General features: G+C 37.9%; 2 pseudogenes; both read left to right on the plus strand.

The window, feature by feature from the left end:
* Positions 1-3,256: 3,256 nt before the first annotated feature.
* LOC147911665 (cullin-4B-like) lies at positions 3,257-16,067 on the plus strand (annotated as a pseudogene).
* Positions 16,068-16,595: 528 nt separating this feature from the next.
* LOC147911666 (cullin-4B-like) lies at positions 16,596-31,120 on the plus strand (annotated as a pseudogene).
* The last annotated feature ends 40,969 nt before the right edge of the window (positions 31,121-72,089 follow it).

Below are 72,089 nucleotides of genomic sequence, written 5' to 3' on the forward strand. Positions count from 1 at the left end.
AGGGGTTGAAGAACAAAAAGATCATGGGAGAGAACATTGTGGTAATTTTCATGAGAGATGGAGCCCTAGCCTTAGGGGGAAGAGGTGTGGGTGTCATCACTAGTTAAGGTAATTTTATTGTTGGGGCAGGACATTTTCATTTCTTAATCCAAAATCTTCTTATAATTGTAAGTTTTTTTCCTATCGATAATTTTGTTAGTATCTTTCCTGCCTTATGTATCCCTTCAAGTGACTTGTAATCTAAACACATAGACTAAGGTATAACTACTTTTGTGACAAGAAAAATATACAACAGAGTAAGGAGAACGCAAATACTGAGTTTTTTCTGTGTTAGGTGGATATTCATTGCTATCTATCATGTAGAAGAGATTTCAGATCTTTGAAACTAAAATGAAACGGAGCCAGAAGAAAGCACTGATTTTCAGATTTTCTATCACATTTACTAATTTTTTTCTGGCACGTGATTGCAGTTTGGGAGATTCCCAAGATCACTCTCAGGTTCAGTGATTTCCTAAAAGGACTCAGAGAATTCAGAAAAGTTGTTATCTGAGGCTTGTGACTTATTACAATGAAAATGTAGACTAAAATCAGCAAAGGGAAGGGGACCAGGGGACAGAGTCCAGGAGAAGGAGGCATGAGCTTCCAGTTGTCTTCTCCCAGTAGAGTTGTGTGGACAGAGCTTAACTTTCCCAGCAATAATGAAGGACAACACACTCATACTATACTGCCATCAGGGAAGCTCACCCAAGTCTTCAGGTCCAGGGCTCTGGTCCGGGGTGGGCTGCGTACACATGGATGACGACCATGTGATGGATCTTAGTGTCCAGACCCTCCAGAGGTCAAGCTGCCATTTCCTGGCTCAAACCCCCCGCCATAAATCACACTGTTGGCATAAAATATCTGGCATGGCCCATGGCGCCCAAGTATGCAAAATCTTACCCTGCTTGATGTTCTGAAAGCTTGCAGGTTACCTCCTAGGAGCTGTGCAAGGGCCAAACTTTCTTTAGGAAGATTAATCCTTTAGTGTACAATAACAGAATAATATGAGATAAATTTAAAATAATTGTGTTTGTATTCTCATCTAAGAATAGATTAATGTACTGTTAGCCCCATGTTTGGTTTATGGACATTTTCACTGTTAATGGAACCATCTGAGAGATGGTGTCTGCAGGTGTAAGATGCACTTGTCTTTGAAAACCGGCTGTCTGACTTGAGCTTGTTTTGTTAGACTATGGAAACAAATGTTAGACTGTTGTTTCTGTTGGAACAGAACCAATTAAAATGTGCTCGTCAACTAAAGGCTTCCACCTACAGTTGTGAGACAACTGGAAAATGTTTTAATACCCTAATCGTGGCAGCCCTTGGAGCCTGAATTAAGGAGAAGTTTCTCCATTAGTGAGAATCAGGAAATGTTTTAGTGTGTGTTTTCGTGAGAGCCTAGGCAGATAAACATACATGAATTACATTTGTGAGCTCTTGTTTATTTGTGGGAAGAAGAATTCTTGTTTAATAGGATCCCAGATGGCAAGTCAAGTCAGTGGATCCCTCTGTCTGGATTAACCAACTTCTAGATTGTCTGCATCCTTTAGTATCTGCATCTCTTCTGGGCTCACTCTCCTTGAAGTCCGTTAGCTGGTGGTCAGAATGAAGACTGATCTTAATATTTATCCCAGGCAAACATTCCAGAAGACAGATCTCTCATTGAAATATTAGGTATCCTTAAACCAATTATAAAATGTAAATGATTTCTGGATCATCTCAATCCAAAACCTCCTTACAAATCTTATTATAGGATTTCCTTATCTAGAGTTAGATTTCTGAAGAGAAATGTATTTACTTTTTACAGTTTTATAGGATCCTTGTATCTTGGAGATTCAGTTAATGCATTTGTAATTAGAACATGTGCAATCTTATCTAGATCCTCCCATTGATATTCAATAAATACATTCTTGCTGATTTTTCCTAGCTGTAATGAAGTTCCGTTTATTTTCTTTGAGTATGTGTGCACTAAGACACATTGGACTCAACGGAAGATTATAAGGTGCCATTTGCTACAAACTGAAGTTTCAGAGAAGTGTTTGGATCTAGAAAAAAAATCCCGTTATCTACACAGAGAGCATAATAATGGCAAAAACAAAAAGGTAAAAGTCTTTTAATATTCCAGAGAAAATTGTTTTGCAAAGGAGAAGTCTGTAAGATCCAGCCCAGTTTTTGAACTGAAAATTATCTTTAAGACTTATAGGAACTATCTGGTATTATATTTTTATTTTATGAACCCAAAGTGAAGTATTGTTATTTCAGATTACCTGAAATTTTCTTGTTGTGGTAAATATACATACTTTAAAATTTACCATTTTCACTATTTTTAACTGTATATTTCAGTGGCATGAATTACATTTACAGTGTTATGCAGCCATCATCACCATCCATCTCCAGAACCTTGTAACCCTCCGAAGTAGGAATTCTCTACCCCCTAAACAATACACCGTAAATATTTTGATAAATGTTTCCATTGTAGGTTGTAGAATACTTTCAACATAAATAGCGTTTCAGTGCAGAAATGTAGAACAAACTGCTCTGACAATGCCTTATTGAGTTATTTGGCATTTGCAAATGACCTAATGTTCTTCTTTCTTTAGATGTAAATATTCATTTTTTGTTCAAATTATAGTTTTCATTTTAACACTCGTTGAGGGCCGTGAGATTTGCCCACCAAAAAGAGAAAATTTAAAAGACAGTTTAGTTATTCACCTTACCCAATTACGGTTTAGTTTTTGGGACAAATTGCTCATATACCATATTTCCTTCATAAAAAGAATGAATGCTAACAATCTTCATGATTGAAATTGAAAGAAGAGATTTGTGAAAGCAAATCGAGGCATCAAATCTAGAACCCTTAAATTGTTTTTCCACTCGAGAACCTGTTTCTAAATTCAGAAAATCGGGGCTGACCCCGTGGCTTAGCAGTTAAGTGCTTGCGCTCCGCTACTGGCGGCCTGGGTTTGGATCCCAGGCGCGCACTGACGCACCGCTTGTCTGGCTATGCTGAGGCTGCGTCCCACATACAGCAACTAAGAAAGATGTGCAGCTGTGACATACAACTATCTACTGGGGCTTTGGGGAGAAAAAGGGAACAAAAAAAGATAAATTCAAACAATATTGTGGTGCCAAGTTGGGTCTTGCTTACTTTTTAAAAAAAAGTTGAAGTACAAGTAGAAACTGCATTTTCTTGGATTTTGTAGGACTTAATGTGAAAATGGCTGAAGAAGACTCATCATCTTCTCCATCTGCTGCTGCCTCTCGGGAGCAACAACAGTTCAAAAGAGGAATGTTGATAATGTGCTCTGTGCTTGCAGACCACCATGCAGATGACTTGACTAATGTGTCCCCCTGCCACATGATTCTGTCCAGCTTTGCTAGTATCTGGCCTGGCCCTCGCTGTGTCTAGAAGTTGACCATCAAAAGCTTTAAAGGTAATATAATGACCAGTTCTTAAGATATCAGTTTTGGCTTGTCATACCCTATTGCTGCTTGTTACTTTTAAATTCAGAGAGACAGTTAATAGTTTTTGAGGCCCTGTTAATTTTTAGAGGTTTTAGGCTCATCATTGATTTTGGAGCCTCTAGACTTGGGTCCTAACCATGAGATAACCACAGAGCAAGCTGTCTGACTTTTTGAAAATTACTTCGTGCTCCAGATTGTTGTTTCCCTCTGAGAAGTAGTGAGCTCCCTTGCATTTTGAAACACCATTCTAGATTGGCATGCCTTTCACCTTACATTCTGTCTTTCATCTTCTTAGAGAATGGATCTGTAATGTTACTGAGAAGTGTTCTTCCACTTGTGGTCAAAAGGCAACAATTTAAATTTTTGATAATGTGTAGATCATATAGTGAAAATTCATGCAGCTGGAGGAACACAGTGAATCGAGATAAAACATTCATTGCTAAGAATACATGCATTTCAAAAATTTCCAATGAATTATAATATCATTGAAGAAAGAACTCAACAGAACTATTGATTAGATTTTTTCATATAACATTTGTAAAAGGAAAAGAAACAAAAAATCTCTTTATATGGGTATTTTGGCATTTTTAAAAACGAATGTCCCCTCTATGGTGTCAGGATTTTTCTTAGTTGACAGAGTTTATAGGGCATGTCCCAACCTTGATTTCTGTGTTTAATTCTCAAGAGACAAGAGGAAATTTAACTTTTCCCATTGTAATTATTAACAGTCATTTTAAAACTTCTGCATTCAGTTCTTTTCTTCTTTTATAATACACTTCTTCATGTAAGTAAAATATCAGGTGTTACCAAAATATCTGAATAACACCATCCAGTACTTCCTAAAACGTTCCAGAAACAAATGTCCTTAACATTTGTCCATTGCTCTTTTGTTTTCTTTCTTTTTTCTTTATCCAGAACCTAGTGCGTGCTTAATTTATTGTGCAGAAGCTTGACTTTAGATTGTCGGTATGTGAAAAAGCAATCTTACTTTAGGAGCCAAGTGGTGTTGCAAATAACATGAATTTGTAGAATTCATGTAATAATCCTGCATTGTTAGATATAGTGCAGCTGAGTTTTCCAATATTGGTTTTTTCGTAAATTTCAATATTTATAAGATCAATTTCAGGAGATAGAATGCCTTGGTCTGTGTTTATTTTTGTATTGTTTTGGTCAATGGTTGTATTTCTTTTGATCTATATGTTCATACTTAAGCCTTAAATATATCAAATATTTCTTAAAATTATTTAAATAAGTTTGGCTAATTTCACATTCCCATATGAATGATATAAATGAACTTTTGCTTTCTGTTTCAGATATTAGAAACAGTGTAAAAAGTAATTCAGAAAATATTCAGTTGCAGTGGGAAAGGAGCATTGACATACTATTCCTGACCATAGTAATCAAATATCTGACTTTTCGTCTTTTTTGCTGACTTTTTTAAATACCAACTCATAGCTATTTAAAGAACATGTCACATGCCTGTTTTCATGACATAATTAACTAATAACGTTTTTCTGTCTTTTAAAATAACTCATTCTTTCAGCGTAAATTTGTATTATTAGATAAGTTCTACATAGAAGGAGAAATGTTTGCCACCTCGGGTAATACGGAGTTTCTAGATGGTGACTACAATGTGAAGAAAAAAAATGAAATCCAATTTTCAACTTGTTATTCTTGGCCTAACAAATTTCTCTACTGAGGAATTTCAAAATGAAAATACCAACTTTTCATTTTGAAGAAGAAGAATATTTCTGATTTGAAGTTTTGCTTCTAGAGTGGCTTATTTTATATAAATACACATGTGATACATAAAGTATTATGTGCATTATACGTTATAATTATTTACATAATTTATAAGAATATAGTATAATTATATTTGTTTTTAGTTGTTATATTTAAAAGTTTAATATTTAATTTATAATAATATATTTAAAATTTAATTTTTATTAATATATTTAAATATTTCATGTTTTTATATTTGTAGTGTATATTTGTATATTTAATTTACAATTCTAGAATTATAGAATTCAATTTATAATGATAGTATAATTTTAATTTATAATTATAATCATTATAATTTTAATAATATTAATATAATTAATGATTATAATGTATTATGTACGTATGTACATTATGATTATATTATATATATACACACACATTAATATAACATACATTTATGTGTGTATATAGTTTCACTCTCCCAAACAGAGCAAATCTTGGATTTTGGTTGTTTTCTGAGTCCTTTAATTTGTGCTTACATTTGTATTATTCTTTTTTGTCCTTATTGTAGATTGACTTTTGATGCTCTGCCAGCTCCCTAAGTATAAAGTTATCATCTAATATAATTAGAAGATTATTTTTCTTTAGTAGTTTACATGTGAAGTCTCATGATTTTTATTGACTGTTTTTTTTCGTTTTATTTTGAGGAAGATTCGCCCTGTGCTAACATCTTCCTCTTTTTTCTCTCCAAAGCTCCAGTACATAGTTGTGCATCACAGTTGTAGAGTTGTAGCTCTTCTGTGTGTGAAACTGCCTCAGCATGACTTGATGAAGGGTGAGTAGGTCTGTGCCCAGGATCCGACCCAGCGAACCCCGGGCCACCGAAGCAGAACATGCAAACCTAATTGCTACACATCCAGGCTGGGTCTGAGACTGTCTTTTAATAGTATTGTGCTTCTATTTTTTCTGTGGTTAAATTCACACAGCATAACAGTAGACAGTAACAGTTGTACACTATTGTAAAGTGTACACTGGTACACTTAGTACGTGACAGTGTTGTGCAACCACCAGCTCAGTCTAGTTCCAAGACATTTTAATCACCTCCAAATGAAACCCCATACTCACGAGCAATCCCCATTTCTCTACCTACTCCCTTTTCCCTCCCCTCCCCACCCGGCCCCCACCAGGCAATCAGCAGTCTGATTTTGTCTCTATGGATTTGCCTGTTCTGGATGTTTCATATAAATGAAATCTTTCCATATGTGACATTTTGTGTCTGGCTTCTTTCACTTATCATACTGATTTTGAAGCTCACCTGTGTTGTAGCGTGTGTGAGTGCTTCATTAATTTCTGAGGCTTCAATAAAATTCCATTGTTTGGACATACATGCTGCTATGACCATTTTTTTATTTTTGAGGAAGATCAGCCCTGAGCTAACATCTGATGCCAGTCCTCCTTTTTTGCTGAGGAAGATTGGCCCTTGGCAGACATCTGTGCCCATCTTCCTCTACTTTATATGGGACGCCGCCACAGCATGGCTTGACAAGTGGTGCATTGGTGTGCGCCTGGGGGCGAACTTGCAAACCCAGACTGCCGAAGCAGAGTGCGTGCACTTCTCTGCTGCGCCACCAGGCCGGCCCCTGCTATGACCATTTATGGCCAAGAATTTTTCTGAATACGTGTTTTTAACACTTTGGGGGATATACCGAGAAGGGAATTGTGGGGTCATATGGTAGTTGTGTGTTTGATTAGGGGAAGAACCACCAAAATTTTCCACAGTGGCCACACCATTTTACATTCCCACCAGCACTGTACAAGGGCTCCAGGCTCCATGTTCTCAAAAAACCTTGTTATATCCTTCCTGATAGATGTGAAGTCATATGTCATGGTTTTGAGTTGTTTTTTCTTATTGACTTATGTTGAGCAACTTTGCATGAGTTGGTTGGCCATTTGTATATCTTCTTGGAAGAAAGTGTCTCTTGCGATCCTTTTGGCCTGATTCTTAATTGGGATTATCTTTTTGTCGTTGAGTTGTAGGAGTTCTTTATCCTAGATACTAGATTCTTCTCACTTAGGTAATTAGCAAATATTTTCTCCTATGCTGAGGGTTGTCGTTTTGCTTTCTTGATTATGTGCTTTGATGCAGAGAACGTTTTTTTTTTTCCCCAGGGAAACTCACCCTAAGCCAATATCTGCCAATCTTGCTCCTTTTTTCTTCCTCACCCCGCCCCATATTCCCAGTACATAGTTGTGTATAGTCGTAAGTTCTTCTGTTCTTCTTTGTGAGCTTTCTCCATGGTGTGCCTACTGACAGATGAGTGGTGTAGTTCTGTGCCTGGGAACTGAACCCGGGCCACCAAAGTGGAAGGCGCTGAACTTGAACTGCTAGCCCATCAGGGCTGGCTCGTGCACAGAAGTTTTTAATTTTAGATTAATGAGGCCCACTGAGTTGCTCTTTTGTTGCTTGTGCTTTGGTGTCATACATATGAATCTGTTGCCAGATCCAAGGCCGTGAAGGTTTACTGTATGTTTTATTCTAAGAGTTTTATAAATTTTGCTCTTACATTTAGGTCTTTGATCCACTTTGAATTATTTTTTGTGTATGACACAAGGTCGTGGTTCATCCTCGTTGTTCTGTATGTCGATGTGTAGTTGTCCTATCACTGTCTGTTGAAGATATATTCTTTCCCCACTGAATGGTCTTGATATTTTGTTTATAATCAGTTCATCACAGATGTGTGGGGTGATGTGTAGTCTTTTGACATTGTCTCCCAAAACATTTGGTCCATAAGGTTTTGTTTATTTGTTAGTTAAACCCCTGATGCTGGAAAACTACAATGCAGAAAAGTGGCAAAAATTAGAAGAAGCTACGCAAGCTATCCAGAACAATCTCTCTATTAAATACAGCTTGGAAGAACTCTGTCAGGTGTGTGTTATTTTGAATAGAAATATTCATTAATCATAATGGAGTCTGGATTTATATAATTAATTGTAGTCTACTTGTGTTGGGTCTCTCAAATATGTGTTATAATCATGCGTTGTAATCATGGAATCCATCATGGATTACAATCATGCAATCCTTTAAACATTTTTTTCTCTGAATTTATATTTGATGATTTATTTAGCAGCACTTATGCTTTGTAGACCATATAGTTTTATGTATTTTTTTCATTGTTCAGGTTATTTTTACTCAATTTAGCAGGGTCTGGGTATCTTATTTATTATTCTGGCAAGAATCTAGAATGGCTATTTGTTAAAATTGGAGAGAAATATGTTGCATCATAAATGGGTTTCATAGCTATTCAGGACCTTATAATTAATTTCATAAGTATATATGTAGAAGAGAATTAAATTCTTGAAAATCCCAATGATCTTTAATTTTGTTTTTTGTAATCTCTGTGTAACATGTTTGTCTTTTTCCCCTATCTGATTATGTCATGACATCAAGCAAATATGTCTCAAGTCAATCCAGTGAAATCTAAGATATTATTCAGGACTTGTGTTATTAATCTGATTTATTCTTTCATAATAATGCAATTAGTATTGCATTGACTTCTCCTTGTCATTATCCTGTATTCATTTTTTGTATTATACAGACTCTAGGAATCATAAGCCATTAGCGTTGCTTTATGGTTAGATTTCTGTTCTTCATTTTCTTTTCTTTTCCACATGGAATATTTGCACACACTTGCCACTTTGACCACGTCTTCTTTGTTCTCCTTAATATACAGTTTGAAGTGCTGACCCTCAGTTCTTTTGGGTGAATGCTCTCATTCCACTCTACATTTCTTGAAGTCACTGCTGATATATTGACATATATTGCTCTTGGAGCCTGCCATTTGTCAACTGTCTGAGGAAATCACTTGGCAGGCCTGGTGGAAGCATTTGGAAGTGATTTCATCTTTCTGATCCTCAGTTTCCTCATCTCTAAAATGCTCATGAAGGTAGGATAGTACCGTGCCACGGTGTAATTTGGTAAGGGTAGAGGATGTCTGGTTAATGTAAATTGTTTGGAACAGTCTCTGAGCAGTAGTAAGCGCTTACCAAGTTAGAGTTACCATTCGTCTCTCTCCTCGTCTTCTAGCTCCTCCTTCTAATTGTAATGCATCATGTTCATAGATGCAGTCAGAAAATTATTCTCTTAGAAATATGTATATATTCCATTCTAAATAGAAGTTTGCCATTTTTAGTTTGTTGTGTGTATATGCATTTTTACAACTCCCTCGAATGTAAAGTCTGTAAAGCACATACTTTGTCTGGTCTCTGTTATTTTTAGTGTAGTGAAATAGACATAACATGAAATACTACCATTTCAGTGACATCGTGTATATTCATGATATTGTGCAACCACTACCACTGTGTAGTTCAAGGACTTTATTCATTACCCCAAGAGGAAACCCCATACCCATTAAGGAGTCAATATTCATTCCCCTTCGACCCCTGCCACTGACTATTACTAGTCTGCTGCTTTCTGTCTCTACGGATTTGCCTAATCTGGATATTTCATATAAATGGAATCATACAATACATGACCTTGTTATGTCTGCCTTTTTTCACTTTCTATAACATATTTGGGATTCGTTTATGATATAGCATGCTTCAGTACCTCATTCCGTTTTATGGATAAATAATATTTCATTGTGTGATATACCACATTTTATTAACACATTCATCAGCTCCTGGAAATTTGGGCTTGTTGGCTATTGTGAATAAATGCTGCTATGAACATTGTGTATAAGTTTCTTTTTGAACGCCTGCTTTTAGTATTTGGGTTTTATACCAAGGGATCGAAGTGCTGAGTTATGTGGTAATTCCATGTTTAACTTTTGGAAGACCTGCCTAATTGTTTTGCACAGTGGCTGTACCGTATTACTTTCTCCTGTGTTCTGTACTAGGCAGTATAGGAGTATCCAGTTTCTCCACATCCTCACCAACAATTGGTATTTTCCGTTTTCTGGAATCCAGACATCCTGGTGGATATGAGCTGGTTCTCAGTGTGACTGTGACTTGCATTTCCTGAAGGACTAATGACATGAAGCATCTTTTCATGAACTTGTTGCCCTTTCGTATATCTCCTTTGAAAATGTTTATTCAAATTCTTTGCCATTATTTTGTTTTTTTGTGAGGAATATCAGCCCTGAGCTGACATCCATGCCAATCATCGTCTCTTTTGCTGAGGAAGACTGGCCCTGAGCTAACATCCATGCCAGTCTTCCCCCACTTTATGTGGGATGCTGCCACAGCATTGCCTGACAAGCCGTGCGTCGGTGCGTGCTTGGGATCCTGAGACCCGAACCCCTGGCCGCAAGCAGTGGAGCGTGCGCACTTAACGGCTACACCATGGGGCCAGCCCCACATTGCCCATTTTTAATTAGGTTGTTTGTCTTCTTGTTAAATTTTATGTCTTCTTTGTATATTGTGGACACTAAACATTTAACATATAGGATTTGCAACTATTTTCTGCCATTCTCTGTGTGGTCTTTTCACGTTTTATAAAAATGGTTTTTCTGTCTTTTTTTTTTAATTTTTTGTTTATTGCAGTTACATTGGTTTATAACATTGTATAAATTTCAGGTGTACATCATTATACTTCTGTTTCTGCATAGATTACATCATGTTCACCACCCAAATACTAATTACAACCCATCACCACACACATGTGCTGAATTGTCACTTTTGCCCTCCTCCCTCCCCCCTTCCCCTCTGGTAACCACCAATCCAATCTCTGTCTCTGTGTGTTTGTTTGTTGTTGTTATTATCTACTACTTAATGAAGGAAATCATACAGTATTTGACCTTCTCCCTCTGCCTTATTTCACTTTGCATAATACCTTCAGTGTCCATCCATGTTGTCACAAATGGCTGGATTTCATCGTTTCTTATAGTTGAGTAGTATTCCATTGTGCGTACATACCGCATCTTTCAAAAAATCAAGGATAGAACTACCATATGATCCAGCTATTCCACTGCTGGGTATTTATCCAAAGAACTTTAAAATACCAATGCGTAAAGATACATGCACCCCTGTGTTCATTGCAGCATTATTCACAATAGCCAAGACTTGGAAGCAACCTAAGTGCCCATCAAGGGACGAATGGATAAAATGGTTTTTGAAGTGAACTTTATGTGACATAAAATTAGCTATTTTAAAGTGAGCAGTTTAGAACATTTACAATTTTGTGCAGCCGCTGACTCTATCAAGTTCCATTTGTATCACTGTAATGGAAGGGTTTTACCCATGAAACTGTTACTTCCCATTACTGCTCCACGAGCCCCTGGGCAACACCGACTTGCTTTTCATCTTTAAGGATTTGGTTGTCCTGGGTATTTCATAGTAAATGGAATTATAAAATATGTTCCCTCTCGTGGCAGTTTTCTCTCAGTTAGCGTAATGTTTTTTAAGATTTGTCTGTGGCATAGCCTATATCTGTACCACGTGCTTTTTTATGGCTGATTCGTATTGCATTATTTGGATGTACACAATTTCTTTGTCCCTTTGTCCCTTGATGGACATAAGGTTGTGTCCACCGTTTGATTATTGTGAATAGTGGTGCTGTGAACATGAGTGAACATGTACTTGTCTGTGTCCCTGTTTTCAAGTCTTTGAGTATATCCCTTAGAGGGGAACTGAGGGACCTTGTGTTAATTCCATGTTTAACTTCTTGAGGAACTGCCACATTTTCCTCAGTGGCTGCACCGTTTGGCAGTGCCATAGTCAATGTATGAGGATTCCGGTTTCTCCACACACTTGCCAACACTTGTTACTTTTTGTGTTTTGATTGTAGTCATTGTGGTGGTTTGAAGGGGTACCTCGCTGAGTTTTTGATTTGCATTTCCAAAATGACTGATGATGTTGAGTATGTTTACATGTGCTAGTTGGGATATTCATATATTCTTTTTGAGAAATGTTTAAGTTCTTTCTCCATTTAATTTTTATTAAGGTGATGTTATTAATGTAACATAAAACTGGCCATTTAAAGATGTACAATTCATTATGTTGTGCAATCACTGTCTCTATCACCCAGATTGAAACCCTGTACCTGTGTAGCATCCACTCCCTGTTCTGCCCTCCCCCAGCCCTTGGCCAACATTCATCTTCCTACTGTCTTTATGGGTGTACCAGTTCTGAATATTTCATAGAAGCACAGTCATGCAGTATGTTGCCTCTCGTGTCAGTTGTCTTTCATTTAGCATAATGTTCTCAAGATTCATCCACGCTGTGGCATGCATTAACACTTTGTTCCTTTTAATGACTGAGTGATATTGCACTCTATTATATAGCACGTTGTGTTTGTCCATTCATCTGATAATGGATTGTTGTTTTTTTCTGCCTATTTTGTGAATAATACTGCTGTGAACATGGTTGTAGAAGAATCTGATTACTCTGCTTTCAGTTATTTTGGGATTAACCTAGGAGTGTAGTTGTGGGTTGTGTGTGATCTGTGTTTACCTTTTTGAGGAACCCCTACACCATGTTCCACAGAGGCTGTTTTGTAATCCCCTGGGTATTGTGTGAGGGTTCCAGTTTTGCCTCCTTCTTGCCACCACTTGTGATGATCCATTTAAAGAAATTAAATCCACTCTAGTTGGTGTGAAGTGGTATCCCACTGATGTTTAGATTTGCATTTCCCTGGTGGCTAATTTCTCTCACGTTGAACAGTTTTCCGGTGCATGTGGGTCATTTGTGTGTATTATTGGAAAATGTCTGTTTAAATCTTTTGTTCCTGTTTAAAGCTGGTTGTCTGTCTTTTTGTTGTTGAAACATAGAAATGCCTTTGGTGTGCTAGTTGTTAAAATCTCATCAAATATGTGATTTGCACATATTTTCTCTGACTCTCTGGGCTATCTTTTCACTCTCTTGGTAGTGTTAGTTGACACACACAAATTTTTAGTTTTGCTGTAATCCGGTTTACCTATTTTCCTTTTGTTGCTTCTGCTTTTGGTGTCCTGTTTAACAAAGAATTGCCAAAGCCAAGGTCATGCATATTTTGCATCATGCTTTCTCCCAAGAGTTTAGTAATTTTAGCTCTTACAATTCGCTGTTTTGAGTTAATTTTTGTAAATGATATAAGGAAAGGGTCAGCTTTGTTTGTATGGGGATGTTCATTTGTTTAAGAGATTCTTCTCTCCCCACTGAATGGTCTTGATAACCGTGTCAAGTATCAGTGGAACGGATATGCAAGTTTGTGTTTCTGGGCTCTCAATTTTAATCTGTTGGTTTAAATGTGTGTCCTTATTCCAAAACCATACGGTTTTGATTGCTGTAGCCTGGGATTTATTCTTTTTCCTACATTCTTTTCCCTGTCTGCTCCTCAGACTGAATAATCTCAGTTGACCTATCTTCATGTTCACTGATTCTGTCTCCGCCAGCTCACGTCTCCTGTGGAACCTGTCTGGTGAATTTTTGTTTTAGTCATTATATTTTTCAGCTTTAGAATGTTGTTCCTTTTAGTGGGTTACATTTCTTTATTGAAGTTGTCCATTTGTCAAGACAGCATCCACCTGGGTTCTTTCGGGTTTTTTGTCAAAGCTTCTTTTAGCCGTTTGAGAATAATTTCAGCAGTCGATTTAATTTATTGTGATAAGTCTCATATCTTTGCTTCCTCATGGACAGATCTTATTTTTTTCTTTATTCTTGAAAGGCCATATTTTCTTGTTCCTTTGCATGCCTCATAATTTTTTGTTGAAAACTGGAAGTTGTGAGTATTGTAATGTGGCTACTTTGGAGACAATTTCTTGCCTTTCCCCAGTGTTTATTGCTACTGCTTCTTGTGTGTGATTGGTGTTTGTTTTCTTAGTCCTTTTTCTACACTGTTTTGTAAAAACTGTATTTCTTTATCGTGTGTGGTCATGGGACATCCCTGTTCCATTAGCTTAGTGGTCAGCTGGTTATTTTTCTGAGATTTGCTTAAGCACTGCAGCCGAACCAAACCAAACCCTTTCCTTTCTTGTGAAGGTTAGATTTGTGTTGAGGCATTCATTCCTGGTTAGCCATGCTGATGACAGCTCCATCTTAGCCTTCTCTCACTCTGCGTGGGCGTAGCCTGAAAGTAAGAGCGAGCTGAAGTTAGGGTCTCCTCAGGTCTTTTCTGAGAATGTGTTGAGCCCTGGGCATGTGTGTGGCTTCTTGATTTCCTGGTATACACAGGAGCGTTTCAAAGCACTTACTTCTCCCTGTATATCTTTCCCAACTTCTGATCCTTTCCAGGATTTTTGGTCTGTGTGCTGCTTGTCCTTCTCTCTTGCCCCAGGTGGCCAAGTCTAGTCTGTTTGTCTTTAAGTTTTTTGGTGTAGTCCCCCAAGCAGCATGTTAGGGAGCTGCTTGGGGAAATTCCAAGGCAAGAGGCACGAAGACAAGCCCCAGAATTGGAACACACGTCTACAGTCTTTGACAACAAGGTCAGTATTTCCCCCAGTGTTACTCGCAAGCTGCACCAGCAGCACGTTCTCTGCCATCGTAGCAGGTGGGGGAGTTAACAGCACAAAGCTGTGTTACTGAAATGTAACAGCCTCTTTCTTCATTAAATGTTCCTTTGATTTTAAGCTTTTGGCTGGATTCCAGGGCCCTGAAGAAGTTGATTCTGACAGTTCTTGCCAGCCTAATTGTTCATTTAGTGGGTGGATAGAGTTTTGAAGTTCCCCACTTCACCATTTTTGGTGACATCACACCAGTGGTCAGCAGGGCATGGTTTAATGTAAACAGAATGGTTTGGTCTATTGTTCATTAGAAGTGTATTAAACTTCATTTTTAAATAAAATTGTATGTAGTTGTAATTGTTGTATACGTTATCTTTAACTCTTTTTTTGTTTTTAAAATTTTAAAGTAACATTACAAACTCTGAAACATTTTGAAAGGCAGGACATGAGTTTAACTATGCATAATTTCAGAGAATTTATTTTTTGATAAAATATTTTTATTACAGCAATGTCTTTGCGTACTTAGAATAACTTCTTAAGGATCGGTTAGTATAGATTGCTTCCAAGGGACAAATTTTAGGTACATTTTTCTAGGCTTTCAAATATTGAAAATTTTGAAACAGGTTTTTTCCATTTAACTGTCATTTATAATGTATTGACACATATCGATTCGTTGATTTGTATGAATACGTTCATTATCATTATTATTAATAAATACAGAATAATAACTTAAACCATACTTTATTTTTACAGCCTTGTTTTGAGTATGCACACATGTTTCTAATTTTGCAGAGCTTCGAGAATCTTTGCTGTTATGATTTATCTGCAACCTCATATAAACAGTTGAAGCAGCTTTGTGAAGACCACATCAAAGCACAAATTCATCAGTTCAGAGATTATCCTTTTTTGGAAACCAGAGGCTTTAAATTCTTTTCCTTTCCTTTAGTCCATTTTTAACAATGTATATTTTCTGTTTTCCACGTATGGCAGACAGAAGAGGAGAAAGTTTTCTTAATTTAAGTTTTGGATACTTAAAGGTGCTCTGTGGGATTCATGTAAAATAACATACCTTTTTTCCTTTAAGTTGGTTTTCATTTGTTTGTCAGATTTCTCCGGTGAGATTCTGTTGAGTGGAATAATTCATTTGAAATGTGCAGTGAAGTTTATTTTTGACACCTTTATGTTCTGTTTAAGACCTAGAGATGCTTGGACTTCTGGTTATCATTAGGCAGTTTTGCTAAACATTGTCTTATAGAAGTCGTATCTTCCATTTGCAGAATGTGTGTTACTTTCAGAACATAAACTTTTTCTTAACGTTACCTCATGGATTCTCTGGAAAGTGACCCTTTTCTAAAGAAAATGGATAAATGCTGGCAAGACCATGGCAGACAAATGGTAGAGTGTAAAAATTGTATTTTTAGTTGAAAGTATTATTATGGAATGTGCTAAGTGGTTCTATATAAAGTAAAATCCAAAATGCAGTTAACACATACTTTATGTTAAAACATGTTTAGAAGTGCTTTTATGGTAGAAATTTATTCTCAGTTCTTGAAAATTCATGTTTCAGTATTTTGGTCCCCTTAAAATTTGGAAAGCTTTTTTTCTTTTTTTTTTAAGAACATTATATTTTAGAATAATGGTGTTTCAGGGCCGGCCCTGTGGCTTAGCAGTTAAGTGCGCGGACTCTGCTGCTGGCGGCCCGGGTTTGGATCTGGGGCACGCACCGATGCACCGCTTCTCTGGCCATGCTGAGGCCGCGTCCCACATACAGCAACTAGAAGGATATGCATCTATGACATACAACTATCTACTGGGGCTTTGGGGAGAAAAAAGGAGGAGGATTGGCAATAGATGTTAGCTCAGAGCTGGTCTTCCTCAGCAAAAAGAGGAGGATTAGCATGGATGTTAGCTCAGGGCTGATCTTCCTCACAAAAAACAAACAAAATAAGAATAATGGTGTTTCACATTAATTTGAGCTTAACAAGAAGGTATCAACTATACATCAGGTTTCTTTATAATTTCAAACTATTTGCAATTTTAAAACTTACTCTTATTAAATAGTTTCTGACATTAGTAATTTACCCTCTGAGATATGAATATAAAAGGAAATGTACTGAAAAGGAATTGGAGCTGTAACAAAGGAAATTATACTAAATTAGGTAAGTATGGAGCTGTAACAAAGGAAATTATACTAAATTAGGTAAGTATGGAGCTGTAACAAAGGAAATTATACTAAATTAGGTAAGTAAGGTGTGTTAAATATTTCAACACAAGGTATTTCTGAATATTGAATATGACAATATGATGAAAACTTTGCATGCTTTTGAATTTTGGTGCATTACTGCATAAAATAATGATGCATTAATACTATTAATATAATTTTTTATAATTTTTAAAACTTTATTTAATGTGTAAACCCCAAAATGCTCTCAGTTCACAGCTTCAGCCTCAATGGAAAGCATTTTTCTCAGTTTCTTATTTAAAGACCAAAGCTAGAATAGAGACTAAACTATTCATCTTCTTTGAAAAAGTGAAACATCACTTATAATATGAAAGTGTTTACCTGATTATTTGTTTTAATGAACTTTTCTTCATCTTTGGTTGACTTCTTTCTTTCTTTTTGGAGTTCTTAAGTCCCATGCTCACCCATTTCCCATTAGATGTTTACTCTCTGGTAATAGATGGCTACCACATCACAGCTTTCTAATTTTCAGACTTATTTAAAAAAGTGAGAGTGAGTCTTGGCTCAGAATCGAGGCTGTTAACCCTGCAACCATCATATCTCCTTTAACCTCCCACAGCTCTGTCTCCTGACAGAGTTCCCCAGACAGCACAATAACCCCTTCCCATAATGCTTCCAGATGTTCTGTGCAGAGTTCCCAGGAGCAAGGGCACAGAGGTACTTAAGTGTTTTAAGATAGAAGCCAAAAAAGTACACACTTTCTAAAACCAGAATACTAATGAATACAGTGATTGCCAGTGGTAAGACTGCACAAAGACATCTTAAACCTTTACCAATTTAGTTATATCATTTAGAGTGACGTTGAACTCGCCAAAAAATTAAAAGTCTATGAGACCATATTTAGGTTATTTTCTTTGTGGCTGTTTTCGTCCAGTCTACAGGATGGTGTGTCAAGGGAAAACAAGTGTGCCTCATATGGTCATTCCTCCATGCAATATTTAGCCAGCAAGGCTGGAAAACATAGCCTGGAAAAATCTTACTCGTGCCTTAAGGTGCAGCTCACAGGTTATCACTTCTCTCTGGCTTTCTAGGCTCTTACCATCTCCTCATTCCGCTCTCCTTTTCTCTTATCTTTTGGCTTCCTCCAGCTGTTTAGGTGTGTTTCTATTATAGCACATAGGTGCATTTAAGTTACGATTTCTCTCTTTCCTTTGTTAGAGTATGAATTCCTTAAAACATGTTTTGAGATACACTTGAGACCTAACATTATGTAAGTTTAAGATGGACAGTGTGATAATTTGATACCTTGGTATATTGCAGAAGAATTACCACAGTAGCATTAGCTAACACCTTCATCACATCACGTAATTATCATTTCTTTTTTGTGGTGAGAACATTGAGGTATCCACTCCCTTAGCAACTTTCAGGTATATAATCCAGTATTGTCAACTGCCATCACCGTGCTGTACACTAGTTCTCCAGAACTTATTCGTCTTCCAACTGAAAGTTTGTATCCTTTGACCGTTCCTGTTTATTTTAAAATTTGTTATTAAAAGGTATTTTATTCATAAATTAATTTTTTGTTAATAAATTAATATAACGTGAAAAGTACTTAAAGTTTTCTCAGTTTAATTTTCTAATAGTGAAGATCTGTAGATATAACCCACAGTAACAGAAATACTTTGATTTCATCAATAATTTTTAAAAGTATAAAGGAGACTTGAGACAAGATTGTTTGAGAACTGCTATTCTCGTATATGCTCAAATTATAATTAATTTATACATAACCAGTATATTCATAGTAAAGAATTACCTCTTGTCACTCTGTTGTGTCTTCAAATAAAGGCCATGGGATCTTGGATTTTTACGTAGTCTTGGCAATAGCAGTGTTTCTGTTAATTCTTCTTCATGTTTCTTCTTCCTTTACCATCTATGACCCTAGCTCTCTTACGTTTTCAATACTCTAATCTTGTACTCATAGTTTTTTCTAAAGTTCATTTGTTAGGCAAACTATATTTAGCACTGATGTTGATATATCAGCAGTTTTTATTTTTAAAATAATCTTTGTGTTTATTAATTTCTTCATATATCTCTGCTAATCTTTATTATTTAAGGAGGAATTCAGAACTAACAGTGTAGAAATGAATGAAAAAATCGTAGGGTTAACGCTCCAAGGCAAATAAATGTGTTACTGTCCATGTTTGATTTAGCAGACTGAAAGGAATATTTATAACTGCCAAAAATAATGTGCTTTACTTAAGAATAGGATTTCATTATAAAGTGGATAATAATTTAAACAAAAATTCTTTTATACATAATGTTTCATTTCTGACATCATAATTAGGAACATTTTTCTGTGGCTAGAGAGAAATTTTCCAAATTCGATGTTGTCTTCCATTTGGTAAGGATGCCAGTAATCACTTTAAAAGAATTGTTAAATGCAATTTTGTGTGTGTGGGTGTGTGTGTGTGTGGTGAGGGAGATAGGCCCTGAGCTAACATCCATTGCTAATCTTCCTCTTTTTGCTTGAGGAAGATTGGCCCTGAGCTAACACATGGCCAGTCTTCCTCTATTTTGTATGTGGGACACCGCCACATCATGGCTTGACGAGCAGTGTGTAGGTACACATATGGGATCCGAACCTGCAGACCCTGGGCCGCCAAAGCAAAGCATGCAGATTTAACCACTGTGCCACTGGGCCAGCCCCTGTTACATGCAAATTTTAATTTCTTCCTTGTCTGTCCTAAATGGAAGAAGAAATAGTAAGAGAAAAAAAATTTTCAAAATCTGTATTTCTCTATATCTATCATAAAATTTAAAAATATATTTTAAAATTATGTTTGAGCACATGGTCGCTCTAAATGTTAATACATACTTTCACCTCAGCGTGAATAAACTCTCTAATTTAGGAAACATACCAGTTCTAGGATACATTCTAGGATAATGAATCACATTACACATGCTTCATTATAGAGAAGCCAGAAAGTCACTAAGTTGATATTAAATTGTGCTTATTAGGCTAAAAAAATCTCAGGAAGCTAAAATCAGGCAAATTTAGAAGTTTTAAAGTAATTCTAAATGTTGCTTTATTTTTAAAAATTACTGAACTATGTATGTCATACAGTGTACTTTATTTACTCCAAAGTTTTATTTGTTTAGATCCATTTCAGATTATCAAAAAATGAATTAGAAAAATTTAGCCAACTGTGGGTAGAATGAGTTGAACATCAAATTGTATTTTGTTTATTTATTTTTATTTATTTATTAATTTTTTGTTTATTGCAGTAACACTGGTTTAGAACATTGTAAAAATTTCAGGTGTACATCATTGTACTTCTATTTCTGCATAGATTACATCATGTTCACCATAAAAATACTAATTACAACACATCACCACACACATGTACCAAATTATCCCTTTCACCCTCCTCCCTCCCCCCTTCCCCTCTGGTAACCACCAATCCAATCTTTGTCCCTATGTGTTTGTTTATTGTTGTTATTATCTACTACTTAATGAAGGAAATCATACGGTACTTGACTTTCTCCCTCTGACTTATTTCACTTTGCGTTATACCCTCAATGTCCATCCATGTTGTCACAAATGGCTGGATTTCATCGTTTCTCATGGCTGAGCAGTATTCCATTGTGTATACATACCACATCTTCTTTATCCATTCGTCCCTTGATGGGCACTTAGGTTGCTTCCAAGTCTTGGCTATTGTGAATAATGCTGCAATGAACACAGGGGTGCATGTACCTTTACAAATTGGTGTTTTTAAGTTCTTTGGATAAATACCCAACAGTGGAATAGCTGGATCCTATGGTAGTTCTATCCTTGATTTTTTGAGGAATCTCCATACTGTTTTCCATAGTGGCTGCACCAGTTTGCACTCCCACCAGCAGTGTATGAGAGTTCCCTTCTCTCCACATCCTCTCCAACACATGTGGTTTGCTGTCTTGTTAATTATAGCCATTGTGACAGGCGTGAGGTGATATCTCATTGTAGTTTTGATTTGCATTTCCCTGATAGTGATTTTGAACATCTTTTCATGTGTCTGTTGGCCATCTGTATATCTTCTTTGGAGAAATGTGTGTTCAGATCTTTTGCCCATTTTTTAATTGGGTTGGTAGTTTTTTTGTTGGTGAGATGGATGAGTTCTTTATATATTTTGGAGATTAAGCCCTTATCAGAAGTATGGTTTGCAGATATCTTCTCCCAATTGTTAGGTTGTCTTTTCATTTTGTTGGTGGTTTCCTTTGCTGTGCAGAAGATTTTTAGTTTGATGTAGTCCCATTTGTTTATTTTTTCTGTTGTGTCTCTTGCCCGGTCAGACGTGGTGTTTGAAAAGATGTTGCTAAGACCGATGTCGAAGAGCATACTGCCTATGTTTTCTTCTAGAAGTTTCACAGTTTCAGATCTTACATTCAAGTCTTTAATCCATTTGGAGTTAAGTTTTGTGTATGGTGTAAGGTAAGGGTCTACTTTGATTTTTTTGCATATGGCTATCCAGTTTTCCCAACACCATTTGTTGAAGAGACTTTCTTTTCTCCATTGTATGTTCTTGGCTCCTTTATCAAAGATTAGCTGTCCATAGATGTGTGGGTTTATTTCTGGGCTTTTGATTCTATTCCATTGATCTGTGTGTCTGTTTTTGTGCCAGTACCATGCTGTTTTGGTTATTATAGCTTTGTAGTATATTTTGAAATCAGGGAGTGTGATACCTCCAGCTTTGTTCTTTTTTCTCAGGATTCCTTTAGATATTTGGCGTCTTTTGTTGTTCCATATAAATTTTAGGATTCTTTGTTCCATTTCTGTGAAAAATGTTGTTGCAACTTTGATAGGGATTGCATTGATCTATAGATGGCTTTAGGAAGTATGGACATCTTAACTATGTTAATTCTTCCAATCCAAGAGCACGGAATATCTTTCCATTTCTTTGTGTCTTCTTCAATTTCTTTCAGAAATGTTTTATAGTTTTCTGTGTACAGATCTTTCACCTCTTTGGTTAAGTTTATTCCTAGGTATTTTATTCTTTTTGTTGCAATTGTACATGGGATGGTATTCTTAATTTCTCTTTCTGCTACTTCGTTGTTAGTGTACAGAAATGCAACTGATTTTTGTATGTTGATTTTGTATCCTGCAACTTTACCATGTTCGTTTATTACTTCTAAAAGTTTTCTGGTGGATTCTTTACGGTTTTCTATATATAAAATCATGTCATCTGCAAATAGTGACAGTTTCACTTCTTCCTTTCCAATATGGATCCCTTTTATTTCTTTCTCTTGCCTGATTGCTTTGGCTAGGACTTCCAGTACTATGTTAAATAGGAGTGGTGACAGTGGGCATCCTTGTCTGGTTCCTGTTCTTAGAGAGAGAGCTTTCAGTTTTTCACTATTGAGGATGATATTAGCTGTGGGTTTCTCATATATGGTCTTTATTATGTTGAGGTACTTTCCTTCTATCCCCATTTTATTCAGAGTTTTTATCATAAATGGATGCTGTATCTTGTCAAATGCTTTCTCTGCATCTATTGAGATCATCATGTGATTTTTATTCTTCATTTTATTAATGTGGTGTATTACGTTGATTGATTTGCAAATGTTAAACCATCCCTGCATCCCTGGAATAAATCCCACTTGATCATGGTGTATAATCTTTTTAATGTATTGTTGTATGCGATTTGCTAGTATTTTGTTGAGGATTTTTGCATCGATGTTCATCAGTGATATTGGCCTGTAATTTTCTTTTTTTGTGTTGTCCTTGTCTAGTTTTGGTATCAGCATAATGTCTGCTTCGTAGAATGAGTTAGGGAGCTTCCCCCTCTTCCTCAATTTTTTGGAAGAGTTTGAGAAGGATAGGTATTAAGTCTTCTTTGAATGTTTGGTAGAATTCACCAGGAAAGCCGTCTGGTCCTGGACTTTTATTTTTGGGGAGGTTTGTGATTACTGTTTCGATCTCCTTACTGGTGATTGGTCTATTCAAATTCTCTACTTCTTCTTGATCCAGTTTTGGAAGGTTGTATGATTCTAAGAATTTATCCATTTCTTCCAGATTGTCAAATTGCTTGGAATATAGCTTTTCATAGTATTCTCATATATTCTTTTGTATTTCTGAGGTGTCTGTTGTAATTTCTCCTCTTTCCTTTCCAATTTTACTTATTTGAGCCTTCTCTCTTTTTTTCTTGGTGAGTCTAGCTAAAGGTTTGTCAATTTTGTTGATATTTTCAAAGAACCAGCTCTTGTTTATATTAATTTTTTCTATTGTTTTTTTGGTGTCTATTTCATTTATTTCTGCTCTGATTTTTATTATTTCCCTTCTTCTACTGATTTTGGGCTTTGTTTGTTCTTCTTTTTCCAGTTCCTTTAGGTGCATTGTTAGATTGTTTATTTGAGATTTTTCTTGTTTGTTAAGATAGGCCAGTATTGCTATAAACTTCCCTCTTAGAACGGCTTTTGCTGTATCCCATAAGTTCTGGCATGTCGTATTTTCATTTTCATTTGTCTCCAGGTATTTTTTGATTTCTTCTTTGATTTCTTCGTTAACCCAGTCGAGGTTCAGTAGCATTTTGTTTAATCTCCATGTATTTGTGGCTTTTCTGATTTTCTTCCTATAGTTGATTTCTAGTTTCATACCGTTGTGGTCAGAAAAGATGCTAGGTATTATTTCAATCTTCTTAAATTTATGGAGACTTGTTTTGTGGCCTAATATGTGATCAATCCTGGAGAATGTTCCATGTGCATTTGAAAAGAACGTGTATTCTTCGGTTTTTGGATGGAATGCTCTGTATATATCTACTAGGTCCAGCTGTTCTAGTGTGTCGTTTAAGGCCAACGTTTCCTTATTGATACTTCTGTTTGGATGATCTATCCGTTGGTGTAAGTGGAATGTTAAAGTCCCCTCCTATTATTGTGTTACTGTCTATTTCTGTTTTTAGGTCTGTTAATAACTGCTTCATAGATTTAGATGCACCTACATTGGGTGCATAGATATTTACAAGTGTTACATCCTCTTCTTGGATTGTTGCCTTGATCATTATGTAATGACCTTCTTTGTCTCTTCTTACAGTTTTTGTTTTAAAGTCTATTTTGTCTGATATGAGTACTGCTACCCCAGCTTTCTTTTCATTCCCATTTGCATGGAGTATCTTTTTCCATCCCTTCACTTTCAGTTTGTGAGTGTCTTTAGGTCTGAAGTGTGTCTCTTGTATGCAGCATGTATATGGGTCTTGTTTTTTTAATCCAGTCAGCCACCCTATGCCTTTTAATTGGAGCATTAGTCCGGTGACGTTTAAAGTAGCTATTGATAAGTATGTACTTACTGCCATTTTTTAACTTTTTTTTCTCAGTGTTTTAGTAGTGCTTCTCTGTTCCTTTCTTCTTCTATACAGAATTGATGGTCAGTTTAGTTTGACGTCTGTCTGAAAGCTGTACTCTTTAACTCCCCTCCTCCCTTCTTTTATGTTTTTGATATCATATCTAACCTCTTTTTTGTGCATTTGTATCCATTACATTCTAATCATGGAAATAGATAATTTTTCCTATTTGTGGCCTTCTCTTTTCCTCTTAAATCAGTCCCTTTATCATTTCTTGTAGCATTGGTTTCTTGGTGACAAACTCCTTTAATTTTTGCTTATCTGGGAAAATTTTGATCTCTCCTTCCATTTTGAATGATAACCTTGCTGGGTAGAGTATTCTTGGCTGTAAGTTTTTTCCTTTTAGCACTTTAAATATATCATGCCATTCTCTTCTAGCCTGTAAGGTTTCTGCTGAGAAATCAGCTGTTAGCCTTATGGGGTTTCCTTTGTATGTAACTTGACATTCTCTTGCGGCTTTTAGGATTCTCTATCTTTAATTCTGGACATTTTGATTATGATGTGTCTTGGTGTGGGCCTCTTTGGGTTTATCTTGTTTGGGGCTCTCTGTGCTTCCTGTACCGGGATGTCTGTTTCCTTCCTTAGGTTAGGGGAGTTTTCATCTGTTATTTCTTGAAATAGATTCTCTGCCCCCTTGTCTCGCTCTTCTCCTTCCGGGACACCTATAACACGGATATTAGTGCTTGATGTTGTCCCAGAGGTCCCTTAGACTGTCCTCAGTCTTTTTAATTCTTTTCTCATTTACCTGTTCACCTTGGGTAATTTCTTCTAGTCTTTCGTCCAGCTCACAGATCCGTTCTTCTGTATCCTCTACTCTGCTTTTGAGTCCCTCTAATGAATTTTTCATTTCCAGTATTGTATTCTTCATTTCTGATTGGTTCTTTTTTATATCTTCCATTTCTTTGTTGACATTCTCACTGAGTTCATCTGCTTTTCTCCCCAGATCAGTGAGCATCCTTAACACTCTTAGTTTGAACTCTCTGTCGGGTAGGTTGCTCATTTCTGTTTCACTTAGTTCCTTTTCTGGGGTTTTGTCCTGTTCCCTTACTTGGAATGTATTCCTTTGCCTCCTCATTTTGCCTCTTTCCCTGTGCTTGTGACTATGTATTAGGTAGATCAGCTACGTCTCCTGCTCTTGGATAGGTGACCTTATGTAAGTGATGCCTTAGGAGGCCTCCAGTGTGCTTCCCTCTGTTCACAGTGTTCCAGGGGTGACCCCTATGTGGGCTACATGTGTCCTTCTGTTGTGGCCTGTTTGCTCTCTCTGTAGGCACCCAGGGAGCCTGAGTTTTGCTCTTGGACAGCTGTTGTAATGCTCAGCTGCTTGTAGTTGTTGTGGGCCCTTCAATCTCTTTATCAGGTGTGGGGAGCCCCAGCACAGTTGGCTGCAATTTCTAATACCACATTTGTGTTGCAGTATTTCTTTTAAGTGAGTAGGCCCCCAGCGTGGCAGGATGTTAGGCTCAGGGCCTTACAATTGCTGTAAGCCTCTAGCCTATTAGATCTCTTGTCAGCTCTCTGAGGATTGCAGCTGGGTGGGGCTGGCCTCAGGCACAGGAGCACCCAGTTGTTTCAGGCTTTGGAAGGTGGGGCAAACCTCCTATGTGGGTCTTTGAGAAGCACAAGTCTTCTGCAGCTGACAAGCCCTGCTGCCCACAGGTCCACACACACAGTCAACACAGTCCTGTGCCGTGTGAGTGCCCCGACCTCCCCAGGCGGACCCAGTCTCTCCATGGCTGGAGCCTCACACGCTCTACCACTGCCCCACACTCTCCACCCGCTCCTTGTGCACACCCTGCCCCGCTCAAGTCGGCTCAGTTGCCAGGCTGCAGAGAATCCAGTCACCAATCTATGCAGGCCCACAAGTTGCCTGAGGGCTTGTTGTTGGGTGGGGCCAGTCTCTAGGGTGGGCTGCCTGCCCTGGCTGAGCTGAATTAAATCGGTGCTCTAGTGGGTGGGGCAGACCCTGGGCTAGCAGGCCTCTCTGTGTCAGCATGCCCACACCAAGCCACAACAATGGCCGCCGCCTATGTCCCAGTCCCTGGAGAGGTCTCACCCCTCACCGAGATGCACTCAGGGCCTATTAGGTGAGTCTCTTGTCACCAAAGCACTGTGCACCTTTCTTTCTGGTGATTTTAGGATGCTTTCTGAAACAGGTGAGTTTGTGCGTGGGCCCTTTAATAGCCAGTTTTAGTTTCTTTGTGAACCGGGTTTTCTGGGGGTACTCTCTAATGCTTTAGTAGCAGGCAAAGTCGGATATTATGCCACTGGTCTCGATTGTGCTGGGTCCACAAAATGCCCACAGCGGGGGCGCTCTGCGGCTCAGGGCCCCACGCCTCCAGGGAGGGCTGTGTATCTGTGAGCTGCTCCCGGCGGCCATGAAGCTGGCGGCTTGTGAAGGTGGCATTCTTCCTCTCCAGAAGGGAGTCTCTGCCTCTTCCACCTCAGTTAGGATTGTCCGTTGTTGCAGGAGTTCCTTTTATCCAGTTTTCAGTTCTGTCTCGGGGTAATTTTTCCATGAGTAGTTGTAAATTGGCTGTGTCCACAGCAGGAGGTGAGTTCTGAGTCTGCTTATGCCGCCATCTTGACTCCGCCCCCTGAACATCAAATTGTATTTTGTTTTGACTGTAGGTTATACATTATACACATAAAAGTATAACTGATGGGGAAAAAAAGTAGAAGTTGCAAGATTTTTTTTTTTTTTGGTGAAGAAGATTAGACCTGAGCTAACATCTGTTGCCAACCTTCCTCTTGTTTTGCTGAGGAAGATTGGCCCTGGGCTAACATCCGTGCCCATCTTCCTCTGCTTTATATGGACACCACCACAGCGTGGCTTGATGATGGGTGTGTAGATCCACGCCCAGGCTGCCGAAGCAGAAGTTAGCTGCTAGGCCAGTGGGCTGGCCCCTACAGGATTTTTAAAATATTTACTTAGACAGTTTTTTTGTTTTAGGAACATGGGGCTTGAATTATTTAAATCATACATAATTTGTGATCAGAAGGTTCAGAGCAGGACTACAGATGGAATTCTTCTATTGTTGAAAAAGAAAGAAATGGTGAAATGGTTGATCAGTGTTTGATTCAAAGAATTTTAACTATGCTTTCTGATTGCAGGTGAGTAATTTAATTTATATTAAATTGAAACTAATTTGTCATCCGATATTTGAAAGGTAGGTTTTAACTGATTCTCTTTTATCTATTCCATCTTAGATTTACTGATAATCTTTTGTGAATAGATTCTTAGAAGAAACAAGCAGGTTCTATGCAGCAGAAGGTAGGAAGCTGCTGCAAAAAAGAGAGATATGTGAAATCAAGTTGACAATTATAAATCTTTTCATGATGCACAGAGTAGATCCTTAAATATCCAGTGGAGAACCATGTTTGTTTATATTTCCTGTGTAGATTTTGACATAGTTTACATGCTGCTACTTACACTAAATTTCTTTTCTGTTTTTTTCTTGGTCAGTTTTGTTAAAGGTTTGTCAGTTTTGTTGATATTTTCAAAGAATCAACTTTTGTGTTAATTTTTCCCTGTTATTTTTTTCATTTCTGTGTCATTAAATTCCATGCTAAACTTTACTTCCTTTAGTTGCATTAGGTTTAGCTTTCCCTTTTTCCACTGTCTTCAGGTGGAAAGTTAGATTATTGTTTTGAGATCTTTCTTTTTTTTTTCTTTTTAAGTATATTTATTAATTTTTTTATCACGGTAACATTGGTGTATAACAATGTATAAATTTCAGGTGTACATCTTTATACTTCCATTTCTGCATAGCTTACATCATATTCACCACCCAAAGACTAATTACAGTCCATCACCACACACATGTGCCTAATCGTCCCTTTCAACTTCCTCCTGCCCCTCCTTCCCCTGTGGTAAACACCAGTCTAATCTGTCTCCATGTGTTTGTTGTTTTTATCTTCTACTTATGGTTGAGATCATACAGTATACAAACGCCTCCCTCTGGCTTATTTCACTTAGCATAATACCCTCAGTGTCCATCCTTGTTGTCACAAATGGCTGGATTTCATCATTTCTTATCGCCGAATAGTATTCCATTATGTGTACATACCACACCTTCTTCATCCGTTCATCCCTTCCTGGGCCCTTAGGTTGCTTCCAAGTCTTGGCTATTGTGAATAATGCTGCAGTGAACACAGGGGTGCGTGTATCTTTACGCGTTGGTGTTTTTATGTTCTTTGGATAAATACGCAGCAGTGGAATAGCTGGATCACATGGTAGTTCTATTCTTAATTTTTTGAAGAATCTCCATACTGTTTTCCATAGTGGCTGCACCAGTTGGCACTCCCACTGGCAGTGTATGAGAGTTCCCTTCTCTCCACATCCTCTCCAACACTTGTTGTTTCCTGTCTTGTTAATTACAGCCATTCACATGGGTGTGAGGTGATATCTCATTGTAGTTTTGATTTGCGTTTCCCTGGTTGTTAATGATGTTGAACATCTTTTCATGTGCCTGTTGGCCATCTGTATCTCTTCTTTGGAGAAATGTCTGTTCATGTCTTTTTTAATTGGATTGTTAGTTTTTTTGTTGTTGAGCTCTATGAGTTCTTTAAGTATTTTGGAGATTAACGTCTTATAAGATATATGGTTTGCAGATGTCTTCTCTCAATTATTAGGTTGTCTTTTTGTTTCGTTGATGGTTTCCTTTCCTTCACAGAAGGTTTTCAGTTTGATGTAATCCCATTTGTTTATTTTTTCTATTGTTTCTCTTGCCCAGTTAGATATGGTGCTTGAAAATATGTTGGTAAGACCAATGTCAAAGAGTGTACTTTCTGTGTTTTCTTATAAATATTTCATGTCTGAGATCTTTCTGTTTTTGTTGTGTATGTGTGAGGAGATCAGCCCTGTGCAGACATCTGCCAATATTCCTCTTTTTTTTTTTTTTGCTGAGGAAGACTGGCCCTGGGCTAACATCTGTGTCTATCTTCCTCCACTTTATATGGGATGCCGACACAGCATGGCTTGCCAAGCAGTGCGTCGGCACGTGCCGGGAATCAGAACCGGTGAACCCCGGGCCGCCGCAGCGGAGCGTGCACCCCTAACCTTAACTGCTTGTGTTACCGGGCCAGCCTCAAGATCTTTCTGCTTTTAATGTAGGTATTTACAACTGTAAATTTCTCTCTGTGTACAGTGTTAGGTGCATTCCTTAAATTGTGGTATATTGTGTCTTCGTTTTCCTTCATATTAAAGTATTTTCTGGTTTGCCTTGTGATTTCTTCTTTAGTTGTTTAGAACTGTGTTGTTTAATTTTCACATATTTGTGAACTTACCAAATATCTCATTCTTTTCCATTTTCACTCCATTGTGATCAGAGAACACAGTGTTTATGATTTTGGTCCTTTAAAATGTATTGACTTGTTTTGTGGCCTGATGCGGTCTATCCTGCAGAATGCTCTGTGTGCCCATGAGAAGAATGTGTATTCTGTTGTTGTTGGGTGGGGCGTTCTGTAATGTCTGTTAGCTCTGGTTAATTTTAGTGTTGCTCAAGTCTTCGTTTCTTTGCTGCTTTTATGCACTGGGTATTCTATCCATTATATATCATACATATATATCTCTCTCGCTCATAAATATCTACATATGTCGTATGCATATATTCGAAGAGTATTGACATCACCAGCTATTATTGTTGAATTATCAGTTTGTCTCTTCATTTCTGTTGGGCTTTTCTTTTTTTTTTTTATAATTTTATTTATTTATTTTTCCCCCAAAGCCCCAGTAGATAGTTGTATGTCATAGCTGCACATCCTTCTAGTTGCTGTATGTGGGACGCGGCCTCAGCATGGCCAGAGAAGTGGTGCGTCAGCGCAGGCCCGGGATCTGAACCCAGGCCGCCAGCAGCGGAGCATGCGCACTTAACCGCTAAGCCACGGGGCTGGCCCTCTTGGGCTTTTCTTAATTTTTTTTCAGTTTTATTGTGGTTATATTAAAATGTCCAACCACAGAATCTTCCATTACAATTTTACTCAGTTTAGTAATTCTTGGCACTCTGACTAAACAGAAGTGAACTGACCATATAGGTGTGTCTTTCAAGACTATGAAACTAAACCAATTTAAGAGAGGAATGGGTTTCTTTTGCATACTTGTTTTGTTTATAATTTTTACACTTGAAGTCCTCTGATTCTTAGAAAATAGGAATGTTAAAAATTTCTTTTTAGATTCCTGGATGTCTCTACCACATCAAGAAGCTCCAAGAAGAAGAAGTAGACAGAGTTAGAAGCTACCTGTGCCTGAACACACAAGAAGAATTATATATTTATTTACATTTTGACTTCTCTGTTATTTAAGTAGGTCAATACCTGTTCATAGGGTAGGATGAAAATGTAAATTTGTTCCCCTCTTTTTCTTTTTACTTTCCTCTCTCCTTCTTCACTTCCATCAAAGAAATGCCTGGTAAATAGAGGTTTCTTCCTAAGTTTATTTTTCAGTTTTTTTGATGAGCCAAAGTAGTAAATTGAGTTTAGAAAACCAGTTGTTGATCTATGCTGAATTAAAGATGAAAGGATATTTTTATGAAGCAGATGTGTATTATAATAAATGTGTATTATAATAAATACCAAATTTCCTCCAGTTAAGCAATGATCATTATAACCCATGAATGAAATCAGGAGAAGTTTGTGCAATAAAATTTGAAAATCCTGGAGACCGAAATAGCCATTTTGTGGTACTGATACATGAGTAACAGTGCAAAACAAGGAGGCAGGCTTGATGACCATAATGTATGCAGTAATTACTGGTATTTTCGACAGCAGTTTTAACTGTCTACTATGACGAGTTTTTAGTAATTTAAACCATTTTTTTAAACACGAACCTGCTCATTACTATTATAGAAAAGCAGATTCTAGGTGAACATTTATCAGCAGTTATTCAGGAAGGTAGACAAAAACAGACGTGTTTAACAAAATAGTATTATCAGGGAAAATTAATGCTAAAATTCTGTATTCTGTGTGATAGGCCTTCCTTTAAAGGGTAACATAAAATGGCCTGTAATTTTTTTTTCTTATTTGCAAACTCAGTTTGTGTCATGTAAGAATATTGATCATTCAGGGTTTCTCAAAGTTAAGAATACCAAAGGAGGGTTGTGCACAGACCTCAAAATAACAATGTGGAGAAGGTGTTTTTTCCTTTGGCTGGATGTTGGCAGTGTTATTCCGTTTTTCTGGTGTCTTAAAATTTAAGATTGTATAGCTCAGGGCTCTTGAGCACACATGTTGCTTTTCGTCCTGGTATCTTCCATTTTCTTCTTATAAGGTCAACATTTGTTCAACAAATATGTATTGAGCTTTTTCATCCTCGTGGCAAACAGCAAGTGGGTTTGGTACAGGGTGAGGACTTACTTAGAAAACCTTGTTAAGGGAGTGGAATGTAAACAAAACCGAAAGTTGAAGAGAGGCACATCATTGAAAGAAGGGAGTCTGGGCCTGGTAACCTCCTACCAACAGAAATTTTTAGGCACAATTAGAGAAAAAAGGAAGGGCTGGTGTTGCTGAAATGTACTGAAAAGGTTTTGGAGAATGACGAATGTTTGTTTTAAACTGGGGAGGGTAGATGAGTCGTTCATGTTGACCTTTAGAACAGTTGGGTTGTATTTTAGCTGTGATTGAAATATTTTTGAGGAAAAGGGGTTGAAGAACAAAAAAATCATGTGGGAGAACTTTGTGGTAATTTTTGTGAGAGACGGGGCCCTAGCCTTAGGGGAAGAGGTGTGGGTGTCATCACTGGTTAAGGTAATTTTATTGTTGGGGCAGGATTTCATTTCTTAATCCAAAATGTTCTTATAATTGTAAGTTTTTCTCCTATCAATAATGATTTTATTATCTTTCCTGCCTTATGTATCACTTCAAGTGACTTGTAATCTAAACACATAGACTAAGGTATAACTACTTTTGTGACAAAAGAAATACACAACAGAGGAAGGAGAACGCAAATACTGAGCTTTTCCTGTGTTAGCAGGATATTTGTTGGTATCTATCATGTAAAAGAGATTTCAGATCTTTGAAACTAAAATGAAACGAAGCCAGAAGAAAGCATTGATTTCCAGATTTTCTATCACATTTTCTGATATTTTTCTGGCACATGATTGCAGTTTTGGAGATTCCCAAGATCTCCCTCGGTTCAGTGATTTCCTAGAAGGACTCAAAAAATCCAGAAAAGTTGTTATCTGAGGGTTTTGACTTATTAGAATGAAAATGTAGACTAAAATCAGCAAAGGCAAGGGGACCAGGGAACTGAGTCCAGGAGAAGGAGGCATGAGCTTCCAGTTGTCTTCTCCCAGTAGAGTTGTATGGACAGAGCTTAACTTTCCCAGTGATGATGAAGGACAACACACTCCTACTATACTGCCATCAGGGAAGCTCACCCAAGTCTTCATGCCCAAGGCTCTTGTTCGGGGTGGGCTGCGTACACATGGACGACCACCCATGTGATGGATCTTAGTGTCCGGGCCCTCCAGAGGTCAAGCTGCCACATATTTCCTGGCCCAAAGCTCCTGCCATAAATCACACTGTTGACATAAACTGTCTGGCATGACCCATGGCATTCAGGTGTGCAAAATCTTACTTTGCTTGATGTTCTGAAAGCTTGCAGGTTACCTCCCAGGAGCTGTGCAAGGGCCAAACTTTCTTTAGCAAGATTAATCCTTTAGTGCACAATAACAGAATACTGTGAGATAAATTTAAAATAATTGTGTTTGTATTCTCAGCTAAGAATAGATTAATGTACTGTTAGCCCCGTGTTGGGTTTATGGACATTTTCACTGTTAATGGAACCATCTTAGAGATGGTGTCTGCAGGTGTAAGATGCACTTGTCTTTGAAAACCAGCTGTCTGACTTGATCTTTTCTTGTTAGACTATGGAAACAAACGTTAGACTGTTGTTTCTGTTGGAACAGAAACAATTAAAATGTGCTCGTCAACTAAATTCTGCCTACAGTTTGTAAGACAACTGGAAAATTTTTTAATACCCTAATCGTGGCAGCCCTTGGAGCCTGAATTAAGGAGAAGTTTCTCCATTAGTGAGAATCAGGAAATGTTTTAGTGTGTGTTTTCGTGAGAGCCTAGGCAGATAAACATACATGAATTACATTTGTGAGCTCTTGTTTATTTGTGGGAAGAAGAATTCTTGTTTAATAGGATCCCAGAGAGCAGGTCAACTCAGTGGATCCCTCTGTCTGGATTAACCAACTTCTAGATTGTCTGCATCCTTTAGTATCTGCATCTCTTCTGGGCTCACTCTCCTTGCAGTCCGTTAGCTGGTGGTCAGAGTGAAGACTTATTTTAATATTTATCTCAGGCAAACATTCCAGAAGACAGACCTCTCATTGAAATATTAGGTGTCCTGAAACCAATTATAAAATGTAAATGATTTCTGGATCATCTCAATCCTAAACCTTCTTACAAATCTTATTACGGATTTCCTTATGTAGAGTTAGATTTCTGAAGAGAAATGTATTTGCTTTTTAAAGTTTTATAGGATCCTTGTATCTTGGAGATTCACTTGACACATTTGTAATTGGAATGTGTGTAATCTTATCTAGATCTTCCCATTGGTATTCAGTAAATACATTCTTGCAGCTTTTTCCTAACTGAAATGAAGTACCATTAATTTTCCTTGAGTGTATGTGTGCTAAGACAGATTGGACTCACCAAAAATTTATAAGATGCTGTTTGCTACAAACTGAGGTTTCAGAGAAGTGTTTGGATCCACAAGAAAAATCCTATTGGTTTATATACACAGAGATCATAATAATGGCAAAAATCAACAGATAAAAGTCCTTCAATACTCAAAAGAAAATTTTTTTCCAAACCAAAAGTCTGTAATATCCAGCCCAGTTTTTGAACTTAAATGTATCTTGAAGACGTGTAGGAACTGTTGTTATATTTTTCTCTTATGAACCCAAAGTGTGATATTATTTCAGATTACCCCAAATTTTCTTATTTTAGTAAATATACATAACTTAAAATTTACCATTTTGACTGTTGTTAACTGTACACTTCAGTGGCATGAATTACATTTACAGTATTACACAGCCATCATCACCATCCATCTCCAGACCCTTCTCATCCTCCTAGTTAGGAATTCTGTACCCACTAAAAAATACACTCTAAATATTTTGATAATTGTTTCCAAAGTAAGTTGTAGAATACTTTAAATGTAAATAGCATTTCAGTGCCGAAATGTAGAGCAAATGGTTCTGACAATGCCTTATTGAGTTATTTGGCATTTGCAAATAAGCAACCTAATGTTCTTCTTTCTTCAGATGTAAATATTTTTTGTCAAATTATAGTTTCATTTTAAGATTCGTTCAGGGCCATGTTATTTTGCCCCCAAAAAGAGAAAATTTAAAAGACAATTTAATTATTAACTTTACCAGACTGCTGTTTAGTACATGGGACAGATTGCTCATACACGATATTTCCTTTGTAAAAAGAATGAATGCTGGGGCCGGCGCCATGGCTTAGTGGTTAAGTGTGCGCCCTCCGCTGCTGGCGTCCTGGGTTCGGATCCTGGGCGCGCACCGAGGCACCGCCTAAGCCGCGTCCCACATACAGCAACTAGAAGGATGTGCAGCTATGACGTACAACTATCTACTGAGGCTTTGGGGGAAAACATACAAAAACAAATTTAAAAAAAAGAATGAATGCTAACATTCTTGATGTAAACTGAAGAAACAGATTTATAAAAGCAAAGTGAGCTTTCAAATATAGAACCCTTCGATTTTTTTTTCCACTCAGGAACCTATTTCTAAAGTCAAAAAATATTTTGTTGCCAAGCTGGGTCCTGCTTAATTTCTTTTAAATATTGAGGTGCAATTCACATACCATAAAATTCATCATTTTAACATGTAGAATTGATTGGCTTTTTGTATATTCACAAGGTTGTGCAGTCACCACCACTGTGCAGTTTAGAACAACAAATTATTTTGTAATGATTGACAGTTTTCAAGTGACCATTGTGCTGATTTTGATGTTTAGAAAAAACGGTAGAAATCCACTTTCAAATATGTTACTTATGTTTTTTCATCTTCTATTTTTGTAATAAATTTAAAGTTAAAACACAAAAACTTTTCTCTTTAACACAAACCATATTAAAATGCCAACCTGATACTGTGGATTGATTAAAAAGGTATGACTTTTGGGGGGCTGGCCTGGTGGTGCACTGGTTAAGGTAGTGTGCTTTGCTTCAGTGGCCCGGGGTTCGCTGGTTCCGATACTGGGCACAGACCTACACACCACTTATCAAGCCATGCTGTGGCAGCATCCCACATACAAAGTAGAGGAAGATGGGCACAACTGTTAGCTCAGGGCTAATCTCCCTCAGCAAAAAGAGGAAGATTGGCAATGGATGTTAGCTCAGGGGCCAATCTTCCTCACCAAAATAAAAATAAATAAATAAATAAAGTATGACTTTATCAATGGTACAGTTAATGGAAGGTGAGAGGTGAACTAAAATAGATTTTTAGATCTTCTGAGTGAAGAGTGCTGATAACATTCTAAAGTCTTGTATTATTCTTCGTAGTTTCGTGGTTTTATATGTTCAGTGTGGTTCATATAGTTCCAGGAAATAGCCTTGGCAGTTCTTTTGGGAAGATAACTTGTATTCTAGTTTCACAGGGCCACAGATACAGAAGAATTTTGCCCATGATGGGTCATAGTTTCACTAAATCATAGGTGATTTGATAATGAGATTTGGAACTTCTGAGATGAGATTTTAGATTTGGAGTTGACAGCTGTAATGGATTGAGCCTTTTGGGGAAGTTGGGATGGGATGAATGATTTTGCATGTGGGATCATGTGAATGCCTGGGGGCCATCAGATGTACTGTAGTAGACAGAATAATGGCCCCCAGTGATGAGCAAACCCTAATCTGTGAAACCCTTGCATAGGTTTTCTTTTATGGCAAAAGGGATTTTGCAGATGTGATTAAGTGACGGCTGAGACAATTATTCTGAGTTGGGCTCAGGGTAATCACCAGGGTTCTTATAATAATAGGGAGAAAGTGAGGTCAGAGTCAGACAGACATTGAGATTTGAAGAGGCCAGCCTGCTGGTCTTAAGTTTAGAGGAGGTACCACGTGAATGCATAGAACACAGAGGGCATCTGGAAGCTGGAAGAGCCAAGGAAACGGATTATTTCCTAGAGCCTCCAGAGGAATGCAGCTCTACTGACACCTTGAGTTTAGGACTTCTGATCCCCAGAACCACACAATAATAAATTTGGGTAATTTCAAGGCATTAGATTGGTGGTGATCTGTTACAACAGCAGCAGAAAATGCATACAGACGGCTTGATCAAAATTGAATCAAGACGTGGAAGCAACCTAAGTGCCCATCAAGGGAAGAATGGATAAAGAAGATGTGATATTTCTACACAATGTAATACTACTCAGCCACAAGAAACAATGAAATCCAGCCATTTGTGACAATGTGGATGGACATTGAGGGTATTACGCAAAGTGAAATAAGTCAGAGGGAGAAGATCAAATACTGTATGATCTCACTCATTAAGTAGTAGATAATAATGATAAACAAACACACAGAGACAGAGAGTGGATTGGTGGTTACCAGAGGGGAAAGGGAGAGGGAGGAGGGTGAAAGGGATAATAGGGCACCTGTGTGTGGTGATGGATTGTAATTCATATTTAGGTGGTGAACATGAGAACATAATGTAATCCATGAAGAAATAGAAGTATAATGATGTACACCTGAATTTTATACAAGGTGATAAACCAATGTTACCACAATAAACAAACAAAAAAGAAAAATTGAATTGGCTAAGAAAATGGTATGAGGCTGGAAATTATATGCAGCTCATGTTTGCATATACTGTATATACCCAAATGATGTATTATAAAGACTACTTTTTCCCCTGCATTTGTTTTTATATTGTTGCCTTTTCTGTTTATAGGAACTATTCATAAGGTTTAAATATTTTCAGAGAGTATGGATTATTAATTTCTATAACATTGTTACTTAAAAGTAGAAGAATTACTTGGATTGAAAATTCTGTTTTCAACATAATTATCTATATAACAGGAATAACTGTGCAGTAACATTGGAGTGCAGATATCTCTTCAAGATTCTGTTTTTATTCCCTTTGGATATACACCCAGAAGTGGGATTGCTGGTCTTATAGTAGTTCTCTTTTTAAATCTTTGAGGAGCCTCCATACTGTTTTCTATAGTAGCTACCAATTTACATTCCCGCCACCAGTGAACAAGGGTTCCCTTTTCTCCCCACAGCCTCACCCACTTGTTATCTGTTGTCTTTTTGGTGGTAGCTATTCTAACAGGTGCCGAACAGGTGATATCTTACTGTGGCTTTGGTTTGCAGTTCGCTGATGATTAGTGATGTTGAGCATCTTTTTATGTACTTGGCCATTTGGATGTTTTCTTTTGGAAAAGGCCTGTTTAGTTCCTCAGCTCCTTTTTTAATTGAATTGTGTGTTATTTTCCTGTTAAGTTGTATGAGGTCATTTATGTATCTTGGATATTAACCCTTTATTAGATGTAGGATTTTCAAATATTTTACCCATTTCATAGGTTGCTCTTCATTTTGTTGATTTTCATTGTTGTTGTGTAGAAGCTTTTTAATTTGATGTAGTGCCACCTGTTCTTTTTTTACTTAGTTTCCTGTGCTTTTGATGTTATATTAAAAACGTTGTTGCCAAGACCAATGCAAGGAGTGTTTTCTGTATATTTTCATCTAGGAATTTTACAGTTTCAGGTCTTACATTTAAGTCTTGAATCCACTTTGAGCTCCTTTTTGTGAGTGGTGTTACAAAGTGGTCCAATCTCATTCTTCTTATGTGGTTATCTTATTTTCTCAAGAACATTTATGAGACTGTTCTTTGCCCTTGAGTATTCTCAGCTCCCTTGTCAAATACTGATTGACCATACAATCAATGAAGTGAGGGCTTATTTCTGGGTTCTCAATTCTGCTCGTTTGTCTATGTGTCTATTTTTATGCCAGTACGACAGTGTTTGTATTGCTATAGCTTTGTAGTATACTTTGAAATCAGGATGTGTGATGCCTGTTGCCTTATTTTTTCTCCGAATTGCTTTGGTTTTATGGGTTCTTTATTGGCTTCATACAATTTTGGGGATTATTTTTTCTGTTTCGCTGAAATTTGCCACTGGAATCATAATACAGCTTGCATTGACTGTGTAGATGGCTTGGGTATTATGGACATTTGAATAATATAATTCTTCCAGTCCATGAACACATGGTATCTTTCCATTTCTGTCTTTTTCAATTTATTTCATAAAAGTCTTGTAGTTTTCAGCATACACAGGTTTCCCTTACTTCATTAATTTTTTTATTATATTTTTATTGCCTTTGATGCTAATTGTGAATGGGAATGTTTCATCTACTCCTTTTTTAAGTATTTCATTTTTAGCTTATAGTAACACAACTCTTTTCTGTAATTGATTTTGTATTCTTCAATTTTACTTAATTTATTGATCAGTTCTAACAATTTTTGGTTGAGCTAGGTAGGATTTTCTGTATATTAGACCCTATCACCTGAAAATAAAAACTATTTTAATTCTTTCCTTAATTTGTATGCCCTTGTACTTATTTTACTTGTCTGATTGCTCTTGCTAGGAATTTCAGTCCTGTATTGACCAACATGGTGAGAATTGACACCCTTGTCTTTTCCTTATCTTGGTGGGAAATCTTTCAAACTTTTGCCATGGAGTAATGTTTGCTGTGAGCTTGCAAAATATAGCCTTTTTCTGTTGAGGTATGTACCTTATGTACCTAATTTGTTGAGATTTTTTTATCATGAACTGATGCTGAATTTTGTCAAATACATTTTCTGCATTTATTGAGATGATCGTATAATTTTTTTCTTTCTTCCTTTTAATGTAATATATTACATTAATTGTATGTAATGTACATACAATGTATGTGTGTAATACAATACACACATACCTTGTATGTATGTCAAACCATCCTTGATCCCAGGGATGAATCTAACTTGATCATGTTGAATGACCCTTTTAATGTGGTGCTGAATTCAATTTGCTAGGATTTTGCTAAGAATTTTTGAATGTATCTTCCTCAAGGATATTGCCTTCCATTTTCTTTTCTTGTAATGTCCTTATCTGGCTTTGGTATCAGGTTAATGCAAACTCTAAAAATGAGTTTGAGTATTTTCTTCAAAGTTTTGAAAGAGTTTTACAAGGATGGGTGTTAAATCTTCTTTAAATGTTTGTTAGAATTTACCAGCAAAATCATCTGATCCTGTGTTTTATTTTGTTTGAGAATTTTGAGTAGTGATTCAGTCTCCTTACCTATTGTTCTATTGACATGTTCTATTTGTCATGATTCAGTTTGTAGGTTTTATATTTCTAGAAAGTGGTCTGTTTATTCTAAGTTAGCCAATGTGTTGGTGTGTAATTGTTCATAGTAGTCCTATATATGACTTTGATATTATTATAATGTATTATCTTTTATTTATTATTTTATTTGGGTGTTCTTTTTTTTGTAGTTAGGCAAATGTTTGTCAATTTCCTTATATTTACAAAAAACATTTTTAGTTTTATTGATGTTTCTGTTTTTGGAGTCTCTATTTTATTTATTTCCACTCTGATATTTGCTATTTCTTTCTTCTTCTATCTTTGGTGTAAATTTGTTATTTTTGTATAGTTCCTGAACTGTAAATTTAGTTAGCATTGAGGAACTTTTTTCCTTGATGTATGCATTCATCACTATACACATGACTCAAAAAAATACTTTTGCAGCATTCCATAAGTTTTAGTATGTTGTGTATCTACGTTTCAGGTGTTTTGAGATGTTTTTAGATTTCCTCTTTGATTTCCTCTTTGAGCCATTGGTTTTTTTAAGAGTGTGTAGTCAGTTTACACATATTTGTAAGTTTTCAAGCTTTCCTCTTGTTATTGTTATTTTGTTTCATACCATTGAGTTTAGAAATGTACTTGGTATTTCTATCTTGTTCATTTTACTAAGATTTGTTTTGTGGCCTGTCATATCATCCTGGAGAATATTTCTTGTGTTTTTGAAAGGAATGTGTAACACGCAGCCACGGATGGAATATATAAATATCTATAAAATATACAATACATATTTTATGACGTATATGTTATGTGTATTTCATAGAATATAATACAGGAAATGTCTATGTTTCATACCCTATTATGTATATATATAAAACATAGCTCTCTATTATGTCTGTTAGGTCTGAGTAGAGTTCATGTCCAACATTTCCTTCTGAATTTTGTTCCCACATGATTTATCCGTTGCTAGAAGTGGGTATTGAAGTCCCTACTATTAGTCAGTTGTTGTCTATGGCTTCCTTCAGATCTGTTAATATTTACATAATATATTTAGGTGATCCAATCTGATCTTGGGTGTGTATATATTTACCATTGTTGTATCTTCTTGATGAGTTGACTCCTTTATTATCATATGAAGGTGAGTTTTGTTTCTTCTTCCCATCTTTGGCTTAGTCTGTATTGTCTGATGTAAATACAGCTATCTCCATTTTCTTTTAGTTTCTACTCCATGGAATCTCTCTTCTTCCCCTCACTTTGCATTCTGTCCTTAAAGTGAATTACATCTCTTGTAGGCAGTATATAGTTGGGTCTTGTTTTTTAACTCCATTCTGCCATTGTGATTTTTCACTGAGGAATTCAATCCATCTGCATAGAGTAATATTGATATGTAGTAACTTACTAATGTCATCCTAGTAATTCCTTCTGGTTATTTTCTAGTTTTACTCTTCTCATTTTTCTCTGTTACTGCCTGCCTTTGTGGATTGGTGATTTTCCAGGGTGATATGCTTTGAGTCTCTTCTTTTTTTCTTTTGTGAACCTAGTATTTTTGTTTTGTGGTCACCATGAGGCTCACATAAAACATCTCATAGATATAACAGTACGTTTTACATTGATATCAACTTAAATTTGTTCACACATGAAAACTCTAACCTTTTACTCCTTCCCCCACTTATGGTTTCTTTAGTTGCAAATGGCCTACATATTGTGTATTCATTGCCAAATATAGTAGCTATAGTTATTTTTATTATTCCTTGCTGTTAATCATCATATTATAGTTAAGAGTTTAACACAGCATCATATTACAAAATCAGAGCTTTCTCAATCTGACTATAGATTTACATTTAACAGTGCGTAGTATATTTTCATATGTTTTCATGATACTAGATAGCATTTGAATTCAGCTTAAAGAACTTCTTTTAGCAATTTTTGTAAGAGAAGTCTAATGGTGATGAAATCCCCAGCATTTCTTTGTTTGGGAAAGTATTTCTTCATCCTTATTTTCTGAAGGACAACTTTGCGAGAAGGCTGTTTGGGCTACCAGTGTATTTTTCTCAGGAATTTTTCAATATATCATTCGATCCTTCAAGGTTTCTCCTGAATAATCTGCTGAAGCCTAATGGAGTTCCCTGGTAAGTTTCCATTTTTTTTTCTCTTGGTGGTTTTGGGATTCTCTCTTCCTCTTAGATTTTTGACAGTGTCATTATAATATGTCTTGTAGAGGATCGTTTTTGAATGAAATGATTAGATGATCTTTTAGCTTAATCACTTTGGATGCCCAGGTTTCTACCTAGTTTAGGGAATTTTGGAGAATGGAAGATAGTTTCCATTATTTTTTAAATACTCTTTCTGCCCTCTTCTCCTCTTGACTCCCATGATTCTGGGATTGCTTCTTTTGATGGCATGCCAAAGATCACATAGGCTCTCTTCACTCTTTTTTATTTTGTTTTTGTTTTTGTATTTGTTGTCCTCTGACTGGCTTATTTCAAAGTGTTTGTCCTATGACTCACTGATGCTTTCTTCTGTCTGCTCTGTTCTGCTGTTGATACTCTCTATTGCATGCTTCATTGCTTTCATTGAACTTTTGAGTTCCTGTATTTTGTTGGTTCTTTTTATTTATTTCTGTCTCTGTTAGAATTCTCAATTTGTTCATATTTTGTTGAATTGCCTTTCTAGTTTACTCATAGGTCATTGAGTTTCTTCAGATCAGTGGTTTTGAATCTTTATTGGGTAAATCACAGAATTCCATGTGTTTGTGTTGTTACTGATGGATTTTTGTTATCTTTTGTGATGTCCTGTTTCCTTGATTCCTCATGGTCCTTGGAGTTTTGTGTTGCTATTCTCACATTTGAAGTAGCAGTCACCCCCTCAACTCTTTGCTAGATGCCTTCAGGTGCTAGATGCATTTTCTGTGGTCCTTCTATATATACTGATGCTTTCTCCAGCCTTGTTAAATATGCCTTCTCGTGTTTCTTGCTCCCTCTCGTGGAAAGATTCTTAAGGCGGCATGTCTTCTCGCCATATAGTGCAACAGGCCTGCCACCTGAAACTTGACTTTGTTTCCTCAAAAGTGTCACTGACTGCTCAAGATTGTGCATTCTCCCTTGGACACAGACCTGGCTTGTTTTCTCTGTGTGCTCCCTCTGTACTTGAGTTTCCTTGCTGCTGTCCTCTGGAGTATGCACAAGGATCTTTTCCTCAGAGTATGTGGAGGTGTGAATTTGGCACTTGGAGCATTGGGGGCGCCTCTGGGGCAGTTGCGGGGATCTGTGTGTGAGGTTTTCCCAGTGCCTGGTGGACGGCGTCCAGCTGGAGCCTAGAATGCCATCAGCAGTTGACAAGCTTCCTTTAATGCCCCTGATATTCTTTTCTGCCTCTCTTCTGATCTTCTTCTTCCTCCCCTAGTGGAGGTCCTGCCTTACTACTCTGGCTGCTGTGGGAGAGAAATGGATTTCTTTAGCAGAGTCCTGCACAGCTTGCACTCACCCACCAGTCTCCCTTTCCCCCATGGTAGAGATCGTTGGCTTCCTCCATCTCCCAGCTGTGGTCTCTGTGTACGGCAGAGGGGTGATGCTCAAAAATTCCTTTTACCAGTTCATTTCTTCATTGCATCCAAACTCATGTTTTTCTTTTTTCTGCCCCATTGGGGTGGTGGAGCTTCTCCTTAGGAAGCCTGGAATTCTACAAAGGCTTTCTCATTCCTGAGTAAATGCCAATGTCACTATTCCCCAGTTGCTCCCAGATGGTGGAGAGCGGCTGAAGCTGGTTCACAGGCTCCTGCTGGTTCCCCTGCTCTTCCTGATGTCTGTCAGTTACTCGGTGTGTGTGGGGGTAAGACTTCTTATAGTTTTACTGGCATGTGGTGCTGGATCCCACACATCCTGCAGAGGTACTTTTGTTTGTGGACGGGTGCTGACATTTAGTTGTTAAAGAGGTGAAAAGGAGGGATGTCATATGCCTCCATGGTCTTCTTGCAACTCCTCAACCAGGATCTCTGTTTGCGTCTTTTTTTGTGGTTTGTATGTTTTCATCACACTTCTCATTTTGCTCATGCACTGTTTTCTTGATTTAATTTTGTTGTCTGTGTTCTTCTGCATCTTGTTGAGCTTCTTGGACTATTTTAAATTGTCAGTGAATTCAAAGATCTTCATTGTTCTGGGGTTACTTACTAGAGCTTTGTTAATTTTCTTTGATAGTGTCGTGTTTGCCTGATTGTTCATGATCCATGTAGCCTTGTGTTGGCTTTTGTGCATTTGAAGGAGCTATCACCTCTTCCAGTCTTCGCAGACTGGTTTTGGCAGTAATGGGCTCCTGTGGGTCCCTGGGCTGATGGAATTGCCTTTGCAGTTGCAGTCTATCAGGGTTGTATCCAGTCACTTGGCTGCTGCTGGGCCTGCAGTATGATTTGCGATTGGCAGGCCTATTGCCAGGGTCTTTGGCAGGTGTGGACCGTGAGAAGTCCAGGACCTTCCTTAATAGCCTGGCTGTGGGACCAGGCTCTGCTTCAGGAGGTATAGATGGTAGTTCTGTTGGCAGGTATGTTGATGGGTATGGCTCTGTCTCAGTCCCCGGATAGTTCACTGGGTGGATCTGTTGGCAGGCATGTTCGGTTTGGTTGATGGCTGAGAGTGGCCAGAACCGAGGCACTGGGCTGCTTCAGGGTCTACAGGTGAGTCTGAGGCTGCAGGCTTTCCTTTGGGTGCACCGATGGGCTTGTCTCCTCCTGGGGTTTTTGGCAGGCAGGACTCCTCTGGCATACAACTGAGTCAGGCTGAAGCTTGGGTCACAGGGTTGCTTCAGGATCTCAAGTTGAACTGGTGTTGGCAGGCTCACCTACCATTTGTACATATGGGTGTGTCTCTCTCCAGGTTCTAGCATAGGCGGGCCTGCTTCTGGACCATAGCTGTAAAGTGCTGTAGCTAGGTTACAGCCACTTCAACACATGTAGACAGACCGAGGTTGGTGGGTTTGCCTCTGGAGCATAGACACTGTGTCTCCCACGTGATTCCTGGATGGACTGGACTTGCAGCTAACAGGGTTGGAGCTGAGTCCTGGGCCACTTGAGGATCAACAGCTGGGTCTGAAGTCTGTGATCCTGTATCCGAGGCCTGGGCAGGAATGGCTTCTGCCAGGTCCCTTGCCAGATGATGCTGATGGCAGGTCTAAGGCCAAACAAGTCTACAGGGTTATGGGGCTGATTCTGGGTCTATAGCCAGGATCTCGGTTGGTGATTCTGTCACCTGAGCATGGCTATGTCTTCCCAAATAGGCTCTCTTCAGTCTTGGGCTCCACTTGGTGTTTCCTTATCTCCTACCAGTATCTCAAACCTCCCACAAAGGCACTTTTACCCGTCAATGGCTGTCAGATTATTCTTGCTGAGGGGAGATACATGGGAATCCTCCTGTTCCACCATATCGCTGATGTCACTTCCTCCAACTTCTTTTTGAACCTATCTATGACTTTACATTGAAAGTGATTTTTTCAACTGACAATCCGGTTGGATCTTCATTTTTTATCTTTTCTTGACAACGTCTGTCTTTTAATTTATGCAATTACTGTTATGATTAGAGTAAATCTACCCTTTTGATAATTGTTTTGTAATTGTTATATGTGGGGCATGTTCTCCTCTGCCTGCTTTTTGATTGAGTATTTTTATGATTCTGGTTTATATCTACGCCTGGCTTCTTATTTGTTCCTCCTTTCAACATTGTTTTACTGGTTGCCCTCAGTTTTACATTGTACGTATTTAATTCATTGTGCTGTGTTAACTAATCTTCATGCAGTATTGACACGTTCTTATAATAATATCCAATCAGTTTCTCTCTCACATACATAACAGGCACATATACTCTTGGCCTCAGTATATTGCAACTCATTGTTTCAGGTAGTCAATTATCATTTAGAGTGAAGAAAACTGATTTACATTTTAAATAATTTGCAACATCTTTGTCTTTTGTAGATCCAAGTTTTATTTGTATGTCATATTCTTTTGGTCGGAGACACTTCCTTTTACATTTCTACTAAATAGATCTACTGATGGTGAATTCCTAACATTTATTTTGAAGTTCTTTTTTTTTAATTTCTCCTTTATTTTTGAGAGATGTATAGTGGATGTAGAATTTTGTCTTAACATTATTTTTCTTTCAGTGCTTCAAAAATGCAATTCTATTTTCTTCTGCAGTGCATTGGTTTTTATTAGATGCTAGCTGTGACTCTTTATGTCTTCTCAGGTAATGTTTTTCCTTCTGGCCACTTTCAAGGTGTTATTTTTCATATTTTCAGCATTATAAATGATGTAGAAGTTTGTTTAGGTTTAATTTTTGTGGAGGTGGGTTGTTCCTTCTGTTCAGAATTCTCTGAGTGACTGGGATCTGTATTTTGTCTGTCTTAATACTCGGCTATTATTTCGTCAAATATTTGTTCTCCTTTTTCCTTTCTTCTTCTTGGATTTCAGTTATGTGTGTTTTGTACTAGTTGATATTGTATCACGAGTCTTTGAAGGTTTGTGTTTCCTTCCTATTTTTCATGTTTGTCTTTAGTTATGATTTGTGTGCTGAAGCATCTTCATTTACTCTTTCTGTGGTTGTATTGAGCCTGTTGATGAGCATAATGAAGACAGGTTTTGTGTCTGTTACCTTTTGAAAATATAGTGCTTCTGTGAATTCTTTCTCATAGTTCTCACCTCTCTGATGGAATTCTGCATGTTAAATGTTGCCCCCTTTCCACTAGTTTTTTAGATTTACTACTCATTTTAAAATTGTAATTCCAGCACTGGGACCTTCTCTGTCCTGATTTTGTTAACTGCTTTGTCTTTTCATAGTGGGATATTTTTCTCTTGCTTTTTTGTTTGTCAAATATTTTTGATTGATTGATAAGAAAACCTCCTACGTAGAACAGGAGAGACTAGGTTAAACAATATTTATGCCTGGAAATGTAAGTGCCTTCTCTTCTGCCAGGTCTTTAATATGTGTAGTTGTGCCAGTCGTGTCAGGAGGTAAACTGAGTTTATGATTTGTTGTTGCTGTGATCATCTTTAGAGCACTGCTGGCTTCAGCTCTTTTGGGTGGTTACCTTGGGTGTAAAGTTGGGATTAGTGTGTTATGGAGACTCATTTTCAATACTCCTGCTCCACTCTGCATTAGCTGTGTTACTTAAGTAGGTCTCTCTCAATTCTTTTGGTCTTCCACCAGCAGTGATAGCTGCGTTTTTTGTTACTCTCTACTTGCTGGAGTAGTGGTGGAGATTGTGGGAAGTGTTCTCTGTTTTTTCTGACTCCTCCTCAATTTTAGGTAGGCTCTGTGTGGCTGTGTCTTGTAGGTGGCACTTTATTGAAATCGTGTTCCTCCCACAGTGGTAAACATCTTCAGTGGTCTAAGTGCAGGCTGGTCTCCCACCTCTCCTTCAAGGTTAGAGAGTCTGTTTTTATGTTTTCCCTTCTACAGTGGTATTTCACTTAAGTCAAGGGTTTAGAGTTTTCGTTGTTTCTCTCTCAGTATTATTAGGCTTTTGTTTCTAAAGAAGACGTGTCCAGGCCTTTCTTGTGGTGAGCTTTGTGTGACTCTTCCAGACTGTACCACAGAGAGGGGCTCTCTCTGGCCTCCCACTGTCTTTCATCTGAGTGCCTACTTAGTGAGGTCGTTGGGGAAAAACCATCAAGTGAATTTGAACTCCCTTTATGTTGTTAGCTCTCATGCGTTCTATACTATCATGTAGTATCATCCACCCTGCAGCATTTGTTAAAATGTTTAAGTTAACTCTTCTTACTCACATGTATAGATGTTACTTCCTTTTTCAGGCTAACACAACTGAGCCAGTACTTGTGTCTTGTCTCTGCTTAGATTTAGGTTGCCCTGGAACCTCACTCTCTGCTTGGTACAGTAAAAGCTATGGTTAAAAACTACCTGCTTGTTTCTTGATGTTAAAGTGAGAGGGAATTTTCCCAGCTTTTTATATCATAGCTCACAACTAGATGTATGGATTAGATTTTGAATCACATCACTGACCCCACTTTTAGAAAACCGGTTAGGGTCTACAGACCTTACAAATATAACATGAGATTTTGCTTAAGGCTTTGGATGTTTCTTAGACTTTGAATAATATGGAAGTTCAAAAATAGCAAGTCTGCACTTTCATTTCTTCTTTTAGTGACTTTTGTCATCTCTCTTTTTTCCTTAGTCAATGTGAATGTTTGCCTATTTTATGTTTTCAAAGAAGGGACTTTTTGATTTGCTGTTTGTCTCTCTTTTTTTAATTCTCCATTTGGTTTGCCTCTGCACTTATCTGTATTATTTTGTTCCTTCACGTGGCTTTGAGTTTAGTTTTCTCTTCTATTTCTAGTTCCTCAAGTTATTGATTTGAGCTCTCTCTCTTTTTGTTAATGTGTGCATATTTACAGCTTTAAATTTCCCTCAGAGCACTGCTGTACAGCATCCCAAAAATTTTATTTTTGGTTGTCTGTTCTTTCTCATTCATCTCTAAGTATTTGCTGCATTCCCCAGTGTTTTCTCCACTAATCTTTTCGTTATTTAAGAGTATGTTGTTTATGTCTATGTATTTGTGAATTTTCCAAGTTTCTCTTTTTTTTTACTGATTTCTAGCTTGATTCTGTTGTGGCTGGAGAATATTTTTTGTATGATTTTAATGTTTTAAAATTTGCTGAGACTTGTTTTATAGCATAACGTATGGTATATCCTTGAAAATATTTCACATGACTTCAGAAAACTATTTATGTTATTCTTCATGGCTGGAGTGTTTTATTAAGTTTAGTTCGCTTATAGAACTGTTGAAATCCTCAATATCCATGTTATTCCTCTGTCTAGATATTCTGTGTATTGTTGAAAGTGTGGTATTAAAGTCTCCAATAATTGTTTTAAAACTGTTTCTTGCTCAAGTTCTGTCAATATTGGCTTCACACACTTTGTGGCATTTTTTTCTTGGTGCAAACATTTTGAGAATTGCTGTATTTCCTTGACGTATTGACCATTTTTTTTTAAAGATTTTATTTATTTTTTCCCCCCAAAGCCCCAGTAGATAGTTGTGTGTCATAGCTGCACATCCTTCTAGTTGCTGTATGTGGGACGCGGCCTCAGCATGGCCAGAGAAGCAGCGCGTCGGTGTGAGCCCGGGATCCGAACCCGGGTCGCCAGCAGTGGAGCACGCTCACTTAACCACTAAGCCACGGGGCCGGCCCTTGACCATTTTATCAGCAATATTCTTCTTGTCTCTTGTAGTAATTTTGACTTAAAATTTTATATATGTATATATGTTCATATACACACAATCTGTGTATTAAATTCAAGAACCCTTACAATTCAAAAATTAAATGTAAGCTACTTAAAAGATGGTCAAAGCACTCGAATAGATGGTTCTTCAGAGAAGGTATTCAAATGGCAAATGAGCACATGAAAAATATTCAACATCATTGGCCATCAAAGAAATTCAAATCGAAATTATAATGAGGGGCTGGCCCCGTGGTGAAGTGGTTAGGTTTGGTGTGCTCCGCTTCAGTGGCCAGGTTTTGCCGGTTCAGTGGTGCACAGACCTAGACCACTTGTCAGTCATGCTGTGGCAGTCACCCATACACATGATGGAGGAAGATTGTCTAATCTTCCTCAAGCGAGAAAAACAAGAGAAATATTGGCAACAGCTGTTAGCTCAGGGCAAATCTTCCTCAGAAAAAAACATTACAATGGTTACGACTTCACATTCTCTTGGATGGCTTAAAATAGCAAATCAGATATTAAACATTTCATGAGGATGTGAAGAAATCTTGGTACATTGCTGGTGTGAATATATACTGGTGCATCCTCTGTGTAAAACAGTTTGAGTTTCCTCAGAGAGTTAAACACAGAGTGATCATATGACTCTGCAATTATCACTATATATGAAAGAGGAAAAGAAAGCGTATGTCACGTTGAAGCATCACACAAATGCTTTTCACAACATTATTAGTACTAGACAAAATGGAAATAAACAAGATGCCATCAGTAGATAAATGGATAAATAAATTGTAGCATATACATACAATGGTATATCATTCATCTATAAAAGGAAACAAAGTACTAATATATCCTTCTGTGTGAATGAACCTTGAAAATATTATGAGTATGAAAGCAATATGCTAGGTGAAAGCAGCCAGATGTAAAGGTCATATTTTATATTATTTCTTTCTTATGATATGTGAGGAGTAGGCAAATCTCTAGATAAAGAAAGCAGAGTAGTGGTGAGCAAGTCTTGGGAAATGCAGAATGAGAAGTGATTACTTAATGTGTGCAGGGGTTTTCTGGAGTGGTGACGAGGTATTGAAACTAGAGATAGATGGTGGTTGCCCAACCTGGGAGTACACTAAATGCCACCAACCTGTACATTTTAAAATGGATAATTGTATGTTTTGTCAATTTCACCTCAGTAATATGTATGTATATATCTGAATGGTAGACGATGAATATATTTTTGAGTAGAGATAGGGATATATTTAAAACTTTATGGGGAAAGTTGGAGTTAAAATGTTCTAATAAAGTGAGGTGGAGTGAGCATTGAAGGAAAAATACTACTGATGAAAGCACACACAGACTGTGAAGTGGTAAAACAAAGTTAGGTAATACTGAGAAGTTAAAACTAAGCCACTCTTGCTTCGAGACTATTTGGAGCTTTATTTGGAATCTGGAACCCTGAGGCAATGAAGAAGATATTGTAGATTCCTAACTGGAAACTCAGATGATTTGGAAGATTCCTCTCGAAGGTTTAGGATAGAAGACAGGATGAAAAATGTTTGAAGTTAGAAGTTAGAATGATGTTTAGAATGTAGACATGCACTTTTAGACTAGTTCATCAGACATATTCCCTTACAATTGCCAGAGGTTAAAATGAGAAGAGTCTCTGAAAATAAATGACTGCATGTGAAGTAGAGTAGAAAAGTAAAGCTTTAGCTTGAATAAATGGAAAAAGGAGTAATGGAGTCATTTAAATATGCACAAGATAAATTTTACTTTGTACATTTGACATCACATTTAATAATGGTAACTTGAAAGCTATAATCATACAGGATCATGAGAGTATGCAGGGCCAAAGAGACATATAATTAGTCGTAAGGAACTTGAAATCTCAAATCATGGCTATGGACTTTCCTTTTCCTTCCTCTGGTTAAAAGGAGACTGACTGAAAATCGAAGATGACTTAATGCAAACTTTTAATTCTGAAAGTCATAATATAGAAAAGATTTTGATATAAAGTAGTAGTGGATTATATATTTATATATATTTAAGTTTTTGGTACTTTGTTGTTACAAGTTTGATCCCTTAGAACATTCCATTTGCATAACAGTTTATATACTATTGAAATGTCATGTGTTCACATTTTATCTTTTGTTTTCATTAGACAGAGGAACATACCATCACCACAGAGAGAGTTTTTCCAGTCCGACAGTATCAGATTGATGTGGCCATTGTTTGAATTATGAAGATAAGGAAAACACTTAACCACAGTGTACTTCTCTCAAAATTGTGTAACCAGCTAAAATTTACACTAATGGTAATCTACCCATATCCGATGGCATCGAGTACTTTTTTAAATTAAAGGGTAAATTTAGAAATTAATTTTCAGTAAATCATGTATTTCTATGGAGGAAAACAATTGTACAGCAGTGTGGTTCTCATACAGGACTTCTGTCCCTTTTGGTGTTATACTTTACTGTATTTAAATTATTAAATTGTATCAATTTTATAAGCAGAAACATTGTTACCTTTCCAAAGGTAACAGGAAAAGAAATTAGCCTCATGATCCAGTTGTAAATATTTCGATGGACCTCCACGATTTAGATGTCCCTCCTGATGTACCTACTTGGTAGATTTCAGTTAAAGCGGTCTTTATGTGTACTGCTTGTCATTGAGTACTCCACAATTACCAGCAAAAGGGGACTTTGGTCTCATTAGGATAGTCCTTTTTCAGTCTATTCTTGTCTCTTGAGATGGAACTTCATGATACTATCTTAAACATTATAAACTAACAGTTTATATAACATAATTTTTTGGCAAATTATTTCTTAATTAAAATTAAAAAAATAAGAGATCATTTAAAAAGTTACTACAGTGTTGTTTGATTCCTGTAGTTTAGGCTTTTGAGTAAATTTTGTTTTGTAATAAATATTAGCAATTTCAAGCTGACTTGTCAGTACTTTGTCTTTAAAATAAGGTAACAAATGGTGTGTAGTTTCACATATCCTAAATAATTAAAATACAATTGCTACAGAAGACATAGATTTCTAGACGGAAGATTCTGGTGTGCCTCATAGAGTCTGGAGCCCGTCAGCTAGATTTTAGTCCTACGTCATCTCGTCTCTTACTCTTTTTGAGACTCTTGCCAAGTTTACCTAACTTGTCTTACGTCAGTTTCCTCATGAGAAATGGTGATTTTAAATAAATAATATTTTACCCTAACGATGTTAAGACGAAAGTGTTGCCTAAAGTAGAGTAAGTGCTGTGTAAATCCCAGCTGTCACTAGTCTCATTATCAGTGTTGTATTTTTTATTTTTTTCCACTTTAAAAGCTGTTGTGCTTCTTGGAGGTAAACACATTTATTCTTTACCCCTTTCCCAGTTGTCTACCCATGGCTTGCCTGATGCCTCCTTGTGTTTTAGTAAATCATGCATTAATTTTCCCTAACTTGCCTGCCAAGTGAGGTCAGTCTGTACCTCCTAACTAAACAGATGCCTAGTAGAAACATCAGTGCCTAAGGCATTAACTGTCTTCTGCTTTAGAGCCTTTGTTATATGGCGACTTGGTTAACGACTAAGTTTATTTTCCTCTGCAAAGTTACTAAAGCAGTTGAAATATGACTTTCCCTAAAGTGCAGCCCAGATGTATTTTTACACTCTTCATTATGTGTTAAGTATGTTTTATTCCTGTTTACTAACAGATAGTAATCTATTTTAGTTAAGAAAATTATTTTGCGTGAAGCATATCTAGGTAAGCCGTGATCATGAATTTTGTCTATTTTAGGGGAGAATGGTAAGTCAATATTGTGATTTCCTTTCTATTGACCCTAATAATTTACTTTATTTTATAGGCTAGTGATCTGACAAAGAGCATAGAATTCTTAATTGGCAGAGACTACATGGAAAGAGATAGAGAAAATCCAAACCTCTATAAGTATATTGCATAAAGCTCTTGCCTCAATTTGAATACTTGATAATATTACCAGTTTTAGTGGGTGCCCCATGGTCCTGTTAATTGATGAATATATTCTGCTGATTCTTGACTAAAACAGTGTATTAAAAATAGAAATGCAGAATTAAAATTCCTATCAACATTCTTGCTTGAGGCGTACAGTTTTCTGAGTGAAAAATTTTTGGATGTCACTTATTACACTGTAATCATCTAAAATTGCCTGAAATATTTCATACTCTTTGCTCTCTGTCCTTCATTCCAATATAGTTTACATTGGTTACATGTTGTAAACATTAGTTTCATAAAAGGCAATTTTATAAAGAGCAAGAAAATATCCAAACATATTTAAAGGTAAAATGATATTTCAGACATCTTGAAGACACCGTAGTTTAGCAATATATATGTTTTTATGGTGGTAAAATATAACATGAGGGGCCGGCCCGGTGGCACAAGCGGTTAAGTGAGCATGCTGCGCTGCGGCAGCCTGGGGTTCACAGGCCTGGATCCCGGGCGTGCACCGACACAGCTTGTCAAACCATGCTGTGGCGCCATCCCATAGGAAGTGGAGGAAGATGGGCATGGATGTTATCCCAGTTCCAGTCTTCCTCAGCAAAAAAAGAGGAGGATGGGCAGATGTTAGCTCAGGGCCGATCTGCCTCACAAAGAAAAAAGTATATATATAGTATGAAATTTATCATTAAACCATTTCTGTCTCATTACAGTTTTTGGTGTATCTTCTATTTCGTCTGACACAGATATGCCTACCCCTTCATCTTCAGGTTCCCCTTTGCATGGATACCTTTTTCTGCCCTTTCATTCTTAGCCTTGGTGTGTCGTTAGGTCAAAAATGAGCCCCTTGCAGAGAGGATATAGTTGGAAAGTTTGAAACTCTGTTCAGCCAACCAGTATCTTTTAATTATGGCATTTAATTTAGTAACATTTAAAGTAATTACAGACAAGGAAGAATTGCAATTGCTGTTTTCTTAATTGCTTTTGTCTTGTAGCTTCTTGTCCCGCCGTTCCTCCCTCTCTGCCTCTTTGTGCTGCATTGATTTTGTTTTTTTGTTTGTTTGTTTGTTTGTTTTTTGGTGGGTGAGGAAGATCAGCCCTGAGCTAACATCCATGCTAATCCTCCTCTAACGATGACCAGCTGTGAGCTAACATCTATTGCCAATCCTCCTCCTTTCCCCCCTGCAAAGCCCCAGTAGATAGTTGTCTGTCATAGTTGCACATCCTTCTAGTTGCTGTACGTGGGATGCGGCCTCAACATGGCCGGAGAAGCGGTGCGTCGGTGCGCGCCCGGAATCTGAACCCGGGCTGCCTGTAGCCAAGCGCGCGCACTTAACTGCTAAGCCACGGGGCTGGCCCCATCATTGACTTTGTTTTTATAGTGATGTGTGTGATTCCTTCGCATTACCTTTACAGTATATCCTTTAGCTCTTGCCTTTGTGGTTACCACTGCAATTAAATACAACGTCTGAAAATTATAACAATCTATTTTAACTGATAACCACTAACTTCAAACTCATGTCAGAATACTAATATGTCACATCTCTGATCTCCACACTTTATATTATTGATGACACAAATTATTTCTTGTTATGTTGTGGATCTATTGATCTCAATTTGCAATGACTTTATGCGTTTCTTTTTTAAATTCTCTAAAGTGATTTACACTTACATTACAATATTACAGGGTTCCATAGGTGTCTATATGTTTACCAAAGATTTCTATGTTTAAATGGTTTTGTTTGGTGTTTATCATAACTTCTCTTCAACTTGAAGGACTCTCTTCAGCATTTGGAGTTCATATCAGGTGGAGGTGAATTCTCTCAGCCCTTGTTTATCTGGGAAGGTCTTAACTTCTCCTTTAGTGTGAAGACCAGTTTTGTTGGATATACTGATGTTGGTTGCCAATATTTTTCTTTCAGCACTTTGAATATATTGTCTCGCTCCTCTAGACTGCAAGGTTTCTCTTGAGAAGTCCGCTGATAATCTTTGATGCTTCACATTCCCTCATTCTGCTTTTGCCTGTCTCCCTCATTAGTTTGGAAAGTTCTTACTTTGAGTTTGCAATTTTTTTCAAATGTGCTTTTTAATTTTATTTTTCAAATATATTTATGTATTTAGAAATTATCACCATAATAAGTGAGCATCCACCACCACATTTAGTGCAATTTTTTTGTGATGAGAACGTTTAAGATTTACTCTTAGCAACTTTCAAATATGCAATATAGTATTATTAATGTAGTCAACATACTGTACATCATAGCCACAGGACTTATAGTGGAAGCTTGTACCTTTTGATCTCCTCCACCCATTTCACCTCACCCCACCCCACTACAACCATTGCAGTTGGCAACCACCAATCTGTTCTCTGTGAATGAGGTCAGGGTTTTGGGATTTTTTTTAATAGATTCCAAATACAATGGAAATCATACAGTATTTGTCTTTCTCTGTCTGACTTATTTCACTTAGCATAATGCCCTAATGGTCCCTCTTGTTGTTGCAAAGTGCAGGATTTCCTTTTTTAAATGGCCGACTAATACACCATTGCATATATACACACATTTTCTCTATCTGTTCATCCGTTGATGGACAGCAGGTTGTTTTCATGTCTTGACTATTGAAAATAATACTGCAGTGAATATAGTTAGTGTTTTGGTTTCCAGTGGAATTGCTAGATCTTCCTGTAGTTCTGTTTTTAATTTTTTTGAGGAACTTTCATATTGTTCTCCAAAGGGGCTGCAAACTCTCATTCCCTCCAGCAGTTCACAAGGGTTCCCTTTTCTCCACATCCTCACCAGCACACGTTATTTCTTTTCTTTTTGATAGTAGTCTATCCAACAGGTGTGCGGTGACATCTCATTGGGGTTTTGATTTGCATATCCCTGACGATTACTGATGTCAAGCACCTTTTCACATACCTGTTGGCCATCGGTATGTTTTTTTTGGAAAAATGTCTATTGAGAGCCTCTGCCCATTTTTTAATCAGATTTTTTTTTGCTATTCAGTTGTATGAGTTCATTACATGTTTTAGATGTCAACGTCTTATCAGAAAAATGATTTGAAAATATTTCTTCCATTTAATAGATTGTCTTCTCATGTTCTTGATGGTGTTCTTTGCTGTACAGAATCTTTGCATTTGGTGAAGTCCCACTCATTTATATTTTCTTTTGTTGCCTTTGCTTTTGTTATCACATGCAGAAAATCATTGCCAAGACAGTTGTCAAGGAGCATACCGCCTATGTTATATTCTAGGAGTTTTATGTTTTCAGGTATATGCTCAAGTCCTACTCCATTTTCAGTCGATTTTGTGCATTGTAAGATAGTGGTCCAGTTTCATTCTTTTGTACCTGGCTGTCCAGTTTTCCCAACACCATTTATTGAAGACACTCTCCTCTCCCCGTCGTATATTCTGGGCTCCATTGTTGTACTTGACCACACAAGTAGTTAGACTTATTTTGCGCTCTCTGATCTGTTACACTGCTCTTTATGTCTGTTTGATTGAAAAACAGTAATCAAAGTGTACTCTTTTGATTGCTATAGCTTTATAATATAGGTTGAAATCAGAAGGTGTGATGTCTCCAGATTTCTTCTTCTTTCTCAAGGTCTTTCAGGGTCTTTTGTGGTCCCCTTTGAATTTTAGGATTTTCTTTTTCTGTAGGTTGGCTTGCGTGGTGTGGACATTTTAATATCATAAATTCTACAGTCACGTACCTCAGGAAATCTTTCTGTTATATTTGTGTTTCTTTAATTGCTATCATCAGTGCTTTCTAGTTTTCAGTGCACAATGATCTCTTCGGATAAGGTAGTGTAAATGGGGAAGTAAGTCCATCTTGTGGGGCTTTTGAGGATTACTTCAACATGGCTGCAGAAATTAATGAGGAGAGGCATGAAATTAAATATGAAATTAAACATAGGAAATTAAAGTGTTCATTATACTCACAGGTCCTAGAGGAGGGAGGCATGGTATGGCATGCTGTGCAGGGGGTCTTATGGGAGTGGCACCCAGGGAGTGGGCTGACCCAGCAGGTGGGGAGCTGAGAGATCCTGCAGACCTGTGGGCAAGTACGTTGACTGGGGAGGTTGGAACACACGAGCCAAAGGTGTGAAGGGATTTCACTGGTGTATGTGAAGGTTCCTAGAGCACAGTCAGTGGGGGGAAAAGGGAACTTGTCAGGGACAGCCTCATCAGCCTGGTGCTCCTGGTCTCTTAGGCAGGGCTCCCTAGCCTGTCTGCAGGGAGGTTGAGGGACCAGGAAAATAGGAAGTTTTAAACACTTATTAGCCAGCTGTTTCTCAATAGTGTTTCTTCCAGTGCTATTGTAAATAGTTTTTCTTTCTTAATTTCCATTTTGGATAGTTCATTGTTAGTATATAGGAACATTTGATTTTTTTGTGTGTTGATGTGGTACCCTCCTAATTTGCTGAATTTGTTAGAGCCATTTATTTTGTGCAGTCTTAGAGTTTTCTATATGTAAGATGATGTCTTCTGCAAACAGAAACAATTGTACTTCTTCCTTTACAACGTGGATACTCTTGTTTTTATTTGTTTTGTCTAATTGCTCTGATGAGGACTCAGCGTCCTCTGTTGAATAGGAGTGGAGAGAGCAAGTGCCCTTGTCAAGACAAGCATCTTAGAGGAGACATTCAAACTTTCAATATTGAGTATGTCAACTGCAGGCTTGTCATATGTGGACTTTATTACAATGAGGTGTGTTCCTTCTACACCTGATTTGTTGCATGTTCCATCATTAAAGGATGTTGAATTATGTCAAATGTTTTTTCTGCATCTGTTGAGATGATCATGATTTTTACACTACACCCTCACAATATGGTGTATCACCTGTATTGATTTGAATATGTTGAAACATCTTTGCTTCCCAGGGATAAATCCCACTTAATAATGGTGTACAATAAATTTAATGTGCTATTTAATTCGGTTTGCTGAGTTTTGTTGTGGGTTTTTGCATCTGCGATCATGACAGACATAAGCCTGTAATTTTCTTTTCTCAAATCATCTTTGTCTGGATTTTCTATGAGGATAATGCTTTCCTCATAAAATTGGATTGGAAGTCTGCATTTCCCTAAGAATCAAAATATTCTTCTATATTTTGAAGAATTTGACAGTGCTTGGCATTAAATCTTCTTCAGTGTTTGGTAGAATTCTCCAGTGAAGCCATCTGCTCACAGGATTGTCATTGTTGGTAGGATGTTGTTACTGTTTCAATGTCCTTAGTCATTACTGGTTGTTCAGATTTTCTATTTTTTCATGATTTAGTGTTGGTGAATTCTACTTTTTCAGCAATTTATCCATCGCCTCTAGCCTATCCAATTTGTTAGCATATAAATATTTACAATCTTCCCTTATGTTCCTTTGTGTTTATGTGGTATGAGGTGTAAAGTCTCCTCCTCCTCTTCTGGTTTTATTTATTTGATACTTGTTCTCTCTTTCTCTCTCCCTCTCTCTGTCTTTTGGTAAATCTAGCTAAAGCTTTGTCAATTCTGTTTATCTTTTAAAAACACTGGTCTTAGTTCTTTCATCTTTGTATTGTTTTCCTAGTCTCTATTTCATTTATTTATGCTCTGATGTTTATCTATCCTCCTTCTACGTTGGGTTTAGATATTCCTTTTCTAATTCCTTGAGGGTTCTAATTAGGTTGTTATTTTCAGATCTTTCTTCTTTCTAAATGTAGGTATTTATCACTGAAAAGTTCCCTCTTTTTAACAACTGCTTTTGCTGCATCATATGAGTTTGTTGTATTGTGTTTCCCTTTTTTGTTTGTTTCAGTGTATGTTTTGAGTTCCCTTTTGATTTCTTCTTTGACTTATCATTTTTCAAGAGGATGTCGTTTAATTTGCACATATTTGTGAGTATTCCACTTGTCTTCCTCTTACTGATGTCTATTTTCATACCACTGTTGTCAGAAAAAGCACATGTGATTTCAGCCTTCTTAATTTTGTTAAGACTTGTTTTGTGGTCCCAACATGTGAGAGTATCTGGGTGCATTTGAAAATGCATATTGTTCTCTTGGGAATGGAATGTTCTCTATATGTCTCTTAGTTCCATCTGGACTACAGTGTTGTTCAAGTTCAAGTTTTTTTATTGATTTTCTGGTTGGTTGATCTATTCATTTTATTTCTTTCAGTTTTATTGAGATATAACTGATGTATAGCACTATGCAAATTTAAGATGTACAACGTAATGACTTGACTTACGTATATTGTGAAATGATTACCACAGTAGGTTTAGTTAACGTTGGTCATGTCAAAGTGTTTTTAAGTCCTCATGATGAGAACTTTTAGGATTTACCCTCTCAGCAACTTTCAAATTCACCATACAGCAGTATTAACTATAGTCAGCATGCTGTACGTCATATCCCCAGTACTTCCTTATCTTATGTCTACATGCTGATGCCCCACCTCTGGTAAAAACAGTCTGATCACTTTTCTATGAGTTTGTTTTGTTTTCTACTTTTAGATTCTACGTATAATTGAGATCTTACAGTACTTTTCCTCGTCCGTCTGACTTACTTCACCTAGTGTAACACCCTCAAGGTCCATCCATTTGTCACAAATGGCAGGATTTACTTCTTTTTATGGCTGAATGCTCTTCCATTGAAAATATATATTTTATTTTTATTTATATTATACATATATTATACACATATAATCCATCCATCCATGGACACTTAGGTTGTTTCCATAATGTCTTGGCTATTGTAAATAATCCTGCAATGATCCTGGGGGTGAGGATATCTTTTAGACATAGTGGCTTCATATCCTTCAGATATATACCCACGAATAGAATTGCTGGATCATGTTGTTGTTTTATTTTTTATTTTTTGGGGAACATCCATGCTATTTTCCAGCTGGCTATACCACTTTACAGTCTCACAAACAGTACACAAAGCTTTCCTTTTCTACACATCCCGGCAGCATCTGTTATCACTTGTATTTTTGTATCTATTGTATTTTTGATGATCACCATTCTACCTGGAGTGAGTGAGGTGACACTTCACTGTGGTTTTGATTTGCATTTCCCTAATGATTAGTGTTGTTGAGCACCTTTTCATGTACCTTGCACCAATTATTAAAGAGATTGTCTTTTCTCCATTGACTATTGTTGGCTTCCTTGTCAAGTATTCGTAGACTCTATATGCACGGGTTTATTTTTGGGCTCTTGATTCCTCTTCATTGGTCTGTGTGTTGGTTTTTATGCAAGTACTGTGTTGGGTATTATGCCAGTACTGTACTGCTTTGATTACTATAACTTTACAGTATAGCTTGAAATCAGGATGTAGGATGCCTCCTGCATTGTTGTTCTTTCTCAGGACTGCTCAGGCTATTCAGAGTCCTTTTTGGCTTCATACAAATTTTAGGATTGTTTTTCTAATTCTGTAACACATACCATTGCAATCTTGATAGAGATTGCATTGAATCTATCGATAGCTTTGGATAGTTATGGACAATTTAACAATATTAATTATTTTGATCCATGAATGTGGGATATCTTTTCCTTTATTTGTCTCTTCAATTTCTTTCACCAATCCCTAGCAGTTTTCAGTGACGAGATCTTTCATCTCCTTGGTTATATTAATAGGTAAGTTACTATCTAATTGTTTTTGATGCTATTGTAAATGGGATGATTTTTGCTATTTCTCTTTCAGACAATTCATTGTTAGTTACAGAAATGCTACTGATCTTTGCATGTTGATTTTATATCCTGCAATGTTACTGCATTTGCTTTTTAGGTCTTACAGTTTTTTGGTGGACTCTCGAGGATTTTCTGCCTAAAATCATGTTATCAGCAAATAGAGACAATTTTACTTCTTCCTCTCCAGTTCTGATCCCCTTTATTTCTTTTCTTGCCTCATTGCTGTGACCGGGACTTCCAATACTGTGTTGAACAGGAGTGCTGAGTGTGGGTACCCTTGTCTTGTTCCTGGTCTTAGAGGAAAAGTTTTCAAACTTGCACCATTGAGTATGAGGTGAGATTTGGGCTTGTCAGATGTGGCTTTTATTATGTGGAGCCACATCTGTATATACGTAATTTGTTGACAGTTTTTATCATGAACGGATGTTGAATTTTGTTAAGTGTCTACTGCAATCATTGTACAGTTTTTCCTGTCATTCTATTTGTGTGGCGTATAACATTTATGGATTTGCATATGTTGAATTATCCTTGCATCCTGGGATAAATCCCACTTTATCATGATGAATGATTCTTTTAATGTGCTGCTGAATTCAGTTTGCTAGCATTTTATGGAGAATTTTTGCATCTGTAGTTATCAGAGATATTTTCCTGTAGTTTTCTGCAGTGTCCTCATCTGGCTTTGGTGTCAAGCTATTGCTAGCCTCATACTGTGAGTTTAGCCTCATACTGTGAGTTTAGCCATGTTCTCTTTGAAATTTCGGAAGAGTTTGATAAGGATTGGCATTAATTCTTCTATAAATGTAAAAAGGGTGATATTCAGCAAGGAAGCCATTTATTTCTGGGCTTTTCTTTGTTGAGAGATTTTTGATTACTGTTTCAGACTTCCTCTTGGTAATTTGTCTCATCTTATTTTCTGTTTCTTCCTGATTCCATTTTGGCAGGATATATGTTTTGAAGAATTTATCCATTGCTTCTGGGTTGTGTAATTTGTTGCTGTATAATTGTTCCGAGTAGCCTCTTATGATTTGCATTACTGTGGTATCTGTTGTAATGTCTCTTCTTTAATGTGTAATTTTGACGAATTGGGTCCTCTGTTTTTTTCTTATGTAGTCTCACTAAGAGTTTGTCATTTTTGTTTTTATCTTTTCAAAGAACCATCTCTTAGTTGTTCATTTGTTAATATTTCTGTTGTTTCATAGTCGTTCACGTCACTTGTTTCTGTTCTAATATTTATTTCCTTCCTTCTGCCAAATTTAGGTTTAGACTTTCTTCCTTTCTAGTTCCTTGAGGTGTAAATGTAGGTTGTTTATTTGAGAACTTTCCATTTCCTTGCTGCATGGGTTTAAGATATAAATGGCACCCTTAGAACTGCTGTGGTTGCATCCCATAAGTTTTGATATGTTGTGATTCCATTTTTTCCTTGTTTCAATATATATTTGATTTCCTTTTGATTTCTTCTTTGACTCATTAGTTTTTCATGGTGTCATTTTATTTCCAAATAATTGTGGATTTTCCAGTTATTTTCCTGTTACTGATTTGTTTTTTTATACAGTTGTGGTAACAAGCAGGTGATGGGATTTCAGCCTTTTTAATTTTGTTAAGACTTGTTTTGTTGTCTGACATGTGATCTATCCTGAGAGTGTTCTGCGTGCACTTTAAAAAATATGTACTCTTCTCTTTTTTAATGAAATATTCTGTATAGGTTTGTAAATTCCATTAATCTATAGTGCTGATCATATCTGAGTTTGCTTATTGATTTTCTCATTGGATGATCTATTCATGATTGATAGTGTGTTATTGAAGCCTCCTGATATATTTGTACTGCTATTTCTCTTCAAGTCTGTTAATATTTGGTATATATATTTAGATGCTCTGATGTTGGAGGAATTCATCATTTATAATTGTCAATCTCTTTGTGAATTTTTTGTTTAATCTTCAAATAACATCCTCTTTGTCTCTTGTGAAAATGTTTGATTTAAAGTCTATTTTGCTTGATATAAAGATAGCCCCATTTACCCTCTCTCTCTTTACCATTTGTGTATAACATTTTTGTCTCTACCCTCTCAACCCATCTGTTTTCTTAAGCTAAAGGGGGAGTCTTGTTGACAGAATCCCAGGGATAAATCCTCTGGATCATGGTATATGATGTTTTAATTCCTTGGATTTTTTTCATGAGATAAAACTGACATATAACATTCTGTAAGTTTAAGGTGTACAAGGTGTTGATCTGATCCACCTATATATTGTAAAATGATTATCCCCATACCATTAGCAAAAGCTACCTCACATCACATGCTTCTCATTTCTTTTTTGTGGTGAGAATATTTAATACCTATACTCCAGAGTTTTCAGGTATATAACACAATATTGTCAACTGTACTCACAGTGCTGTACATAGATCTCTCTGAACTTTTACCTGGAAGTCTGCATCCTTTGACCTACATCTCCTGTTTCCTCCACCCTTAAGCCTGTGGTAAACACCCTTCTACTCTTTGTTTCTCTGAGTTTGGCTTCTTTAGATTCCAAGTGTTTGTGATATCATAAGTATTTGTCTTTCTCCTTCTAACTTATTCACTCAACATCATGCCCTCAAGTTTCATCCATGTTTTGTAGACATCAAGATTTCCTTCTTTCTCATGGCTGAATATTATTCATTAGACATATGATGTAATATTATATTTACATATAATATGCATAGAATGAAATATTATATAAAATATAATGGGATATTATATATTTAAAACTCAGCATATATAGAAAATGTTATTTTATATTCAAAATATATGCTACAGTTTACATATATCAATCATATATATATGTAGATGAAGAACAATTATACAGTGGAATGTTTACATTCCTATCCAAAGAGGAGGGAGTTGGGGTTTACACAATGGAAACTCACATCCTTATGCAGGAAAGGAGATTGGTTCATACTTCTGGGAAACTCACATTTCCTGTGCAATGAAAAAGAAAGCCAGAGTTTATATGGCCAACATTCCTGCATCTATATACAAACACTAGGAGGGCAAGATTCATACTTCTTTGAAGCTCATGTTCATAACCAAAGTAATGGAGGTTAAGGTTTACACAGCTGGAAACTTCATATCCATATTTCAGGAAGAAGGAGAACTGGGTTCAGAGGAGCTCACACATGTTAAAAGGTAGTTGGTCATGGCTTAGATGTGTGTAGACTTTACCTCCACATACAAGGAATAAAAAGCAGTCCACGGTTTACATAGATTGGAAGCCTGCATGTTTATCTCAGAAGAAGGAGTCCAGTATTTTTATATGCACAAAGAATACATCCATTACTAAGGTGAAGGAAGTCAGGCATTCATTCACTCAGAAAACCTATATCCGTAACCACGTGACATAAAGTCACTGTTTATATCAAGACAGCTATCCAGAAAGAGATGAGTGGAGAATATGTAAGGAAGGGATGCTTGAATCCACACCCAAAGGGGTACATTGTAAGCTTTCTAGATCAGAAATTGCACTGCTCTGTATGTATAAAGAAGTGGTCATGATTAGCACAATATACCAGCATCAGGCTGAGAGGATTTACCTGGCTAGGAATCTCTCATCCATACCCAAGAAAAGGTCAACATTTTGTCACAGCCAGGAAAATCATATGCACATCCAAACGTAGTGTTTATATAGATGAGATCTCACAAATAGGAAAAAGTGTAAATCAAGGCTAAATAAATGAGAAGGGCACGTCCATGTCTACGAGAAGTAGTCCATATTTTATATAGGCCTAAAGTCCACCCCTGTATGCTTGGGTAAAGAAAATAAAGCCAGATAGTACACATCAGAAAAGTTCCCATTCACACCAGCAGAAAATCCACTGTGTCCCCATCTGGAAGATCACACTTCACACAAGAAGGTATCCTTCAGGTTTCTGAAGCCAGGAAGCTCAAATCCATACCAGTAGAAGGGACCAGGTTCTTTACTGACAAGAAGTTCACATCCACATCCAAGCAGAAGGAATTTGGGTTTATGTGGTTGAGGGCTCACAATAGTATCAAAGACAAACCCCAGAGTTTCCATAGGCACAAGTTCATGTGGTTATTTATGTACAAGAAGTCAGGGTTTAACCAGCTTAGAAGCCCACAGTGAAATGCATAAGAAAGGAGTCAGGATTTGTGTGTCTGTGTCTGTGTATATTTGTGTGTGTGTGTAACACAGTAGGAATGTCTCATCAGTTTCAAGGTGGAAGGGATACAGACAGAAATTTCATGTTCATATTCAAGAAAGGAATTCAGGAGGTATGCTGTTGTGAAGTTCAAGTAGGTATCCTGGAATTCAAAGCCCAGTGAATATACAGCTGGCAGGTACTTTCCTCCCCAGGGAAGAAGATTTGGGGGTTTACATCTCCTGGTTGCTAATATCAGTCTCAAAGGAAAAGGCAGTCAGTGCATATGCAGCCGGGAAGCACACATCCATAAAAAGAGTAGTGGGTTGGATGCCTCTGAGGACCTAATTAAATCAGTAATAAAGAAGCAAATGGCCAGTGTGCTCACAGCTGTGAAGCTCACCGTTATTTTCGGGGGAAAGAAGAGTCAAAATGCATAGGATCAGAAGCTCCTATCAGTATATATAAAAGAATTATGTCCATGGCTTCTACAACTCTGTGGCTCACATGACTATCCATGAAAAAATGATCAGGATTTACAGAGCCAGGTGTCTCACATGTGTAGCAAGCAAGCAGGATGGCCAGTGTTGAATGCACCTAGAAACTTGCTTTAATTTCCACCTAAGAGTTAGTGTTTACACAGCCAGATATTTCTTGTCAGTGTCAAGAAAGGAGATGGCCATTTTAGCGTACACCTCTACACAAAGAAGAAGGAGTCATCATTTACAAAGACAGAAAGCTCAGGTTTGAATAAAATAGCCAATGTTCATACAGACAGGAATCACACATTCATAATATTGGAGAAAGACGAGGGGTTACATTGCTAGCTAGTTAACTGTTGTGTCCAAGGTGAGTCCTTGAGTTGTCCTTGGCAGGTTGGTATCTATATTTCAGAAAACAGCTGTGGTTTATGCAGCTGGAAATAACATATCCACAAGAAAAGAGATGGATGTGAGGGATCCTGCAAACCTGCATCAGTAAATGAAGAAGGAGAGAGCGTTTATAAAAACCAGGAAGCTAGTTAAAAGTAGATAAGGCTATAGGGAGCCACAAGTTCCCAACAAAAACAAAGTTGAAAGGACACCCCAGTGTCCTTTCATGAAACTGTGAGGTGGGCACCCACACTCAGAAGGAATGAGATAAAGGCCTTTTTATTTATTTATTTATTTATTTATTTATTTATTTATTTATTTATTTATTTACTTTGCTGAGGAGGACTAGCTCTGAACTAACATCAGATGCCAACCGTCCCCTTTTTTTCCTGAGGAAGAGTGGCCCTGGGCTAACTGTGCCCATTTTCCTCCACTCTGCATGGGATGCTGCCCCAGCATGGCTTACCAAGCGGTGCCTTGGTGCGCACCCGTGATCAGAACCTGTGAACCCTGGGCCATGAAGCAGAGTGTGTGCACTTAAATGCTTGCGCCACCAGGCCGGCCCTGCGATAAAGGACTTTAGAGCAGGCGGGGTTCTGCTGACTCCCAGGGCAGACACAGTGTGCATTTGACTAGTCTGAAAGGTCACACTGATACCCAAATTAAATGGGAACAGGGTATACAGAGCCGTGAAGATGCTATCCACATGCAAATTTAAGGAAGTTGGGTTTTTAGGTCCATGTACCTCACATCCATGTGCAAGGAGAAGGAGCCTTGGGCTTAACAGGCCAGGATTCTCCTATCCATATACAAAGAAGGATGATTCAGGAGTTATAGTTTGGAAGCACTCATAAGAATCAGGAGAGAAGGCAGCTAGTTTTTATTGATCATAAACCAATCAGTGAAATAGGATTTATTTCTTGAGGGCTGAGGAGCTGTCCTGCCCACTCAAGGTAGAAAGAGGCCAGGTATATGGGCAGGAAGACTCAGATTATACACAAGAAAGATGGAGACCAGCAATAAATAGCTGCAAAACTGTCACCCATCCAAGGAAGAAGGATGCCAGAGATGATATAGATGGAAGATCATAATCATAATTCAGAAAGTGGAGTTTAAGAGGTGAGAAGCCAGGGCTCACGCACACATCAAAGAATGAAGAAGGTCAGTTCTTGAGGATCAGAAAGCGCATAAAATGTGCGTGTAAGATTAGCCCAGGATATATATCGCCAAGAGATTTACATCCACATCTAAGGAAGAGAGAGTGGGGAACTTACGCAGCCAGGAATCTTGCATTCATTTTCAAGTAAGTACAAATACTGCTCTTATGGAGAAATGCTCTCATCTGTGCTTCAACAAATAATTAGTCTAATGTTTATGAAAGAGTGCTGCTCAATCTCACAATCAGAAAGAAGTTGGACCATGTTTACATGCCTCATATTGAATATCTGTCTGCAAAATGAAGTAGAACTGGAATTTCTCTTCTAGGAAGCTTGGGACATTATGCCAGGGAGCTATATACATGCGAGTTCTGATCGATATCTGAGGAGGTGGAAAGAAGGGTTCGCATAGCCGGCCACATGTTTCCATATTCAGGAATGAGGACAGTGTCCCTGCCATCCTGGAAGTTTCTATTAATAGCCTTGTCATGGGATCCCAGAATAGATGTGGTGAAGAAGATCACATCCATGTCCAAGGAAGAAGGAGCCCAAGATCGAGCACAATCTGATGATTCTCTCCATTTCGTGGAAGTCTAAATCAGGGAGTATACAGGAGAGGGTTCTTACCCACATTAAACAAAGACAGAGCAGAGTATTATTCCAACAGGATACTCGATTGCATGCTCAGGCAAAGGTGGATATTTCACTGTGTACGTAAACTGAAAGGAGTCCTGTTGTTGTTTTGCCAGGAAAAAACTCACACACCTATATCCAAGGAAGTAAGGGGCTAGCGTATCATAGATGTGGAACTGGTTCCATAGTCATACTGCACCATATGAAAGAGGAGACAGAGGTCGACACAGCTGAGAAACTCATTTCCATCCCCAAGAGTGGAGGAGATCAAAGTGTATACAACCTACAAACCCATTAAGAGCTATCAGCTTATTTATTTGCTCTGCTGACAGAGCAGGCTGGAAACACAAAGTCAGGGTTTACACAGCTGGTAGCTCACATCCATATCTGGAAGAATGAGTCAGGCATAGGTAGAGGAGGAAGGATGCATTGAATCTAGGGAAGAAAAATGGTATGGGATTTTACAGTGAGAAGTCTGCCTCCACATTCAACAATAAAAAAGACAAGATTTATGCAGTCAGCTCACATTCATATCCAAGAATAAAGGCTGTCAGGTTTCAGAGAGATGAGAAATTAAAGTAATCATGTAAAGAGAAAGACAGTGTTTCTAGATCTGAAATGTCACATTCATGTCTAGATTCATTGAGAGAGAAATGAGGCTGAGGTTTATCACATTCATACATAAGAATGGGAGAGAAAAGGTTTTCTAAGGCTGAGAAGATCACAACCACCGAGTTAGAAACATGCAGAGTCAGGGATATAAAACATCAGCACTCAGAGACAGATGCAGTTATGGTATACTGATGGGGAATATATCTGTAATTTAGGCACATAAGAATGAAACGATATCAGGGAAAAGGAGTAGACAGAGTCAAGAGAGAAACACAAACACAGAAAGAGAGGGAGGGAAACATGGGCAAATATGGACCCAGAATCTATGTTTCAGTCAGAACAATATCAAGATCTGGAGGATCAGGAGAAAAGGAGGGTTCGAGACTGAGCCAAAATGCATTGGTAGGGGACTTTCTTTGAAGAGGAGAACTCTTAGCCCATGGGACTCTGACACATAATGGAAGAAGCGGTTGGGGTCAGTTTACAACTGGGCCCTCACTGTGCTAACGCCTGAATCTTGGGTCCATGTGAAACCCCTAAGGAGACTGATTCCACCCAGGTCTAAGCTTTGTAATCCAGGAAGAACGTCCAAAGCTGTAACCTCTATAGTTGCACAACATGCCCACGGCATGGGGAACGGCAGTCAGGTCCACTGAGCGACAGCTTAGGGCCTCTCTGTCCGACCTATGAAAAGATTTTCCAAGCACTCGCCTAGGTTTTTTCAGCCTGTTAATTCCATATTCACCAGGCCCTCTTCTTGATCATCCCTCCTTTCCCCTGTAAAAATGATAATTCCCGAGTCAACTGGCCTTTTTGTTGCCTCCCCTTTGTCCCCAGACCCTGACCTGTAGGAAGAATCCTGTCCTGAGAGGCCATCCCAAATCATGACTTACTCCCTGTCTATACCTTTATAGGTCCCACTTCCCAGACTGGAATTCCCAGGGTGGCAAATTAAAACCTACATGGTGTTGACTATTCATGGACTTCAACTGAACCTTACATACAAATGCACACAGAAGCATACACACTTGATAGTGATCATTTATATTTCAGTATTTTTCCGGGTGTATGGGTGCCTCACTTTTGTCTCTTTCACCACCTGATCCTTTCTTCATTATCACCTGTACTTGAGACTATTCATCTTCTATATTTAACATACATTCTTCAATTTTGTACAGCAGAGAAACATTGATGCTCCATCATAAATATCTCTAAATCTGGAAGTGCCCTTGAGAACACATGCATTCACAAAATTTTATTCCCTCGGAACAATATTAACCCGTTCTTTTAAAGGCACTGATATCATGCCAAAACAAAACAATTCACTTCGTGATTTGCTATCACCTACATTTTCTCCCCGATGTATTGATGATGGCGTCCTGCATAATATTTGCACATTTGCTGGTATTCTCTACATGACCTGGAGAGGCTAAGGAGATGTGGGGAAAAAAAAACTCAAAGGAGACTGTGATGATGAAAACAGAAAAGTGATGGGACAGTGAAGTAAAAAGATTCACAGACGTTTGTGAGAAGGGTGGTAGGAGGAACCTTTCTTGTTCTCAGTGCTGCTGAGTAGATTCTGACTCCTAGTGCCCTGGGTGCAGCAGAGCAGGACCCTGCCCAGACTATTTGGCACCATCATCTTACCTTCCAGGGCCATATCAGACAATGCTCCACTGCCAGTCATGGGGTTCTCATGGCCAATTTTTCTGCAAGTGGGTAGCCTGGTCCTTCTCCCCAGTCTGTCTTAGTCTGTATGCTCTGTTGAATCCTATCCCCCACAGGTGACATTGCTGGGATTTGAAATCCTGGCGGCATAGCTTTCAGCATCATAACAACAACAACTACCCTCCACAGTGTGACAGCCAACAGGGTGGTGTGGTTCCCTGACTGGACCCCAGACCTGGGATGCAGTGGAGAGAGCTCTGAGTCTCAACCACTAGACCACCAGTGCTGGCTACCAGGAACATTAGGTGAGCCAAAATTTAAGGGGGTGCTAGGAGGCCAGGGGCTGGGGTTGATGGCCATGGAATGGACAGTTCAAGAAGTGGTTTTCTGCTCTTCTCTGAGTGACCATGGGTAAGCATGCCACTTAAGAACCTTAAGCTTCTTAAATTTCTAAACAGGTCTACAACCTGTTTGCAGTACAAATCTCCAGTGATCCTGTCTCAGTCCACTGCCTGGATGCCTACAAGTCACTCCCTGCCTCCTCTGAGCCAGAATGATGAATGTCTCACTTCCCAGAAGCCTGTAATTACATACCCCACCCTCTGTCTTCTCACCTGCTCCCCTCTCCTGCTGTCTTCATCCCTAAGGCAATTAGAATACTGATTTCCAGGACCTTGCCGATTATCTGGTAGAAGAAACAGAACACGTGAGATCAGGGAATCAGACACCTTTCCAAAGAGTTGGGGACTGCCCAACATCATTTCTCAGTTTGCCCTAGAGGGCCGTACCTCGCGAGTCCTGTCAGATAAGACCCTGGGAATTTGTGGTCAGAGGACCAGCTGGAATAAGATAACAGTGGTGGCGTAGTGCCTGAAGCTTGGGCCCCAGCTTCATAGCCCAGACCCATTAGATTGCAGGGGAATGAAACACCTGTGTCCACATTCCACTGAGGAGGAAGAAGAAGATGTGGAGAAGGAACAAGATCATGTTGGCCTAAGTACAGCCCCACCCCAATCCCCACAGTGGGCCACCTCTAAACTGTGAAGCTAATCTGATAATAATTAGTGATCATCCAGAAGTAGGGGTTGTCCTGGAAGAGTCACAGGATCTTGAAGGAGTTCTTATGAAGACTTTGTTCTCTGACCTTCCTGAGTGAAATGTAGGACAAGGAGAAAGGTCTCTCTCCAGGCCCATCTGCGGGGGTAAATCATTTCCCCTTCCCCTCTCCACTCAAAGTTCTACCTCAGCCTCCTCACCCTGACCTCCAAATTGATCACGCAGCTAAGCATGTCTTCATCTTGGTCAATGATCATGGCTGACCTCTGTGGTTGGTTCAGAATCTGCTTTAGGTCAAGGAATCTTTAGAGGCTAGGGGTGCAAAACCAAGAATCAGTCAGAGCACGTCTGGAGAGCAACCAGAGGCTGGGGTTGGATGTCTCCCAGATCTCCTGGCATTGCCCACCCTCATAGGACCCATACAATGGCAACCCTTCATCAGAGGCTGTCTTAGGGCCTACAGGATTCATGTACACGTTATGCTGAACAGGGACAGTGTGATTCACGAGAGGTGCTTATGTCTATCTCTTCTCTGTGTGCTGGATGCTGGCATGGCACGGCTTATGTCTGGAGGAACTGAATTGGCTCTCCTGCAGCGGTGTCCAGGCCTCTGTGAGGAGGTGTGGTGGTCCTTTTGATGACGTGTGTCTATAGGAGCTCCCTTGGATTCCCATGTGCCTACATGAGAGCATTTGGAGCTCCTGTGAGCTCAAAAAATGCAATGGACAGGTGTGTGTGTGGAGGGCCTTGGGATAACAGAATCTGTAGCCAGCAAGAGTATGCCTTTGAGCTGGTGTCCTGCAAAAACCACAGGCATTGTACAAAGGACCTTGTTGAGGATCTTGTGCTTTTACACTGATCATTGGAGTGTCCACAAAGACTTGGACAAATTCCATGGGCATGGGTGTGCCTCGGTGCAATTGTGTGCTTGAGCCGAGACTAGGCCCTGCTGGCTCAGGCAATCACGGTGCTCAGTTGTAACCAGAAGGGCGTCTAGTGCCTCCACTGTGTGCCAGGGTGTTGTCGGGCCCCGCCCTACCTAGGAAGATATCCTGCATGTGCAAGGTCAAAAGAGGCCAGGTTTATGTAAAGGAGAAACTCATGTTACACACAACAAAGATGGAGGTCAGTGATAAGTAGCCAGGAAGCTCTCATCCATCCAGTGAGGAAGCATGCTGGTGTTGACACAGACAGAAGTTCACAAACTCAATTTAAGGAAGTGGCTTTCAGAGACCACGCGGACAAGGGCCCGTATAACATACACAAGAGTGAAGGAGATCAGGATGTCAACAACCTATAAACTCATAATAATTCTCAGGTAAAATTAGCACAGAACTTATTTAGCTCTGATGCGCACATCCATGTCTAGGGAAGAAAGAGCCTGGGGCTTATATAGCCAGTAATCTTGAATTGACTTTCAAGGAAGAACAAAGACAGCGTTTATAAAGGTGTAACGTTCTCATCCACATTCAATGAAGAATTAGGTCAACCTTTACTCAAAAGGGATGTACGTTTTCCGAATCAAGTAAAGTGCCAGTGCTTATGGAACCCTATTTCCCATTCACATGCAAAAGGAAGATGGTTGGGGACTATTCTGCCTAAATTTGTAGGATGTTCTGATGGATG

Source organism: Ceratotherium simum, chromosome Y, assembly GCF_057802395.1.
Source record: "Ceratotherium simum simum isolate JZ-2026a chromosome Y, ASM5780239v1, whole genome shotgun sequence".
NCBI lineage: Eukaryota > Metazoa > Chordata > Mammalia > Perissodactyla > Rhinocerotidae > Ceratotherium > Ceratotherium simum.